This window comes from Chlorocebus sabaeus, chromosome 27 (genome assembly GCF_047675955.1).
Source record: "Chlorocebus sabaeus isolate Y175 chromosome 27, mChlSab1.0.hap1, whole genome shotgun sequence".
NCBI classification, from domain to species: Eukaryota; Metazoa; Chordata; class Mammalia; order Primates; family Cercopithecidae; genus Chlorocebus; species Chlorocebus sabaeus.
Window position 1 is genome coordinate 49,279,354 of NC_132930.1, and position 71,810 is coordinate 49,351,163.

Sequence of the window (71,810 nt, forward strand, 5' to 3'; positions counted from 1 at the left end):
GCTCTGGGTCTCTAAAGAAATCTGAGAGGCAATCTAGGCCATAAGGACTGCAACTCACAGGTGAGTCTTAGTGCTGAACTGGGCCCACAGATAGTGGACTGAGGGGGCATGCAACTTACGGAGAAACCAGCTGTAGTGGAAAAGGAAGTGCTGGCATCACCCCTCCCCTAATCCCAGGCTGCACAGCTCGAAGCTCCCGAAGAGCCTCCTTCCTTCTGCTTGATGAGAGAAGAGGGAAGAGTGGAGAGGACATTGTCTTGCATCTCGGATACCAGCTCAGCCACAGCAGGATAGGGCACCAGTCAGATTTGTGAGGTCCTGTTCCAGGACCTAGCTCCTGGATGACATTTCTAGACACACCCTGGGTGAGAAGGGAACCCATTTCACTTAAGGGAAAGACCCAGTCCTGGAAGCATTCATCACCTGCTAACTGAAGAGCCCTTGGGCCCTGAATAACCAGCAGTGACACCCAGGTACTACATTGAGGGCCTTGGTGAGCCTCTGAGAATTGCTGGCTTCAGGTGAGACTTGGCACCTTCCCACCTGTGCTGCAGGGCAAAACTCCTTCTGCTTGAGAAAAGCAGAGGGAAAAGCAAAGAGGACCTTGTCTTGTACTTTAGGTACTGCATAACCACAGTGGGGTAGAAAACCAAGTGGGCTCTCGGGGTCCCCAATTCCAGAACTTGACTCTTGGACAGCATCTCTGGGCCTGCCCTGGGCCAGAATGGAGCCCCTTGCCTTGAAGGGTGAGTCCCAGGCCAGGCAATGTTCACCACCTGACTGAAGAGCCCTCAGGCCTTAAGGGAACATCAGTGGTGGTCTGGCGGTGCTCCCCATGGCCTGTGGTGGTGGTGGCTAAGGGGTGAGGCCCCTCTGCTTCTGGAAAGGGGAGGAAAGAGTGGGCAGAACTGTGTCTTGTGGTTCAGTGCCAGCTCAGGGGCAGTAGAACACCAGGTAGACTTCCAAGGTTTTTGACCGTAGTTCCTGACAGTACCGCTGGACCCATCCAGGGTCTGGGGGAACTCACCACCCTGAAAAGAAAGACACAGGCCTGGCTGGCTTTGCCAACTGCAGATTGCAGAGCCCCAGGGTGTTGAGTGAATGTAGGCAGCAGCCAGGGAGTGGCTACAGACCCAGTGTTGTGCTGGCTTCAGGTCTGACCCAGTATAGTCAGTGATGTGGCCACTAGGGTGCTTGTGTCACTCCACCCCAGCTTTAGGTGGCTTGGAACAGAGAGACTCCATTTGTCTGGGAGAAAGTAAGGGATGAAAACAAGAGCTTCTGCCTGGTAATCCTGAGAGTTCTCCTGGATCTTATTCAAGACCATCAAGGTGGTACATTTACGGGTCTTCAAGAACCACAGTGTTACTGGGCTTGGGGTGCTCCTTAAGGCTGATAGAGCATAGATCACAACACAAAGTCCTTTCAGATGCCAGGAAAGCCTTCCAAAGGAGGGGTACAAATGAGCTCAGACAGTGAAGACTATAAGAAATGTCTACTTCTTCAATGCCCAGACACTGAAGAACATCTACTAGGTTAGTGCAAAAGTAACTGTGGTCTTTACTAGCATCAATACCATCCAGGAAAACATGACCTCACCAAACGACCTAAATAAGGCACCAGGAAGCAATCATGGAGAAACGAGAGATATGTCACCTTCCAGACAAAGAATTCAAAATAGCTGTGTTGAGGAAACTCAATGAATTTAAGATAACACAGAGAAGGAATTCAGCATTCTATCAGATAAATTTAATAAAGAGACTGAAATAATTAAAAAGAGTCAAGTAGAAACTCTGGAGCTGAAACATGCAACTGGCATACTGAAGAATGCATCAGAGTCCTTTAATAACAGACCTGATCAAGCAGAAGGAAGAATTAATGAGCTTGAAGACAGACTATTTGAAAATACGTGGTCAGAGGAGACAAAAGAAAAAAGAGGCTGGGCGCGGTGGCTCAAGCCTGTAATCCCAGCACTTTGGGAGGCCGAGACGGGCGGATCACGAGGTCAGGAGATCGAGACCATCCTGGCTAACATGGTGAAACCCCGTCTCTACTAAAAAATACAAAAAAGTAGCTGGGCGAGGTGGCGGGCGCCTGTAGTCCCAGCTACTCGGGAGGCTGAGGCAGGAGAATGGCGTAAACCCTGGAGGCGGAGCTTGCAGTGAGCTGAGATCCGGCCACTGCACTCCAGCCTGGGCGACACAGCGAGACTCCGTCTCAAAAAAAAAAAAAGAAAAAAGAAAAAAGAATAAACAAACAATGAAGCATGTCTACAGGGTCTAGAAAATAGCCTCAAATGGGCAAATCTAAGAGTTATTGGCCTTTAAGAGGATGTACAGAGACAGGGGTAGAAAGTTTATTTGAAGGGATAATAACAGAGAACTTCCCAAACGTGGAGAAAGATATCAATATCCAAGTACCAGCAGGTTATAGAACACCAAGCAGATTTAACCCAAAGAAGACTACCTCAAGGCACTTAATAATCAAACTCCCAAAGATCAAGGACAAAGAAAGCATCCTAAAAGCAGCAAGATAAAAGAAACAAATATATAATGGAGCTTCAATATGTCTGGTAGCAGACTTTTCAGTGGAAACCTTACAGGCGAGGAGAGAGTGGCATGACATACTTAAAGTGCTGAAGAAAAAAACTTCTACCTTAGAATAGTATATCTGGTGAAAATATCCTTCAAACATGAAGGAAATATAAACTTTCCCAGACAAAAGCTGGGGGATTTCATCAACACTAGACCTGTACTACAAGAAATGCTGAAGGGAATACTTCAGTCAGAAGGAAAGGGTGTCAATGAGCAATAAGTAATCACTTTGAAGGTACAAAACTCACTGGTGATAGTAATTACATAGAAAAACACAGAATATCATAACACTCTAATTGTGGTGTGTAAACTACTCTTATCCTAAGTAGAAAGACTAAACAAATGAAATATCCTAAGTAGAAAGACTCTTATCCTAAGTAGAAAGACTAAACCAATAAAAAATAATGACAAATCTTCAAGACAGACAATACAATTAAGATATAAATAGAAACAACAAAAAAGTTAAAAGCAAAGTTAAGCGGGGACAAAGTCAGCTCCAGAATTTCTGCTCGGTTCTTTTTAAATAAGTTAGTTAAGGGACTAATAAAAACTAGAGTTACCAGCTTAAAATAATGGGTTTTAAGATAGTATCTGCAAGCCTCATCATAGCCTCAAACCAGAAAACATACAATGGATACACAAAAAATAAAAAGTGAGAAACGAAATCATATCACCAGAGAAAATCACCTTCACTAAAGGAAGACAGGAAGGCAAGAAAGAAGACCATAAAACAACCAGAAAACAAGTAATATGGCAGGAGTAAGTCCTTACTTATCAATAATAACAATAAATATAAATGGATTAAACTCTCCACTCAAAAGACAGAGTGGCTGAGTGGATGAAAAATCAATTTTACCATGTAATGATCCTTCTAGTGTTTTCCCCTCCAAACATCTTATGATTGTATTGTCAAAGTTGATCAAGTTATTGGTGTTACAAAAAATATCCACTTGGTCACAGGGCTCCATTGAGCATAAATGAAGAATTAAAATATAGCATAAACAATACTTTAAAACAGTATCAATCTTGTCATTGAATTGTCCTACCAATATTCCATAGTCATAGGTATGAAGAGGCAGAAACTCTTCCTTTGATGTTGACAATCAGCCTTCCATATTGAAACAAGGTTTTGTGTATCGTCTGCCTGAGAAGCTGCCCTTCCTCTTTGCTAGCTACCAGCTCTCTTAATAGATGTTATAAGAAATTAATTTTCTTAATTTTATAATAATATTTTATGTTTCTTGTAAAAGAAACATCCAAAATGCAGCCTTTCCTTTGGTTCACTTTTTCTGTTAAATTTAAAAATTATATAATTACTTTGGATTAAAAACATATTTATATATAAAATAGTAATATATTTGTATATATATAATTTGTAAATATATATAGTATGATTTTCATGTATGCATCTGTGTATCCTCTCTGCTTCTTCCATTTAGTGAACTGTATTCACTAACTGTTAGTGACCGTTTGTTTTGGATAGTGAGATTTTTTTTTCCTCACAGGTTTTTTAGAGATGGGCCCTTCCTCTGTTGCCCAGGCTGGAGTGCAATGGTGCAATCCTAACTCACTGCAGCCTTGAACTCCTGGGCTCAAGTGGTCCTCCTGCCTCAGCCTCCTGAGTAGTTGGGACTACAGGTGCATACCACCGCACCTGGCTAATTTTCAAAATTTTTTTTAGAGATGGGGTCTCACTACGTTGCCTAGGCTGGTCGCAAACTCCAGGCTTCAAGCGATCCTCCTGCTTCCCCAACCTCCCAAAGGGCTGGGATTACAAGTGTGAGCCACCATTCAATCTTTAAAGACTTTTCTGATGAGATCGGTAGTGATATAAATGATTTTGGTAAGGAATGATGAACATTTGCAAACCTCTATCATTCAGTGAATTGTTAGTTTCCAAACAACAATGCAGATGTTAAGAATCACTCCTGGGTAAAAGTTTCATTCAAGGTGCAAGACAGGTCAATGTGTTGTAATGCATCAGGACATGAAAGCTCATTGATATGATTTCAGATTCCACATGGCAGCTAACCTTTTCTTTTTCAAAATAACTTTTATTTTGAAATAGTTGAAGACTCACAAGAAGTTGCAAAAATAGTATAGAGAGTTCTATGTATCCTTCACCCAGCTCCCCGTAATGACGGTATCTTACACAACCAGATCAAAACCAGGAAAACAATGTGGGCGCAATTCTATTAATTCAAATACAACCCTCAGTAGCATTTCACTAGTTTTCATATGCACTTGTTTCTTTTCTTTTTGTCCAACTAACCTTCAGAAAACTACCATTTGTTGAGTTTTGGTGTTGGCATAAAAAAAGATTTGGTGTTGGTATCAAAAAAGAACATCCACAATGATCAGAAAAAGAACATTAAAATATTCCTCCTCTTTCCAACTACTGATCTGTGTGAGGCAGTATTTTCTTCATATATTATTATTATTATTATTTTGAGACAGAGTCTCACTCTGTCACCCAGGCTGGAGTGCGATGGCACAATCTTCTCTCACTGCAATCTCTGCCTCCCAAGTAGCCGGGATTACAGGCACCTGCCATCATGCCTGGCTAATTTTTGTATTTTTGTAGAGATGGGGTTTCACCATGTTGGCCAGGCTGGTCTTGAACTCCTGATCTCAGGTGATCCGCCCGCCTCAGCCTCCCAAAGTGCTGAGATTACAGGCATGAGCCACTGTGCCCAGCTGATTTTCTTATATTTTAACCGAACACACATATCACAACAGGTCAAACATAGAATCCAACTAGCTTCAATTAGGCCAGGCATGAAAGAGGTTTGTAAAAATGTAAAACAGTATCATTTTTCTCATTAAACATTTATTTTTTATTTTAAAGACAGAGTCTCACTCTGTTGTCCTGGCTGGAATGCAGTGGTGCAATCGTGGCTCACTGCAGCCTTGAACTTCTGGGCTGAAACAATACTCTTTCCTCAGCCACCTGAGTAGCTGGGACCACAGGTGTGTCCCATCACGCCCAGCTAATTTTTGAAGTTTTTGGAGAGATGAGGGTCTCACTGTTGCCCAGGCTGATCTCAAACACCTGGGCTCAAGTGATCCCTCCACTCTGGCCTCCCAAAGTGCTGGGTTTCGCTGAACTTTTTTGTTTTGGAAAATATAGTTATTTTTCCTTCAAGTGTTATATTAATATGCAATAAGATTATTTATAAATGAGTAATTTTTTATCTTAGTTTTCATCTCAAATGCCATCAACACTGATACCTGTAACCCTCATAAACCAAAGCTCGCTGGGGCCCTCAGTGGTTTGCAGGATTCTAAGAGCTCAGTGCTCTGTAAGGTAATCCAGGTGCCTCCTCCTACAGAGCTCCTGGACTCTCTAAAAAAGGCCAGAACCTTTTCATTCATTGATTTAAACACACATATTTGTCATACCACAGCTTATTCAGAGGAAATTAAAAGTTCAGAAGCTTCCAGAGTGATTGTCAATAGGGGAAATATGATACAAACTGTATATTAAAGTGATATTTTATTAGACTATTTACTACTTAGTCTAAATTCAAGTACAGTAGTCAAAGAAATTATTCATCAACTTTGTTGAATTCACATCTTTCATTTTAGAATAACAGCAGACTTTAAGCATGTATTATTTTTCCAGTGTTCAGCTTAGTCTAAGACTGTGTGAGTCTGGTTTGATCCATTGCCGTGAAGAATACACAGACAGCAGCTGTAATGAGCAGATGCATTCCCTCGTAGAGAAGTTTTGGAGAAAATACACTCCATATAAATAAATGATAACGCAGAGATGTCACCAAAACGATATATGTGGAAACTGGAATAGAACAAATCAGCGCGTAGCAGAAGCAAGCATGACTCAGTGCTGAACTGCTGTTAATAAGAAAGAAAATGTGTATTAGCACATGCCACTTACATATCACGCATGTAACAACACTTTTACTTTCAAAGAGACTCCAGTAGCTCTTGCCCTTGGACTAGAGGGCACCGCGTTCCTTCTTCCGCACACACATCCAGTCACTATGGTGCTGGGACAGGTGCCTCTCCAGATGCCCGGGAGACGGGAAAACCCATCCTGCCCCCTTGGAGGCTGTGTTCTAGTGAAGGAGGCAGGAGACACCAGATACGTAACATGTCAAGAAGAGACAAATTCATGAAGAAAAATGAAGCAGAGTAAACAGAAGAAGGATGGGTGAGGGCCACCACGTCCCATACACGCACCTTGAGCTCTCCAGAAATGCTTCTAAAATTTGACTGTATATAAAAATCACCTACAGTGTGTGCTGGAAGTGCCACTCTGGAGTCCCTCCCCACAGAAATCTAGATGTGGTTGGTCTGGGATGGGCAGAGGTCTGTGTCTCCACAAGGCACGGAGGCGCCCGAGGGGACATGAGCTGCAGCCCCAACTGCTCAGCAGTGCCACTGTCTGCCACCGTTGTCTGTAAAACAGCTCTGAAAAACGCACCCCAGACTTTGCACAGTTATTTAAAAATTACATATCCATGTGCTACCATATCACATGCATTATAAAATACAAACAATGAATAGAAAATCACAAAAGGGCGAGATACAAATAAACATAAATACAAGTTCTGAGCTTTTCTCCCTGCTGTTGTGTGGAGGACCACGTCAGTCCGTCTGGTCTGGGGACACTGGCCCAGCAGGGTTTGCTGAGCAAATCCACAGGGAAAGACAGCATTCTCAGAAGAGCCACCCCTCGAAGTACGTTTATGTACTCCCCTAGTTTTCAACCCACCAACACATTACATAAGTCTCTTTCTCAAAGCAACTTCCCGTGAGTCTGTGATTATTGAAAAATGATAAATTCCATTATTTGGGCACTTTCCATGCCTCATCCATGACCTCTGATCAAGTCCTGTTAGAAAGGGCCCAGGGGGCAGCCCTCAGACCCTCAGAGGCCGGGCCTTCCAGGATCCGAATCTAAGTTCTGGCTTTGTGGCCTCACCGCAAAAGCAGCAGCGAGTGCTGAGCTGACCTGTCTGTGCTCTCTGTTCCCCAAGTCCCACTTCGCAGCTGCCTGGTCTCTCTGTTCCGTATGTCCCACTTCGCCACTGCCTGGTCTCCCTAAGCATGACCTCCAGCACTCACGGGGCAGCCTGTGCTGACTGCGCAGACACTCGTGCAAGCATGCCAGTGTGCAGACGTTCAGGGCACTGCTGACACAAAGCCAGACACCTCTAAAGTCCAGTGTGGGCGGCGTGTGGGCGCTTCCACCATGGTGGACGGTTCCTTTGGCTCAGAGGCATTCATGCTGTTGACAGCCTCAACACAGGAGGTGAGCGGCGAGGGGCTCCTTTTAGGGCGGGGAAAAGCTCAAAGGCAGGGCACAGGCGTGTGTCTGGGTGTGTGGGCCCCACCGCATATCTTGTAAAGGGCTCCTCAGTCCTGTCAGCCCAGCAGCTCCGCCAGGTGCTACTTGAGGGTGTCCTGTAAGCGGATCCTGCTTCAGTGCTCACTGCTCAGGAAAGGGCGTCAACAGCCACGAAGGGCCAAGGACAGGGCTGTCTCTGGCCGGAGGTGCCTGGTACCTCGTGCTCCCAGCGACTGTCTCTGGCAGGGAGCTCAGGCCGACCCCTCCACAGCCTCACCTCAGCCCCTCACTGGCTCGCCATCTCAGGCCTTGGAGGGCCCCTTCTTCCTCCTGGCTTCTCCAAACACTCCTTCACCTCAGCCTGCCATGCACTCCGGTCAAACACTCAGACCCTGGGATCTCCCTGTGGGCGGCCCTGGTGCCTCTGTTTCCTTGCCAGGCCCAGGCTCCTTAGGCGGGTCCCCAATCCCGTACCACTGGTCACCACTTGGTATCTAGTCCCACAGGCGGGGAACCCACAGGGAGGTGGACCCCAAGTTATCCTCGACACACCCCCTGGTGACAGCAACACCTGGGAAAAGTTGAAGAGACTCTGCAGGAAGCTTCAGGGCTAAGTGGGCTGTGGCCCCATCCTACCCAGATAGCGCGCAGGAAGCTGTGGCTTAGACATGGTACCACCCTGACTTCAGTTTAACAGTTTTTAGCGTTACCCATCTAGAAGATGGCGGCTTGCAGTTCCCACCACCTCAGCAAAGAGCCATGTGCACTGCAGGGGAGCAGGCAGCCCGGGTTGCGAGCCCGACGCCAGCCCCTGGAACAGAGGGTTGCCAGCCACTCAGGGCCACATTTTTGACCTGCTGGAAATGTATTTTCTGTCTACCATTTAGACCTAGTTACAGTTTTTCTACTCTACTGAAACAAAATAGAAACCACGAGTAAAACTTGATGCTTTAAGCTTTTAAAAGGGAAGGAGAAAACCCTATAAAATGAAGGAGAAATGCTCCTTGACTAGGAAAAGTATCATATGATACTCTCCAATTGATCAAAATGCCTTCACCTCACTTTAAAAAGATGCTTTCATTTGTCTTTTTCCCTCCCAAATACAAACTGCCTGGCTATGTAAGAGGTGAAAAGTGCCTGGTCCATCAAACTGTAATCTGCAAGCCCCAGGGCAGCTGCAAGGCCAATGACCAAACCTACAGAGAGAGGAGCCGGGCAAGTGTTTCCAGCCCTCAGTCCCCAGCTGGCCACTGGCAGGTGTGCCGTCCACACAGCAGGTGCTTGATCACGCCGTGCACAGCTGCAGCACATCCGTTCTCCAGGGTGGAGGCGGGTGCACCTCCACGCGCTCACGCCCGCTTGTCCTGACACCTGACCACACGACGTGCTGACAGCCCATCCCGGACGGCCGAGGACGGGGCCGCCTGTTTTTATAAGCCCAGTGTGAGCGCGCAGCTGGCCTCAAACAATGAGAGAAAGACATCCCAGGTCAGCTGCTGAGAGACCAGCGGGCGCTGAGCAGGGGTCTCACGGCAGACGTTTGTTTCTACACAGAACCTAAGTCGGGACGGACGTCTCCACACAGCCCCGCCACGGGGCTCGTCTCCCAGGCTGGTCTGTTGGTGGCTTCCGCCCCCAGAACCTCAGCTTTCTGCTGTGATGACAAGCTCAGCGGTGACTGTAAATTACGGGGGTCTGTCCACAGACTGCCCCAAAGTGGGCGTGTCAAGCGCCCACAGGCACCTGAAGAAAACACAGGTGAATCTCAGGTATTCCTGTCCTTGGGAAGCTTGCAGTCTGGCCAGGAAGCGATTCTCACCTTGGAAAGGCTCCCATGTCAGCTGTGGGAAGCACATGCCTACCACTGCTAAAGCAAGGCCAATGCTCCCCAACCCCTTACGGAAACCTGTGAGTAACTGAGGGGTCCAGCCTGGGCCCGCCGAGTCTGCGGGGCGTGAGCGCTTCCACCATGGTGGATTGGACGGTTCCTTTGGCTCAGAAGCATGCATGCTGTGAGAGCCTCAACACAGGAGGTGAGCAGCCAGGAGCTCCTTTTAGGGTGGGAAAAGTTCAAAGGCAGGGCACAGGTGTGTGTGCCCGGGTGTGTGGGCCCTGCCCACATGTCCTGTAAAGGGCTCCTCAGTCCTGTTAGCCCGAGGACACCTCTGTGGAATGTCGACAGGGGGCTGGGCATCTGGGTCTGGAGGCAAGGGCAAGGGTCCCTGTGGCCTGGGTCTCAGGAGCTGGTCTGGGGAGGGGAGTAAGGTGGGGAGAGGGCCTGGGTGGAGCTGAGAGAATGACCTGGTGAAGGAGGCTGTGGAGCAGAGCCAGAGGGCGGAGCGGGGCCACAGAAACGTGCAGAGTGCTCTGTGGAGTCACTGGGAGCTCCGCAGGAGAAGCCTCTAAGTGTCCTGGGAGGGCTGGCATGGGGGCTCAGCAGTCAGCACCGCGAGAGACTGTTCAGTCATGGGAGGACGTAGAAGCCCTCTAGCCTCACTGCTCAGGAGAGGCCACAGCACGCTCCCTGGGGCTCCCGGCAGGACTAGGACCTCTGGTCACCACAGGACACGCGCAAAGCTCTGGCTGACGTGCCGAAAGCCACCCCAGCATGTGCCTCAGACGCTCGCCTGCTGTGGAGGAGGCCGTGCCATGGGACGCGATTTCAGCACATGGAGAAACACACAGGTGCTGCGGGGATTCGTGACTGTGGCTGGCAGCAAGGACAAGCATGGAGCACGGGGCACTCTGGCAGACGCTGCAGGGACCACTAGCCCCTCCAAGGCTGTGAATACTTCTAAGTGCCCCCCATTGAGCCCCCAGCAACTCCCATTTTACAGACGAGAAAACCAGGCATGTGTGAGTCAAGTAACTTTGCAGGCCCTGGCGTCTCTGCCAGACCAAGCTGGGAGGTACAGAATCAACCTCCCTGCACTCCACTCAGTGCCTGACTCTGCCGGGCCAGGCACGGAGGCTGCTGTGGTGAACAGAGCTGGTGAAGCCCCTGCCTCGCGAAGCTGCCTTTCTTGGGGGAGCAAGAGAGAAACATGATGAGGAAGCAGAGTGCCTGCGGCGGTGGGAATGCTGCAGAGAAGACGGGCGTGTGGATGGGGGGCTGCACCCTTGATCAGGGGTCCCCCAGCGGAGGGGACGTCTGCACAAAGCTGCCAGGAGACAGGCGTGTGGATTGGGGGGGCTACACCCTTGATCTGGGGTCCCCTGGGGGAACTTCTGCACAAAGCTGCCAGGAGACGTGTGGGTGTCAGTGAGGAGACCTCAGGCTCACTGGAGGGAACGAGGTGGACCAGGCAGGAGAGCATAGAGGGCAGGCCAGACGCAGCTTGAAGGGACTTCTCAGCAACAGGGGACGGGACTCAGGTCTCTGAACTTTCCTGTGCACCCCCCCCGCTTGTTTTTCCAACCCAATTCATCAGCCTATGTGTAGAAGACACATGCCCCCAGCTACTCAAGGACAACTCAGAACAGGCACGGCCCCAACCACGAGCCTTCCCCAGGGTCCTGCGCGCTCCACCAGGGTCTCTGGGGGCCGAGAGCAGTCTTTTATCTTCATGTCCCCAAAGGGGAGGACTACCCACCCTCCATCTGGCCACCAGCAAGCAGATAAACCCGGGGTGGCAGGAAAGGAATTTTCCTTCCGGTGTCTCTAGAAACCATATGCTGGTGTGACCTGGAGAGCCCAGCGAGACCCGTCAGACCCAACCGTGGGGAGCTCAGCGAGACCCCGTCAGACCCGACCCTGGGGAGCCCAGCAAGACCCCGTCAGACCCGACCCTGGGGAGCCCAGCGAGACCCCTCAGACCCGACCCCGGGGAGCCCAGCGAGACCCCTCAGACCCGACCCCGGGGAGCCCAGGGAGACCCCGTCAGACCCGACCCCGCGGAGCCCAGCGAGACCCCGTCAGACCCGACGCCGCGGAGCCCAGCGAGACCCCGTCAGACCCGACCCCGCGGAGTCCAGCGAGACCCCGTCAGACCCGACTCCGCGGAGCCCAGCGAGACCCCGTCAGACCCGACTGTGGGGAGCCCAGTGAGACGCTGTCAGACCGACCTGGCCCTACACGGACCACCCAGGCTGGCCTCTGGCCCTTGAGCTTTGGACTGTTGCTTATTTAAGGAAAAGAAAACTGTTGAAAAGACTGCTGGATCCATGGAGCTCAGACTCCCTTGCATATGGAACAAAGTATGACCCTTAAAACCAGGCAGCTGGCCCCCAGAACTGTGCTGAACGGCAGAGGGGCACCTCACCTGCGTGTTTCTGAGCTCAGGAAGTGCACCAAGTGGCTGGCCCAGAGCACAGGCCCTGCATACGTCCCAAACGCTGTCAGGAGCACGGCTGGGATTTCCACGTAAGTGTCTAAACCCACGAAGCCTGCAGAGATGTCCACGGTGGCAATGTTGTTGGAGTTGCCCTGGAATACAGGAGAAGAGCTAAGGCCTCACAACAGGTGGCATCAACAACCATGATGTTAGCGTGAAACGTGTACGCAGCCCAGATAACCATGCCAGCACAGACACACGTGGTCAGAGGTGGCTGCCCAGGCATTCCTTCAGACCGCCGAGCTGGCCTTGCCGGGTTGGCACCCCCTCCCCCGCTTGCAGTGCCCAGGCTATGGAGGGGCATGTGAGCTGTCCGTGCAGAAGCTGCGGCCCCCTCTGAGGAAGGACACACACAGACTGGCTGGCTGACTGTGGCACATCTCAGACCCTTGTCCAGACCCATTGACTTTTCTTAAGCACATGGACCTCCCCTCAAGGACCCCCATCTGAGGGGGTGCATATGGCCCTGAGAGGCACAGATGCTGGGCCCAGCCAAGGGGGAAGTTGGGCTGAAAACTAGAACGGGCACCCAGCCAGGTCCCATCTACGGTGAGGCGCTGCGAGTGGGTTACATGGAGGAGGGCAGGCCAGTCGCCAGGGGAGCACAGCCCCTGGTACAAATTGGTAACTCACATCTGGCTTATGTATCAGACCACGAGGACTCACTTGGTCTCGTCAAACTTCATCTGTCAAGATTCTGGCCAGTCCTGGCCCAGCCCTGGTAGGTAACTCTCTGCAGGATGCAAGGGCTAATGCCACACAGTTTACCCTGCTCCAAGTGATTCTGGATCCCAAAAAAAGGTCTTCTGAGAGACCCTGCCTCTCTGGTCCCAGGCCCCGCCTCTCCACTCCTAGGCCCTACCTCTCCACTCCAAGAACCCACCTCCACTCCTAGGCTCCACCTCTCCACTCCTAGGCCCTGCCTCTCCACTCCCAGGTCGTGCCTCTCCATTCCTAGGCCCCTCCTCTCTGCTCTCAGGCCCTGCCTCTCCACTCTAAGACCACACCCTTCCACTCCCAGGCCCCACCTCTCCATTCCTAGGCCCCGCCTCTCCATTCCAAGACCACAACCTTCCACTCCCAGGCCCCACCTCTCCATTCCTAGGCCCCACCTCTCCACTCCAAGACCACACTCTTCCACTCCCAGGCCCCACCTCTCCATTCCTAGGCCCCTCCTCTCCACTCCTAGGCCCTGCCTCTCCAGTCCTAGGCCCCGCCTCTCCACCCTAAGACCACACCCTTCCACTCCTAGGCCCCTCCCCTCCACTCCCAGGCCCTGCCTCTCCACTCCAAGACCACACCCTTCCACTCCTAGGCCCCACCTCTCCACTCCTAGGCCCTGCTTCTCCATTCCTAGGCCCCTCCTCTCCACTCCCAGGCCCTGCCTCTCCAGGTTCCATCTTTACTGACTCTGATGTCTGTCACTTGCCTGTCATGCTGACCTTTCCTCAGAAACTCAGGACATCTACAGTCTGACAGCACGTGTCTCTATCAAGCCCAATGAAGACCCCAAGCCCAACAAAGATCCCTCTCCAGAACCAGAACTGTTCATGTCCACAAAACACTGGCTGGGTGTTCACCAGTTTGACTCCTTCCTCCCTTTCCATGCAGACAACTGTGGGCCCGGGGGGTCCCCACCTCATGTTGATGCTGCTTCCTCAGTATCTCACACATGTGCGTTGACTCCTATCCCCGCTGTCATAGGCCCCAGCCCTTCGATTTGGCTTCCCCTGAGACCCACTGGACTCGCAGCTACCGCCTCTCCTGGACGGCACCTCCCCAGTCATGTGACTCCTCTGCTTGGAAGCCCTTCTGCAGGGAGACTGAGGAGACAGCAAACAGGCAGAAGCAGCAGGAGACCCTGGAGGGTGGTGGGGGGACAGAGTCCCAGATGCCACAATGGGAGCAGGGGAGGACACCTGGGAGGCCACTGTGGCTCTGAGCAGGCTCAGCCAGGCACAGAGACTGCCAGCCATGCTGACATGTCCGTAGCTGCACAGCAGCTTTACCAGCATGACTTCATTTAAGCCAACAGTCCTGACGTGCTTCGTAATTATCCTCATCAAACAGGGATGAAACGGAGGCAGAGAGACCCGGGGACTGGGTGAACGTGGAGGGCCAGCAGATGAGCAAGGGCAGTCACATTCCTGATCCCTGGTCTGTTAAGGAACTGCCCAGTTGAGGGCAGGAAGCAGGGATGGGCAGCAAAGCCACAGATTCCTCCCGGAGGAGATCTAACATTAAGGGGCAGCAGACTCAGCCTCAAAACAGGAGCCATGGGGAGGCGGGGAGACTAGGGAGGGCTGGCTCCTGGGGAGGCCGTGAGACCACTATCCCCAGTTTACAGATAAGGAAATGAAGGTGTGACAAGAGCCTGCCAGAGGCCACCTGGCTTGAACGTGCTGGACACCAGCATCCAGGTCTGCAGTTCTGCTGGGGACACCCTTGTGCCTTGTGTGGACACGGCAGGGAAACCTGCAGGGGCCTGAGTGGGTCAGAAGGGTCGGGGAAGCACTAGGACGGGGCTAAGAAGCTGGCCACTGGCCACCTACTCATTGTACCTGAAGACACAGACTTCTGTAACGTCACGCCTACCCCTCCTTTGGGTTTCAGGATCAGAGGGACAGACATACAGAAAATCCTGCAACCGTGGGCTGTTCCATGGGAAAGGAGGAGAGGATGGAGGAGAGGCCCTGTCGGGACACAAAGAACTGCACAGCCTCCTGGGATGAGACAGTGGAGAGGCAGACAGCGGTGCACACCAAGAAAATACAGACCTCACGGTAAAGACAAAAATGGAACCACGATGCTCAGCTGGTGCAAAGTGACTCAGCCTGGGAGTCGGGGCTGGAAGGGAACCAGCAGGCCTGTGCTCGCTCTCCTGAGGTTGCCGGGAGGCTGGATGAGGCTGGATCCCTCTGAGGCCCCGTCTACCTGTCCATCTATGTCTCTTCATAACTGAGGTGGTTTGGGCTTGTCTGAGATGGGTCTTTAACACTGGACAGAAGCCCTTGCGACCCACCAGGCCTCAGGGAGCTAACAATCAGGGGGGAACAAACGGTACCCCCAATGTGGACAGCCCAGACACCAGGGGCAAAGGGCATGAACGAGAACAATTATTACATCCATCAATGAAGCAAGTGAACAACGGGATGTCCGTGCTTCCTGAACTACTTGTAATAAATAAACCCAGGCCTGGCCCAGCAGAGCAGCAATCCGCTGTCTGAAGCACCCACACATCCACACCTGGGACATCTGTCTTAAACGACCAGCTGTACTTTATCTTACAAAATACACCCGAGAGTTCAGCATCATTCACCATGCCATACTGACAGTTCTTTCACTAAACAAACATTGTAACTTTCCAACGTCTGGTAAAATTTTCTCAAAGAAAAATCTAAAATAAATATGTAAAAAGTGAAGTCTTCCACCCGTGATAATAATGAAAACCTACCTGAAAATAGAAGAAGGCTTGCCCAAACCAATAATGCATCACAGTAATCTCAGCTGCATCGTGCCTCAGGGGCTTCCAGATGAACTTAGTCATGAGAGTCTGAATCAAGAGACTAAATGCTAAGACCGGAAGATTATGTGGTCTAAAGAGCAAGGCTGCCAGAAGAACTAATCCACTATGTATCTCCCATAAACCTACAGTCTTGAGTTGGAAGTCTGCAGCAATGACTTGAGATTTAAGTAAGTCTTTGGTGCCCGTGAACAGAATGCCAAGGACAAAGACATAAACAAAACGAGCTTCAATAATACCCCTAAAAAAAAAGCAAAACAAGTTAGATTCATTAGCACCAGTGAGAAAAATTCAAAAACATTTTCCCATGAAAAACACACCTATCTGCCTAGGGAACCAGTAAATGTCTCAGCACTGCTGGCTAAAGGAGCCGCGGCACCCTCCCTACCCCCCAGGTCCCGCCACGGCAGTGGGCATGTCTCCTCCGCACAGCAGCCCTGAGGAGCCGCTGCCAAAGGCCCACAGGGGTGTCCTCGTGCAGACTCCTGCTGGGGTTGGCTTCAGGCAGATCTTGCTCATTTGGCCCAAGGATCACCTGGTGGCACCACCCAAGGTGCCCTCGTGGCCCGCCTGCTTTGCACAATTAAAAAAACCCAATGCACTGGTATAAGATTCACCTCTAAGAAACTGCTGTAAGTTCATAAATGTTAACTGTACAACTGGGCAGATTTAAAGAAGCATTTGCACATTTACAGGTACACACACATGCAGTTATGGGGACACAGGCACCTGCACATTTACAGGTACACACACATGCAGTTATGGGGACACAGGCACCTGCACATTTACAGGTACACACACATGCAGTTATGGGGACACAGGCACCTGCACATTTACAGGTACACACACATGCAGTTATGGGGACACAGGCACCTGCACATTTACAGGCATGCATGCAATGGTGCAGTCGTCCAACCCAGGGCTCTGGACAAAGGCAGAGCTCTGCTCAGCCCAGGCCCTGCTGCTCACTAGCTCTCCGACTCGGGGCGTGTCAATCAAGACTTCTGACCCTCAGCTTTGCTATTTGTAAAATGGAGAGAAAATGGTTCTACACTTCACAAAGTCATCCTCGGAATTAAGCAAGGCAATGCAGAGAGTGTTTGGCACACAGTAAGCTCAGTAAATACTAAGTACTCTTATGATAGTTATCTGTAAAGGATACAATTACCAAAAAATTTCATCTTACAAAAAACACGTATGTTCCTAAAACATAATATTTTAAATAAATTTTGTAAATGAAATACTTCATATATCCTGCAAAAGCTGATCATTTAAAATAATCATAATTTTTTATATCACCGTAATATTGTGAAAACTGAATTTTCCTATATTAGATTTTCTTAGAAAGTTTTGTACATTAAGAAATTAAACTTTGATCAGTTTAGTTCAAACAGCCTGAGCACTGTATACCATGTGCCTGGCAGTGTGGCTGTCACGAGGGGCCCACATCCTGGTTGAGGAGCTGGGGTCAGACACCTGGCAACCCCCACAGGTCAAGGTGTGTGCCAAGCTGAGAGTGAATTATAGGCCCATCTGCATGCAAAGAAGGGAGAAATCAGCAAAGGTCACAATCACTGGAGAAGTTTCATAGAAGGGACTGGTTTCTGTGTCAAGAAAGGACGCCAGGGCAGGAGGGTGGTGAGCAGGAGGGTGGTGAGCAGATGCGGGCATCATCTGGGGCCTTTGGTGGGTCCTCCTCCTCCCCTGGCCGGGCAGCACCTGATCCTGCTCATCCAGGCCCACCCCACTTCCACCTCCACTCCAGCCATCCCTGGGCTTCTGAGTGGAGGAGAGTCAGGAACTGAGTGCAAAGGATTTCAGACTATCAGTGGATGGCAACGCCTGAGGGACTGACAGGAGAGAGGCAGCTGTTACAATGATCTAGAGCCAGGATGCATCTTCGGCCAGGACCTATTTACAATCGGGACAGATGGGGACAAAGGACGGAAGCACTTTACAGGAAGAAGGTGAACCAGGCAGTGCGTGTGGAAAGAAAAGGCACACTGGCTAGTTCTGGACACTAGCAAATTACATGCTGCAGGAAGCAGGCCAGGGAAGGGAAGAGGGCCAAGGTCTTCAGATGAGTGATGCTGAAATTCAGTGCACAGATCTGCGAGGAAGCGAATTTATTCACGCACTGCATCCTAAACACACACCCCCAAATGTAACATCCATTTGGATGAGCCCAAAGTCTCAGATTCCAAAGTCAACAGTCTTTGAGGCCTCTCCACAGAACACTGCTGGTACCTGCCCGTCAGCATCCTCTCCACGCTGAGGGTCTGCTACACTGCCACTGCCTCAGCCAGGCCTCGGCTCACCCTAACCCCCACCCCTTACTCCCCACTCAGCCAGGAGGTATTTCCAGGAGTGCCCCGGAGCCCCACGGCCACTCCTCAGACTGGCCACAGCCCTTAGCAGTCACCTTGACTTTTGCTCCGATTAGAAAAGCAACACTTGTGAACTCTAGACATTGCTAAGATACAAAAATAAGTAAAAAGCAAGACCACAATCTGTGATTTCGGGTCCTAAATATAATCATCAGTATTTTAAGTATGTAGTCTTTCATATTAAGTATGAAAAAAAAAACCAGGTACACACTTAGTAAGCTGGGGTCATACCACCCTTTTACAGCCCACTGTTCCACAACATGCTTCTCTGTTCTGTGCAAACAGGTGCCTAACAACCAGAAGACTCCTTTACAGAGCACTGACCTCACTGAGAGGATCACTGTATTGTTGCTGGATAATTACCCTGGTTGTTCCCTTTTGCAAGTGTGAAGGACACTTCAGTGGGCATGCCTCTGTCCCATCCCAGGCTCCTGCCTCTGCTTATATTCTTGAGGTAAATTGAAATAGAGTCAGCTATATAAATTTTTTTTTTTTTTTTTTTTTTTTTTTTTTTTTTTTTTTTTTTTTTTGAGACGGAGTCTCGCTCTGTCGCCCAGGCTGGAGTGCAGTGGCCGGATCTCAGCTCACTGCAAGCTCCGCCTCCCAGGTTCATGCCATTCTCCTGCCTCAGCCTCCCGAGTAGCTGGGACTACAGGCGCCCGCCACCTCGCCCGGCTAGTTTTTTTGTAGTTTTAGTAGAGACGGGGTTTCACCGTGTTAGCCAGGATGGTCTCGATCTTCTGACCTCGTGATCCGCCCGTCTCGGCCTCCCAAAGTGCTGGGATTACAGGCTATATAAATTTAAATAGAGGGTCACCCACACGTTACAAGCTGCCCTCCAGAACGGCCTCTGCTCATCCCACTCCTGAGGATGAGAAGGAGCCTGCTTCACCACCACAACACCGTTAAAATCAGAAACACGGCTGCCTTGACACGAAGAAAATGGTCCTCCTGACTGAGCCCTCCCACTGATTGGCAGGAGCTCCTGGCCCCTCACGGGGGCTCGTTATAAATTATGAGGACAGTGTGATTTTCCAGCAAGCTTCATCTCCCAACTGCTGGAAAACATCCACTCGTCATCCTCGTCGCCAGTTACACCCTGACCAGGAAAACAGAACCCTGGTCATCACGTGCTGCCACTCACTTAGAAACCGATTCATACTCATCTGTCTGTCCCATCACACACCCTGAAGGTTTTATTTTAAATTTAAAAAAATCTTACTTCCAAGTGATTTCTCTTCTAAAAGTAACACATAAAACATAAAAAGTGCTAACAACGGGGCTGGTTGGGGTTTTCTTAGTTACACTCCAGCAGCTGTTGACACAATCACAACTCACAAACGCCAAACTCCAGTGCTGTGAAGACTGGCAGGGTCTTCTCAGTCCATCAAAGAGTAAAGTGGTTCTACGCGCCCCGTGTCTGCCACGCACTTACTTGGAAATGTCCTTGCTGTCCGGCCGCCACGGGAACCGGACACTCCCGATGGCTGCCCGGTAGCAGTAGACGCCCAGCAGCCCCAGCGCCAGGGCAGCCTTGGACACAGAGGAGCACCCCCTCTGCACCAGCACAAAAACTACGAGGAGGGAGATGGCAGCCAGGACAGAGAGCTCGGCTTTGTGATCAGAGCTGAAATGAGATGGAGAATGCCAGCATTACAGCAAACAAACAGCGATGAGATCAATCTACACCGAGTGGCTTTCAAAGAACTGTATTAAAAAATAGCTGATTTTCCCAAAAACCAAAGATGACATGAAATTGCTGGGTTTTATTTTCAAACGAAAGTTCTTAAAGTGTAACAAATAAAAGACGGTCAACCTCAGTGGGGTGTGGTGGCTCACGCCTGCAATCCAGCACTTTAGGATGCCGAGGCGGAAGGATCTTGAGGCCAGGAGTTTGAGACCAGCCTGGGGCCACACGGTGAGACCTCATTTTATTAAAAAAAAAAAAAAAAAAGACAGTCAACTTGAACTCTCACTTCTCATTCACAAATAGGTCTTCCATCATCAGATCTGGATGCCCAGAGGCCAGGCGGTGACAAATATATAAAGAGTCCTCTTGTCCCCTGGTACCCTCTCGGGGGCAGGCCTGCATCTACCAGCTCACCTCCTCCTCCCGCCTTCTCCCATTAACTCAGTAACGCACGAGACGTCCCTAGACCCACATGGCCTCTCACAGGGTCTGCCTTCACCTGCTCCTGGGTGAGGAGATGGTGCAGAGATTGACAGCTTGTCAGAGAGCAGAGCCCGAAGTCCTGACCGCACTGCAGTGGTGCAGCACCAGCCAGCCCTGGCCTGAGTGTGAGGCGGCGACGGCCGGGCTCCCTTCTGTTTCTTTCACGGCAGCTCTCACTTCAAAGCCTCCCAGGATGGGAGGGGGAGACTGGAGCCACATGGGGGCCTGGGCCTCGCCCCAGGAAGGGGTACCTGGGTTTTTTTGTATTGTTGCTTTTAAAATGGCATGTGTTTTTACACAATCTTCAGGACTGTTATAATAATAAAGTAGAACAATTATAACAATGTAATTGTTACTGTCAGAAATTATATGAATGTGCGCTGTCTCAAAATACTGTAATATTTTCAGACTACAGTTGACCTCGGGTAAGCAAAACTGCGGATAATGCGGTGGGGGATGGCTCTTGCATGGGGGGTGGAAAGCCAGCCAGTTCTCTCCTAATGCTTTAATTTTCCAGGAAAGTCAGGAACAAGGTGTCACAGTGCTATTCCGGGACACGGAGCTCCGTGACACACCCTGCTCTACATGCCTGGGATCCGACCCCGAAGCTGGCGTGCCCAGCACAACCTCCCGTCAGCCCGTTCCCCCTCCGCTTCCTCACCTCTGGAGCGGGGACCAACCAAAGTCCTCTCTCCGGGGTTGCACTGGAAAGGAAACGTGTGGGCGCACGGCAGGCAGATTACCTGAAGGACCCGATCTGTGATGACTTTGGTTACCAAGGTTTTAGTAATTTAGTTAATGCTTAGCCTCCCACAAGAATTACTTAATCAGAAGAATCTGTAATTTCGTAGTTTCTGATGTAAATTTACAAGTACCTTCCAAAAGAACCGTGACACTAATGTGGCCCCAGGAATCCTCACATGCTCACCAAGACTGAGTCTCGTCATTCAGTTCTGTTTCTCTGCCTCAGCAGGTATGAAGTCACACCTGTCATTTAACCGGAAGCACCTTCATTACTAGGACTGGGCATTTCTCTTTTCCTTCTGCTGGCATTTCTTATAGGAGTTCTCTGCAGTGATGAGACCACAGCCCATGCCTGTGACTCTCATCGCAGATACTGTTTCATTTTGCTGTTCTTCTTTTACTTTAGTTTCCTAAGTCTTCACTGCCAGATAATTCAAATTTAAAGTCTAGACAAATCTTCATTATTTTTCTGTCCTAGTTTCTTATACTTATTTTGAGCCTTGCTTGAAATGATTTGCTACACTTTCTAGGCGGTTTTCCAGTTGCCAATCAAAGGTGGCTGAATTCCTCCACATGGCTCTTACCCTTCAGGGTGAGGAGACAGAAAAGGGAGGATGGAGAGGAGAAAGGAGGGGAGCTAAGGACAAAGCTGACCCACAGACGCTGCACCCACCTTGCCTGGCTGACCCCATCCTTCCTGCTGCCCTCGGGATCATCAGCAGTGGGATATGGGTCTGGGGGAATGACATGGCTTAGATGTTTGTCCACTGCAAATCTCACATTGAACTTGGACGTTCAGGCTGGGCACAGTGGCTCACACCTGTAATCCCAGCACTTTGGAAGGCCGAGGTGGGTGGATCACTTGAGTTCAGGAGTTCGAGACCAGCCCAGTCAACATGGTAACACCCCGTCTCCACTAAAAAGACAAAAATTAGCCAGGCATGGTGGCAGCACCTGTAATCCCAGCTACTCAGGGGCCGAGACAGGAGAATCTCTTGAACCGGGGGACAGAGGTTGCAGTGAGCTGAGCTCGTGTCACTGCACTCCAGCATGGGTGAGACTGAAACTCCATTTAAAAAAAAAAAGACACTGGACCTCCAGGGTTGGAAGTGAGCCTGGTGGGAGATGTCTGGGTCAAGGGGGCAGATCCCTCATGAATGGCTTGGTGCCATCTTCACAGTAATGAGCGCATTCTCGCTCTGGCTGTTCACAAGAGAGCTGGTGTTTAAAAGCACCAGACACCTCCCCCATCCCTCTCTTGCTCCTGCTCTCGCCACATGAAGTGCTGTCTCCTGCTTTGCCCTCCGCCATAACTGCCAGTTTCCTGAGGTCTCTCCAGGAGCAGAAGCCAACACCATGCCTCCTGTGCAGCCTGCAGAGCTGAGAGCCAAGATGAACCTCTTTCCTGACACATGACCTGGCCTCAGGTATTTCTTTACAGCAACGCAGGAATGGCTTGACACAGGGAGACGCTGAGTGATGGGCGGGGGGCACACAGCCTGGGCATGGACGGGGCGTCCAGAACAAGCCATTAGCAAGCCTGACCCCCAAATGACATCTTTACTATATCATGATCATTGAAACACAAGTTTTCAATCACGAACAGTTACAGTGGTTCAGCACTAATAAATCAAACCTATTAGGCTAGCCCCCAAATAAATTCACCTCTCAACACTGATTCTAGTATCTAGTAAAACACTGGTTTTAGTATATTTTCCCAGTTCTTCAGATCTCAAAATACTATCCCATTCTTAATATGAAAAATGATCTCAATTTAGAAAAAGAAGAGCTTGGCGGGTGACCAACTGGCTGTAGAAAGTCTGGCCTGTGACCACAGACCCATGCTCTCACCTGGTGAGCCAGTGGCCGAGGTCAGGCCGGTGAGCCCACTGCACACCTGTCTGGTTTAGCGAGCGCAGCAGCCGGCAGCAGGCCAGTATCAGCCATGGACTGGCCAGCACCATCCACTTCTCGTGGCCTCTGAGCACTTGGGAGGCAGAGGGGCTTCTGTGGCCTTTGTCTCGCTCCAGCGCATCACAGGCAGGCCCGTCCTGCCACGCTGCTGTGGCCCCGTCAAGCCCTTGTTCCACACGGAGGCCACATGGAGGCTCACTGTCGTCTCCCAGAAAGTAGTTTCTGTAGGTTTCTTGGCTCAGAGCTAGACACAAGGTGTTCACAAGGAAGTACCAGGTCTGGTGTTCCTCCTCCACGAAGCTGCTGGCACCCAGGCTCAAGACGTGGCCCGCCGTCCCTAGCAGAATAAGAAGGTCTAGCTCTGACCACCTTGAGCTGGGAGGCACAGGGTTCTGTAAAAAGCAAAGCGCATTTTGTAAGAGACGGTCTGACAATTACGCACATCTTGCGGCATGTCAAGTCCTTGTTCACAGCAGAGAATGCCCTGGACACACACCGTTGTTCCTCGCACCCAGCACCTGGGCCCCTACTCTGGAACAGCCCCCTTCTGCTCCAATGGCAGGAACCCTCCTCTTGGGATGCAGCCTGCAGAAGTGGAGATGCCCTCAGCCCAGGCAGGGGAGCCGGGACACAGCACGGCCAGCCAGCTGTTCTCCCACTGGACTGCAAGTCCCAAGCTGAGTGACAAAGACTGAAAATGGTCAGAACCCTCTGGGCAGTGATGGAGCCCAAAGAGCTTGCCCAGAGGCTCCTGGCCCTGGCCCTCCATGCTCCCAGGTCCAGGCTCTTGAAGAGCTCTGGTCTTCAGATGGGCATCGCCAGTTCCTGCTTCTTGAAACCAAAGAACCCCAACAATACATCCCACCAAACCAGACCTCGAATTTCTCATGAATATTCCAGAAATCCAGAAAGTTTCCACTAAAATGGTTAATTCTGTTGAAATGACAAAGTTGACATCACAGTACTGTCCCTTAAATATATGAACTTAAAGCAGTCAAAATCAAAGATGAGGACTCAATTATTGCCACTTATTCTTTTGATAACTATATATTGCGTGCGACTAGGTACTAATTCAATAGAGGGAGAGAGAGAATGAGCCCAGGTGGGCCCGAGGTGCGAGCGTGGATGCAGATCATCCTGGCTCCGAGGAAGCCTGTGGCCTGATCACAACGCTGTGTCTCGGTCAGACACTCAGCACAGGGCCTCTGACAGCTCAAGCCAAGAGGGGATGAGGGCTGCGCAGGGCTTGGGTGGGGGCCAACAGTCCTGCTGCCACTGCACTAAATCACTTCATCCTGGACTCTGGATCTGAGTGCGACCATCCGCCTCTTTCTCACTGCCTCGCCACCACTCCCCAGCTAACAAATGAAGGTGTACGAGGCCAAAGACTAAGAATTCCAACAGAAAACGTCCGCCTTAGAAAGAAATCTGGACCTGATGAGGCAGGATGCATTCTGGAGGAAGCAGGATGAGTGGGGCGACCAAGTCTTCTTTTGACCCTCCTGAGTGTCCAGGACAACAGTCTCTTCTTCCCTCAGCTGCAGCTCCCACACCTCTGCTGGGAGGCTGTCTGATTCACACACCCCCTCAGTGGGGGCTTCATTCCTCTGTGACCACCAGCTCTTTACAATCACCTTTGTGACAGTCGCAGGAACCTAGCTTTCCAAGAACTAAGGGATGTGACCTGACAGCACAGATGTGAACACCTGTGTCAGGACAGCCTGAGGCCTGGGATAAGGCTGCTCCAAGTCCTTCCCTGAGGCCCCCTGTCCAGGGCACTGCCAGCACTTGGCACACACCAGGTGTTCAACGAAAGTCTGGTAAATGAAAGGCAGCCTGAAATAACAAGAACAGCCTGAGCAGAAGGACCACATCACATTCCTAGGAACCAGCCGTACGTACCTTCCTGGAGGTGTTTCCACCCACGAGCATGTTGGTTAGAACAGACACGATCACACACAGCAGCGCCGAGGCCAGCACCATCACCCCACCTGCTGCCAGCCACGAGAGGCCACAGAAGTAGCACGAACTTTCAGCTGAGGTGCACACAATGACGTGAACGGCCGAAAGAACCAAGATCACCAAATAAAAGAGCAGAGAAAACCCAGGAGATGCCAGTGGGACTTCCAGCTCAGCCTTTCTGTGCAGTGCCTGTGGGACGCTGAGCAGGAGCAGGGTGAGAACCTGGAACAGAGACACAGCAGCGTTCACAGACTGCTGGGCTTGGAGAAACCCACTTAAAAACAAGCCCAGCTCCCGCTCTCGTGTCAGCTGTCCACACAGTAAAAACAGAAAAGCAAGCTCAGGAAAAGATGATTCCTAATTAACTGCCCCAAAATGCATGGCGTGATTTTTTTTCACCTGTAGCAATACTGAGTGAGGCCAATTGACACCTGACAATACTCTGGGGCTTGTCACAAATCAGGACACACCACGAAAGAGTTAAACAAGAAAATTAATATTTTCCCATTTTTAATCACATCAAGATATATACTTAAAACTATAAATATTTGGCTGAGTTATCAAATCAATGCAACACCTGAGCCACGACTGTGTGAGCATCTGTACCTCCAAAACCACGACAGTCCCCACCATCATCGAATACATGTCGTACTGGGCCACTTGTGTGCTCAGGGACAAGCTCAGCGTCTTCAGAGCAGCCAGGTACTGCCTGAGAACCTTGGAGCCCAGGTTGAACAGGACTTCTGAATGCTTTTCCTCCAAGTACAGTCTGATCCAGTTCCCATGCAATCTTTCTGACATTTTAAACTGCTCAAACCCAGGATCTATTAAGAAGACAGAAAAGTTACATGCGCGCACACACACCGTGAACATACATATATACACATAATCTCAAAGTATTTAGTTATGCGTGGCACATGGCAAAGCCTTCTTTCTCTTTTTAGAACTGACACTTAATGAAGATGAACCATTCCTTTGGGTGAGGGTCTGCAACGCCTTCTGGAAAGCCTGGAAAGCCGCCGATGTGCATCCGTCCGCCCTCCGGCGATATGGGCCTTGGTCCTTGGACGGCACCCTGTAGACAGCAGTGACTGCCCCCTGTGCTGCCTGACCTCTTTCTCTGCCTCCCTCATCACTCTCACTTCCTCCTCCCTGTTCTGTCTCTTTCTATTCTCTCCTTCTTGTCAACGTGCAATATACAAACAATCCTGAAATGCGTTCAACAGTCAGGTTTTACAGTCTTTCTAACCCTTACAGCACTGTATGCGGACTGGGCAGGCAGCGGCTTGACCCTTCTCCACCACACCCACTTCCCCTGTGCAGACTGGCCCTTCCGAGCTCTAACATCCCCCATTCTGTAGCCTGGGTGACTTCCTCACATCCTTTTTGGAAAGGGAGAGCAGTTTCCAGCCCTCTCTGCTCACGAGGGTGAGCTCTGCTGGGAGCATGGATGCCCTGCCTCTGGATGGAGCCCTGCCTCTCTGCTATGGCACCCTCTTTTAGACCATAGTGCCATGCTGCTCATGGCACAGCTGATGTCCTTTCTTTCCAGAGCTGGCTGATGCATGAGCCTCTGCCTAGACCACACTCACTTGTGATTAGATTTTTTTTTTTTTTTTTTGGAGACGGAGTCTCGCTCTGTCGCCCAGGCTGGAGTGCAGTGGCGCGATCTCAGCTCACTGCAAGCTCTGCCTCCCAGGTTGATGTCATTCTCCTGCCTCAGCCTCCCGAGTAGCTGGAACTACAGGTGCCTGCCACCACGCCCAGCTAAGACTTTGTATTTTTTAGTAGAGACGGGGTTTCACTGTGTTAGCCAGGATGGTCTCGATCTCCTGACCTCGTGATCTGCCCGCCTCGGCCTCCCAAAGTGTTGGGATTACAGGCGTGAGCCACTGCGCCCGGCCTAGACTGGTCTTTAAAGCAAGAACTTCCTTCCCGAGACCCTCTCGGTTTTTGACATGCATTTCCTACTCCAGAAGAGCCACGCCAAGGAGGGTCTCAGCTATGCCTCTTGGCAGGCTCGCCACTCTGTGGCTCTGCATGCCCCAGGCCTGCTGTCATCACAGCAGTGAAAGAGCTGCCACAGGCGCTCGAGCCACTGAGGTCCAGGGTACTGTGGCACGAGTCCCTGAGTGTGAACCCACACGCCTGCTGCCGGCACCAAGTCCCTGAGCGTAAACCCACACACCTGCAGGCCCACCCCACGGCTGCTGGCACCAAATCCCCGAGCGTGAACCCACACACCTGCTGCTGGCACCAAATCCCTGAGCGTGAACCCACACACCTGCAGGCCCAACCCCACTGCTGCCGGCACCAAGTCTCTGAGCGTGAACCCACACACCTGCTGCCGGCACCAAATCCCTGAGCGTAAACCCACACGCCTGCAGGCCCACCCCACAGCTGCTGGCACCAGGTGCTCTGCACTAAGTGTCAGTGGCCAGCAACAGCTTGCTCATTTCACCTCCCTAATAACCCTATGAGGCAGGGATGAGCATCAGAACTTCTCCAGAGGAGGCAACTGAGACACAGGGGGTGAGTCACACACCTAGGCCACAGCGCCAGTGGGTAAAAGCTGCAAACGAAACTCAGGCAGTCTGGTTCCAGGGCTGGCATTCTTCATTGCTACACCTACTACCCTAGAGTGGGGGACGCCTGTGTCCACACCCCACCACCCCAGAGTCAGAGACATGGGTATCTGTGTCTATACCCCACGAGCTATGGGGGTGCATCTGTGCATGCATCGAAACAAATATCCATGGAGCGTGGACAACATGCCAGGCGCTGTGCCAGGCACTGTGCCAGGGGAAAGACACAGCATGGCGAGCAAGCAGGTGCAATCCTTGCCTGCTGGGGCCTGGATCCAGTAGGGCTCACAGGCGCGCGTACCAATGAGGGATTTTTGGTAATGGGGAGGAACTGATTCTGGACTGGGAGTGGGAGCTGGACCAGGAAGGTCTGATGTTTATGCTGAAATGTAAACGGTGCCCAGGAATTCGCCAGGCAAAAAACTGGAGGAAGAGCATCAAGTTGATGGGAACAGCATGTGTGAAAGTCCAGAGGCGAGAAAAAGCTGGTCCCACTACACTGAGAGAGCCGGGCACCTCCAACAGACTGGACACCACCCAAGGACTGTACAGGCCTGGCTGTGGGTTCTAAAACATATTTCAGTGTCAGAACACATACCCTATTTTGTTTTAGGAAATGTGATACCCCATGGTGTAGACAATGCGCCGCCAAGTGAGGGTGTCCCAGACGCTGTGGGCTGTGTTTTCAGTCAAGGGAGGCTCCTGCATTCATTTAACAGGCTGGTTTCCTTCCATATCCACTGTGGTTCCCAAATTCCCCCAGCCACTGCTTCTGGAACAGGCAAATAACCCTTCCATTGTTTTTTTGATTTTGTTGGTATTTTTTTGTTTTGTTTTGGAGACGGAGTCTCACTCTGTCACCCAGGCTGGAGTGCAGTGGCACGATCTCGGCTCACTGCAAGCTCCGCCTCCCAGGTTCACGCCATTCTCCTGCCTCAGGCTCCAGAGTAGCTGGGACTACAGACATCCACCACCACTCCCGGCTAGTTTTTTGTATTTTTAGTAGAGACGGGGTTTCACCGGGTTAGCCAGGATGGTCTCGATCTCCTGACCTCGTGATCCGCCCGCCTCGGCCTCCCAAAGTGCTGGGATTACAGGCGTGAGCCACCGCGCCCGGCCAAAAATTAAACTTCTTTTATTGGTGTTTTCATTGCTCTTAGCACAGAAAAAAGGACACATTAACAAAACAAGCAATATGCAAAAGCTACCAAACTCAGACTATGTTTTTAAAAAACCAAAAGCACAAGTCACGGTTGTGCCTGGTCTTGACTAAAAGTCTCCATGGCCAAAGGCCTCCACCTGGCCACCTCACAGGGTGAGAGCTGGTGCTCAGTGGGGCCTCCGGCCACTCATCACATCCGGTTCCCAGCACTCCTTGGCTGGCCGGGTTTGTCTTCCACAAGTGACTCTAGGAGGCCGGTTTCTAACTCAGCGCAAGCTTGTGGACGTTCACTCTATTTGGTAGTAATAGTAATTCAAGTAGGGGAATCCGCCAACACCACATTAACTGCTGCCCCCAAATAGGAGCCGACTTCCTCCAGGCTCTCGAAGGAGCCCCAGTGTCAAACATGATTCCCTGATGAACGCGGCTACATCAGAGTCGACTGCCTGACGATGTCTCAGGGAGACAAACGTTCCTCTCCTGGATCCCTTCCTGCAGCTGCCTCCTGGCACCTCCCTTGGCCCCACACCCACCTCAGGCAACCTCACCTCCTACTCCCATTAGGGTGGCTGTGTCTGCTGCCGAGGGCTCTCGTCTGCCCAGTACCAGCTCCTACTCCCATTAGAGTGGCTGTGTCTGCTGCCGAGGGCCCTCGCCTGCCCAGTACCAGCTCCTACTCCCATTAGGGTGGCTGTGTCTGCTGCCGAGGGCCCTCGCCTGCCCAGTACCAGCTCCTACTCCCATTAGAGTGGCTGTGTCTGCTGCCGAGGGCCCTCGCCTGCCCAGTACCAGCTCCTACTCCCATTAGGGTGGCTGTGTCTGCTGCCGAGGGCCCTCGCCTGCCCAGTACCAGCTCCTACTCCCATTAGGGTGGCTGTGTCTGCTGCCGAGGGCCCTCGCCTGCCCAGTACCAGCTCCTACTCCCATTAGGGTGGCTGTGTCTGCTGCCAAGGGCTCTCGCCTGCCCAGTACCAGCTCCTACTCCCATTAGGGTGGCTGTGTCTGCTGCCGAGGGCTCTCGCCTGCCCAGTACCAGCTCCTACTCCCATTAGGGTGGCTGTGTCTGCTGCCGAGGGCTCTCGTCTGCCCAGTACCAGCTCCTACTCCCATTAGAGTGGCTGTGTCTGCTGCCGAGGGCCCTCGCCTGCCCAGTACCAGCTCCTACTCCCATTAGGGTGGCTGTGTCTGCTGCCAAGGGCTCTCGCCTGCCCAGTACCAGCTCCTACTCCCATTAGAGTGGCTGTGTCTGCTGCCGAGGGCCCTCGCCTGCCCAGTACCAGCTCCTACTCCCATTAGGGTGGCTGTGTCTGCTGCCGAGGGCCCTCGCCTGCCCAGTACCAGCCAGGCCCTACCCTACTTTCCACCTGACGAAGTCACTCATCAACCCCGGCAGCCAGATCCGAAGCTCAGTTCTCAATTCCTGATTTTATTCGATACCAACCTTTGACACAGCAGCCCACTCCCTGCTTCCTGAAATTACTTCTTTACATGGCTTCCTGGACACCAACACCCCACCCACAAGCACCTGCCTTGCAGAACTGCTCCCCCTAAGTCGTGCCCTCCTGAGGAAATGATTACCCTGCTCCTTCGCTTTCAGCTGAAAGTCCCGGAGTCGTACCTAACGCCTCTGCTCTGCTCATACCCAGTCTCTCAGCACATGAGCAAATCCTGTCTTCACGACCCTCAAAATTTTTCCAGAACGCAACCACTTCTCCACCGCCACTGCCTGGGCACTGGCCACCCTCACCTCTCACAGACGTACAGCCACTGCCTCCTGACTGGTCTCCTCCCACAGCACAAAGCAGAATCCTCCACAAGGGTACCTGAGACAGCCTTTGAAAATGCAAGTGGAGGACTCTAGCTCTCACCAAACCCTGCAGTAGCTCCCCATTTAACTCAGATAAAGGTGAAAGCCCCTGCAGTGCCTAGTGGCCCTCATGCCGTAATGCCATCTCCTCTGCCCTGCCTTGCCACTCTGGCCCCTGCTCTGACCATCCCCTGAATGTGCGCCCCGTGGAGGACCCTGTCTGCTGCCCCCACAGCCTGTAATGTGCCCTCCCAGATGGCCAGCGGCCAGCCTGCCCCAGCGGCTCCCCAACCCGCTTCACTTCCCACCTCATGCCTGTTTATTCTTTTTTTTTTTTTGAGATGGAGTCTCGCTCTGTCGCCCAGGCTGGAGTGCAGAGGCGCGATCTCAGCTCACTGCAACCTCCGCCTCTGGGGTTCAAGCGATTCTCCTGCCTCAGCCTCCCGAGGAGCTGGGATTACAGGTGCCCGCTATCATGCCCGGCTAATTTTTGTATTTTTAGTACAGATGGGGTTTCACTCTGTTGGTCAGGCTGGTCTTGAACTCCTGAATTCATGACCCGCCCACCTCAGCCTCCCAAAGTGCTGGGATCACAAGTGTGAGCCACAGGGTCCAGCCCTGTTTATTCTTTTCCTAAGGTACTTGTCACCATTGGCCATCAATCACTTCCTTTTCTCTCCTCCCTCTGGAAGTTTCCATGAGGGCAGAGCCTCGTACCACTCAATGATCTGTCTCCAGTGCCTGTAACAGCCTCTCATTCATAACAAGATCCTGGTAAATAGCTGTTGAATGAATAAATTTATGAAAGAACTTTAATTAGATAACTGCATCTGAGGGTGTTGCCAATGGTGATGGTTAAAAGTTCTAAGAAAACAGAAGCACAGTCTGTATAATCAAAGAGTAGTGATGAAAAAATATTCCTGACAAACTGCATACCACAGAAAGACGTCGGAGAAGCACGACCTCAGTGGAAACACACAGCTCTGACAGAGTTCGGAAATGATGAGTTGACTGACCTTTTTCATACGACGGTACATTCTCTTGCAACAGTTTACTAAGCTGCACTGTATTCAAATGTAAAAATCTCAACTGCTCTCTCATTGGTCTTCCTTCCACCACCGGGAATAGAAGGCTCCCTACGCTGTCTTTTGGAATCGGCAAACCAAGTGCTATCGCCAGGGTCGCGGCCACATCCGTCTGTTGGACACGCTTTGGATGTCGGATATCACCTAGAGAAAGAAAACATTTTAAGTAACAGACTTCTAGAAAGTGTAAGATGGTAGTCATTCTTGAATTAGACCTTCTACAACTAACATGAGCCAAATGATCCGTCTCTTCACACCATTCAACACAGAATCGTACAGGAATCACCTCACTGCTTGCTGTGTCGATACAGTTACAGAACCCACTCTATGCCAGGGGCGGTGTCTTTCCTTCAGTAACCTGCAAAAGGCTGGGAGAGAGACACATGCGAGGAATTCCATACAGTGAGGCTACAGAGCACAGGCTGAACACAGAGGAAGCAGGTGGTCCAGCAGACATGGAGGGACCGTCACTTTGGCAAGGTCAACAGCCAAGCGAGAATGAAGTAAGGCTGGGATTGCTGACAGCCCGGTCCCTCTGGATTTGGAGTGTCCCATGCACTGCCCTCAACGAGCACACATGCTGTTGCTCACGGAGAAAATGAACCCTTCACGGCTCCGGAGCAGCTGTGGGTGCTTCTACAGGGGAGCGCAGAATGAGGCAGGTTCAGCTGGGCCAGGTGCTCTGATCAACTTGGACAAGCTGGACATCTGCCTGTTGGCTAAAGCTCAATCCCCAACAGGGAGTGGTTATCCTCCCATCTCCTTGCAAGAATGGCTGTGATGTCAGCACAATGGGCCTAGGCCACTGCTCTGCCACCATCCACTATGATTTCGGAGGAGACACTCAACTTGGTCGGAGTGTTTTCATCTGTAACGACAGCCAACAGCTCCATACCCCGAAAGTTCAATGCATACCTGCAGGGCGCTAACAGGCCACAGGGACGGCTATTTAGGACGGGTGGTGTGTGAGCTGTCTTTAGATACTCAGGTGTGAGTCTGTGGAGGTTTTACTTTGAGTGTGGTAATTTTTTGTTGTAGGGAGTTTTTAATTTGGTCAGATTTATTAATCAGGTCTTGGCCAACTCTCTAATGATGGCTTCTAGGTCATGCTTAGAAAGAACCTTCCACTCCAGTGTGGCTGCTTTCTTCCAGTACTTCTTTCTTCTAGTATTTTCTTACACTAAGTGCTTTGAGCTGACACAAAAACTGAAACACAAAAACAAAAACAAACCCACCTGAAATTGCTTTTGACCCTCATACTGGCAATGGCAGTGCTGGCATGGTTATTCTGAGACTGTTGTGTGTCTATTGCGGGATAAAGCCAATGAGTCATTATGTGATATTCTAATTCTATCGTATTTGGAGTTGTTGACAACCAAGATTCTAAACTTAGGGAGAAGAAAGTACAGATGTAAGACCTAAGAAGTCAATTTTACGGTTTTGAAGGTGAATTAATACAAACACAAGATCATTTTATCTTAAAACAATCTCTTCTTTCTGTCTAGAAACAATGACCAACCACTCAGAGCTAGCACTGGTAGCTCTGAGACAGTGGTCTTGAAATACCACTTTCCACTAAAAAGAAGCAGGGCATCCTGGAGAAATCGCTGACTGCAGGTCTCAAGAAGGAAATGCACGAGTAAACCGTAGTAAACCAAAGAGTTTTGGGGCTGGGGACCTAGAGATTTACAGAGACTTAAGAGACACATAAACAAATCACAATGTATGGTCTTTTTTTTTTTTTTTTTTTTTTTTTTTTGAGACGGAGTCTTGCTCTGTCACCCAGGCTGGAGTGCAGTGGCCAGATCTCGGCTCACTGCAAGCTCCGCCTCCTGGGTTCACGCCATTCTCCTGCCTCAGCCTCCCGAGTAGCTGGGACTACAGGCGCCCGCCACCTCGCCCGGCTAGTTTTTTGTAATTTTTAGTAGAGACGGGGTTTCACCGTGTTAGCCAGGATGGTCTCGATCTCCTGACCTCGTGATCCGCCCGTCTCCGCCTCCCAAAGTGCTGGGACTACAGGCTTGAGCCACCGCGCCCGGCCACAATGTATGGTCTTACTTGTAGCCTGATTCAAACAAGTTGAAACACTTAGAGAGAGACAGATCTTGGAGGGATGAACACTGTTCGGTGATATTAAGGAATTAACACTATCTTAAAAATGTGATAAGGGCATGAAGATTACGGGGGTAAAGAGCACATATCTTTTAGAGGTCTGCTTCCAAATAATAAAGGAGAAGGGAAATGAGCGTGAGCACAGATGAAAGAAGATTGGCTATAACTGGCCAATAACTGGTGAAGCTAGACTAGCGGATTTATTATACTACTGTGGCTACTGGTCTACGTCTAAAATTTTCCATACTATAGGCTTTTAAAGACATTAACATGCTTTGATCTGGATTGATATTGTTGTAAAGAATAAGGCAGACAGTCTGCATTACCTTTTTCCAAAAGCTCAGCCAGGGGTACCAGCATCATTTATCGAGCACCATGTCTTTTCTACACTAATCTGAGATGCCCCCTTTATCACCAAATCCCCAGATACACTGAGGTCTATTTCTGGCCTCTTTATTTTGCATATTTGACTGGTTTGTGACCAGTTCTTGCCCGCACAAACTATTTTAATCACTGTAATTCTGAAATACAAACACAGGGTAGGCTTGTGGATTGTACCCCACCAACGATGAGGGGCCACGAAAGAAGTTCCAGCACTTCAGAAAACCATTCCCACAGCCCAGCAGCATTCTTTCACTGCCGGTCTCTACCTCCACTGGCTCGCCTGCAGAGTCTTCAACATTCAATCCACAAGTGATAAAACATCCACTAGGTGCCAGGCACCACTGCAGGCTTGGGGGACAGAACAACAAATAGGGTCAAACATTCTAGTAGCAAGAGGCTGAAAATAAAACAGACCTGCTCTGCCCTCTGTGGACGTCCACGAACAGGCATGCTCTCCTTCCCAAACCTCTTGACTCTGGAGCAGCCAGACCTGTGCTGCCCACATGGCGAGGTCAGCACTCTGGGGATGGGCAGTGGCGGGCTGAGTGTCTCTGAAGTCACTCACTACACAATCCAAAACTGCTTATTTTGAAAATAATAAACACCTTAACATTTATTTTTATTAACATAAAACGAAAATTTGCATGCATTTTTTTTTTTTTTTTTTTTTTTTTTTTTTTGTTGAGACAGAGTCTCGCTCTGTCGCCCAGGCTGGAGTACAGTGGCCGGATCTCGGCTCACTGCAAGCTCCGCCTCCCGGGTTCACGCCATTCTCCTGCCTCAGCCTCCCGAGTAGCTGGGACTACAGACGCTCGCCACCTCGCCCAGCTATTTTTTTGTATTTTTTACTAGAAACGGGGTTTCACCGGGTTAGCCAGGATGGTCTTGATCTCCTGACCTCGTGATCCGCCCGTCTCGGCCTCCCAAAGTGCTGGGATTACAGGCTTGAGCCACCGCGCCTGGCCATTTGCATGCATTTTTAAGATAAAAATCCTTCAGAACTATAGGGAATAGTGTTAAGAGTAGCTCCATGAACTTGCTCATCAATGAAACAAGCATAAATGGTAAAAATTTTAAAAACCACTACTACCACCATTCACAGTCTCTGGAAATTGTCTAGGAGTACACAACAAATGAAGAAATCTTTATTCAAGAAAATCCTCTAGGCCTTGGTAAGAAGCATAAGAGTCTGTAGCCCTTGAACCGTGTCCTGCTCCATCCCTCCCCCTCCTAGCCCAGTGGGACAGAAACTCTCCTGTGGTGGGTGCAGCCCAGAACACAGAGCTCCCTTTCCCCCAGCTCCAGATGCAGGGTTGGTTATACGATCGCCCTCTCATCTCCCCCAGTTCCCGATAGAGGATTATGCGCTCTCCTTCCCATCTCCCCCTGCTCTTCTTTTCCTCGTCAAATAGAGAATATCAATAAGAGATAGAAATTATTATTATTATTTTTAGATGGAGTTTCACTCTATCGCCAGGCTGGAGTGCAGTGGCACAATCTCGGCTCACTGCAACCTCTGCCTCCCGGGTTCAAGCGTTCTCCTGCCTCAGTGTCCTGAGTAGCTGGGATTACAGGCACCCACCACCACATCTGGCTAATTTTTGCACTTTCAGTAGAGATGGGTTTCATCATGTCGGTCAGGCAATCTCGAACTTCTGACCTCGTGATCCACCCGCCTCGGCCTCCCAAAGTGCTGAGATTACAAGAGTGAGCTGCCGTGCCCGGCCAGAAATTATTCTTTAAAAAGCATCAAATGAAACTCTGGAGTTAAAAAAATACGATAACTGCGGTGGCTCAAGCCTGTAATCCCAGCACTTTGGGAGGCCGAGATGGACGGATCACGAGGTCAGGAGATCGAGACCATCCTGGCGAACACGGTGAAACCCCGTCTCTACTTAAAAAATACAAAAAACTAGCTGGGCGAGGTGGCAGGCGCCTGTAGTCCAAGCTACTTGGGAGGCTAAGGCAGGAGAATGGCGTGAACCCAGGAGGCGGAGCTTGCAGTGAGCTGAGATCCGGCCACTGCACTCCAGCCTGGGTGGCATAGCGAGACTCCGTCTCAAAAAAAACAAAAAAATAAATAAAAAATATATGATAACTGTTGGGCGGCTGAGGCAGGCAGATCACAAGGTCAGGAGTTTGAGATCAGCCTGGCCAATACTGTGAAACCCTGTCTCTACTAAAAATACAAAAATTAACCAGGCATGGTGGTGGGCACCTGTAATCCCAGCTACTTGGGAGGCTGAGGCAGGAGAATAGCTCGAACCCAGGAGGCGGAGGTTGCAGTGAGCTGAGATCATGCCACTGCACTCCAGCCTGGGTGACAGAGCAAGACTCCATCTCAAAAAAGGTAACTGAAACAGAATATTCACTAAAGGGGTTTAACAACAGACCTGAAGCCAGGCGTGGTGGCTCACGCCTGTAATCCCAGCACTTTGGGAGGCCGAGGCGGGTGGATCACAAGGTCAGGAGATCAAGACCACGGTGAAATCCCGTCTCTACTAAAAATACAAAAAATTAGCTGGGCACAGTGGCAGGCATCTGTAGTCCCAGTTACTCAGGAGGCTGAGGCAGGAGAATGGCATGATCCTGGGAGGTGGAGCTTGCAGTGAGCTGAGATCGCACCACTGCACTCCAGCCAGGGGACAGAGTGAGACTACGTCTCAAAACAAACAAACAAACAAAACAAAACAAAACAATAGACTTGAACTGGCAGAAGAAAGAACCAGCAATTTAAAAGACAGATCAATAGAGATTATGCAACTTAAAGAATAGAGAGAAAATTTTCCAAATTTGATGAAACACATCAACCTACACATGCAAGAAGCTCAATGAATTCCAAGTTGAGTAAATATAAAATACAGATTATAGCAAAAATGCTAAAAGACAGAGAAATGGGAAACCCAATCAGATTTAAGAGTTGACTTTTCATCAGAAACCATTGAGGACAGAACGCAGTGCGACAGCATATTCAAAATGCTGAAAGAAAAAAATAGCCAACCCAGTCTTACAGTCAGCAAAACGATCTTTCCAAAAAGCAGACAAAATAGACATCCCAAATTTTTTCTAAAACAAAAAATTCTTTGCTAGCAAATCTGCTAGCAAGAAATACTAAAAGAAATTCTTCAGGCTGAAAGCCAGTGACTCCAGATCAAATTTCAGATACATAAAAAAGCAAAGAGCATCAGTAAAGGTCATTACATAATTACGAAAGATACTATAAAAGCATTTTCTTCTTTCCTCTCCTGATTTAAAAGCAATTATATAAAACCATATCTATATAATTATGCCATCAGTTTATAACATACAGAAGAGCGACATATTTGATAACAACAGCACAGAGGTGGCAGGTGGGGACACGCTATACTGGAGTAAGAAAATGACAACATAGGAAAATAAACATCCACACAAAAAGCTATACACACATGATCACAGCATCATTATTCATCATGGGCAGAAAGTGGAAATAACCCAAATGTCCACCAACTCACGAATGGTCAATGAATGTGTTAAATCCATGCAATGGAAGACTATTTAATAACAAAAGAAATGAAGTCTTTTTTTTTTTTTTAAGACGGGAAGTTTCACTCCTGTCAGCCAGGCTAGAGTGCAATGGCACGATCTCGGCTCACTGCAACCTCCGCCTCCTAGGCTCAAGTGATTCTCCTGCTTCAGCCTCCCGAATAGCTGGGATTACAGGCATGCACCACCACACCCAACTAATTTTGTATTTTTAGTAGACACAGGGTTTCTCCATGTTGGTCAGGCTGGTCTCCAACTCCCGACCTCAGGTGATCCGCCCGCCTCGGCCTCTCAACTTGCTGGGATTACCGGCGAGAGCCACCGCGCCCGGCCTAGAAATGAAGTCTTGATACATGCTATAACTATGAACCTGGAAAAACACTATCCGACATGAAAGAGGCCACACACATGAGACTACGTGGTTCCATTACACAAAACACGCAGAAGGGGCAAATCTACCAAGATGATGATTACCTAGGGTTGGGGGAGGGACAGAAGACTGGGCTGGGGAAGAGGAAGGCGGCTGCAGAACAGTATGGGGTTTCTTTCTGAGGTGAGGAAAATGATGTAAAATTGACTGTGATGATGGTGGCCCAACGCTGTGAGTACACCAGAGTACGGTCCTGGCTCATGAAACGGGCACGATGAGAATAAAGAAAACACAACATAACCAACTCTCAGGACTGAAGCTGGTGATGAGATTGGCACGTGCAGGCAGCCTGCACGCATGCAGCCGCCCCCACCATTCCCAGCTCTGCCAGGTCAGACATTCAAGATGAAGAAGCTTCATAAAAAGATAGAAGAGGTCAGGTGGAGATGCTTCCCCAACTAACTCTCACTTCAGTGAAAGGGCTGTTCATTCAGCAGGTATTTGCTGGCAACTGTCACGTGCCAGGCAATGTTTCAGGCTCATGGTGGGCAAAACAGACATGGTCCTGTCCTCATCTGGCTTAAAGTGTAATGTGGAGGCAGATGTTATATGAATCCCATAAATAAACAAAATCCATCAATAAGTCTGCAGTGATAAACCATGCCAAGAATGATGAATGGGGACAGCTAGAGAGATCAATCTGACCAGTGCGGGGCCTATCCATGGCATTTACAACCACAGAGGCAGGTGAGACCATATCTCCAGGGCAAATGGAGAACGAAACAAGAAGGCAGTCCAGTAAAAAAGACCAGGGAAAGGAAACTAGGCTAGCAAAGGAGAGAAAAGGAGGAAAACCAGAAAGATGTGAGGTCCCAGAAGCTACGGGACCAGCAGCGCTAAGGGTGCTAAAGGGTCAGTGAGAGCAGTGCCCGAAAGCGTCTGCTGTGCTTGACAGCACTGCAGAAATAACCGCTGAGCTCACCGCGAGTGAGTCCGTGAAGTGGGGCAGCAGAAGCCAGGCGCCAGCGGAAGGCAGGCCGCCGACAGGACAGCAAGGCCGACGGCCGCAAGGGCAGAGTGCGTAGGCTGGCGGCTGAGTCAGGGCACAGGTCAAAGTGGGGTGTGTGTGTGTTTGGGGCGTGTCTGAATAGTGACAGACGGGGCCTGTGTCTGTCCTGCTCTGGCTGGGTCCCATGACTCTTGCTGACACTGCTGTTCGATAGATGGTTTTCAATAATGCAAACTTTTTAAAAAGCCGAGGTATTCATGTTTCCTTCAGTTCACATGTGCTGTCCAGATGTCTGAGCTACTGGCAGTTTTTCTCAACAGTTCCAGATATCCAGGCAGCAACACTCATACAACAAAATTCTGATGAAGAATATTTGTTTGTTAAGGATTAGGGGAAGGAATGTAACTTCAGATCCCGAAAGCCTTTTGCCCCATTACTTTTCATTCTCACATTGCTCAGGGACTTCAACCTTATGGAGCTTCTAAAAAACAGGTTTTCAAAATTAAAACCAGACTACAGAAAACAAATATAACACAGTTTCCAAATGTTAACATTCCTAAATTCTTACCAGGTTTCCTTTCAAATGCAGAACTGATTAAAATCAGAGGTGTATTCACTTCCTCCATGGAGGAGGCCCCGTGACTTCCTGTTTCAGACATGCCATGGTCACCGCAGAGAACCAGCAAATTGGGTAAAGGCGTCTCTCTCTCCTATGAGGCAAAGGAAAACTATTTCAACTGCGTTCAGACTGAAGAGAGCACATCATCTTAAGAAGACAAGTTTCAGTTTTAGCTTTACTTTACAGAGTTATAGCTCTTTCTCAATGAATTAGATTTTTTTTTCCCCTATGAGCTCATAGCCAGATCACAGGGTCACAGTCAAATAACATCATAAATGAAGTCCACAGCATTGTACGCAGCTCATGGAGCACAGCAGGTTGCATTTCTGCCCTCTGATGGCAGAAGATTTGTATCTGGTTTCTGTCTTTGCCACTGCCAAGCTGTGAGACTCTGGACACATTCTACTCCGTGCCTTCGTCGCCTCATCTGTCAAATGGAATCTCTTCCACAGGACTCCGGTGAGAACACAACACACAGCACAAGGCAAGAGCTCTGAACCACCACGTGGGGGCACCCATCAGGCTTCTCTGCCCCTGGGGCTGCAGCCACACAGCCTTTGCTGCTCCGGGAAAAGCCAGGCAGGCTGTGTCTGACCCTCGCTGCTGCTCCTCCACCTGGAACACTAGTGCACAGACCACACCGTCTGCCCCTCCCTCCCTTCAAGTCTCTGCTCACCCTGCACACATCTTCAGGGAAGGCTTCTCTCAACATCTGTTGAAAGCCCCTCCTCCTGCCCTCTGAGTTTCTGCAGCACTCATCACTTCCTCACATACTTATTTACTCATGTTTCGTGTCTCTCTTGGCTAGAACACGAGCTTCACGAGGGATTATCGAATGTCTCACTGATGCACCAAATGCATGGACAGAAAGAGTGACACAGGACAGAAAGAGTGACACAGGACAGAAAGAGTGACACAGGACAGAGTGACACAGGACAGAAAGAGTGACACAGGACAGAAAGAGTGACACAGAACAGAGTGACACAGGACAGAAAGAGTGACACAGAAAGAGTGACACAGGACAGAAAGAGTGACACAGAAAGAGTGACACAGGACAGAAAGAGTGACACAGGACAGAGTGACACAGGACAGAAAGAGTGACACAGAACAGAAAGAGTGACACAGGACAGAAAGAGTGACACAGAACAGAAAGAGTGACACAGAAAGAGTGACACAGGACAGAAAGAGTGACACAGGACAGAAAGAGTGACACAGAAAGAGTGACACAGGACAGAAAGAGTGACACAGGACAGAGTGACACAGGACAGAAAGAGTGACACAGGACAGAAAGAGTGACACAGGACAGAGTGACACAGGACAGAAAAAGTGACACAGAAAGAGTGACACAGGACAGAAAGAGTGACACAGGACAGAAAGAGTGACACAGGACAGAGTGACACAGGACAGAAAGAGTGACACAGAACAGAAAGAGTGACACAGGACAGAAAGAGTGACACAGAACAGAAAGAGTGACACAGAACAGAAAGAGTGACACAGGACAGAAAGAGTGACACAGAAAGAGTGACACAGGACAGAAAGAGTGACACAGGACAGAAAGAGTGACACAGAAAGAGTGACACAGGACAGAAAGAGTGACACAGGACAGAGTGACACAGGACAGAAAGAGTGACACAGGACAGAAAGAGTGACACAGAACAGAGTGACACAGGACAGAAAGAGTGACACAGGACAGAAAGAGTGACACAGGACAGAGTGACACAGGACAGAAAGAGTGACACAGGACAGAAAGAGTGACACAGAACAGAGTGACACAGAACAGAAAGAGTGACACAGGACAGAAAGAGTGACACAGAACAGAGTGACACAGAACAGAAAGAGTGACACAGGACAGAGTGACACAGAACAGAGTGACACAGGACAGAAAGAGTGACACAGGACAGAAAGAGTGACACAGAACAGAGTGACACAGGAAAGAGTGACACAGGACAGAAAGAGTGACACAGAACAGAGTGACACAGGACAGAAAGAGTGACACAGAAAGAGTGACACAGGACAGAAAGAGTGACACAGAAAGAGTGACACAGGACAGAAAGAGTGACACAGGACAGAGTGACACAGGACAGAAAGAGTGACACAGAACAGAAAGAGTGACACAGGACAGAAAGAGTGACACAGAAAGAGTGACACAGGACAGAAAGAGTGACACAGGACAGAAAGAGTGACACAGAAAGAGTGACACAGGACAGAAAGAGTGACACAGGACAGAGTGACACAGGACAGAAAGAGTGACACAGGACAGAAAGAGTGACACAGGACAGAGTGACACAGGACAGAAAAAGTGACACAGAAAGAGTGACACAGGACAGAAAGAGTGACACAGGACAGAAAGAGTGACACAGGACAGAGTGACACAGGACAGAAAGAGTGACACAGAACAGAAAGAGTGACACAGGACAGAAAGAGTGACACAGAACAGAAAGAGTGACACAGGACAGAAAGAGTGACACAGAAAGAGTGACACAGGACAGAAAGAGTGACACAGGACAGAAAGAGTGACACAGAAAGAGTGACACAGGACAGAAAGAGTGACACAGGACAGAGTGACACAGGACAGAAAGAGTGACACAGGACAGAAAGAGTGACACAGAACAGAGTGACACAGGACAGAAAGAGTGACACAGGACAGAAAGAGTGACACAGAACAGAGTGACACAGGACAGAAAGAGTGACACAGGACAGAAAGAGTGACACAGAACAGAGTGACACAGGACAGAAAGAGTGACACAGGACAGAAAGAGTGACACAGGACAGAGTGACACAGGACAGAAAGAGTGACACAGGACAGAAAGAGTGACACAGAACAGAGTGACACAGAACAGAAAGAGTGACACAGGACAGAAAGAGTGACACAGAACAGAGTGACACAGAACAGAAAGAGTGACACAGGACAGAGTGACACAGAACAGAGTGACACAGGACAGAAAGAGTGACACAGGACAGAAAGAGTGACACAGAACAGAGTGACACAGGAAAGAGTGACACAGGACAGAAAGAGTGACACAGAACAGAGTGACACAGGACAGAAAGAGTGACACAGGACAGAAAGAGTGACACAGAACAGAGTGACACAGGACAGAAAGAGTGACACAGGACAGAAAGAGTGACACAGAACAGAGTGACACAGGACAGAAAGAGTGACACAGGACAGAAAGAGTGACACAGAACAGAGTGACACAGGACAGAAAGAGTGACACAGGACAGAAAGAGTGACACAGAACAGAGTGACACAGAACAGAAAGAGTGACACAGAACAGAAAGAGTGACACAGAACACAGTGACACAGAACAGAAAGAGTGACACAGAACAGAGTGACACAGAACAGAGTGACACAGGACAGAAAGAGTGACACAGAACAGAAAGAGTGACACAGAACAGAAAGAGTGACACAGAAAGAGTGACACAGAACAGAAAGAGTGACACAGAACAGAAAGAGTGATACAGAACAGAGTGACACAGAACAGAAAGAGTGACACAGAACAGAAAGAGTGATACAGAACAGAGTGACACAGAACAGAAAGAGTGACACAGAACAGAAAGAGTGATACAGAACAGAGTGACACAGAACACAGTGACACAGAACAGAAAGAGTGACACAGAACAGAAAGAGTGACACAGAACAGAAAGAGTGACACAGAACAGAGTGACACAGAACAGAGTGACACAGAACAGAAAGAGTGACACAGAACAGAAAGAGTGACACAGAACACAGTGACACAGAACAGAAAGAGTGACACAGAACAGAGTGACACAGAACAGAGTGACACAGGACAGAAAGAGTGACACAGAACAGAAAGAGTGACACAGAACAGAGTGACACAGGACAGAAAGAGTGACACAGAACAGAGTGACACAGAACAGAGTGACACAGGACAGAAAGAGTGACACAGAACAGAAAGAGTGACACAGAACAGAGTGACACAGAACAGAAAGAGTGACACAGAACAGAGTGACACAGAACAGAGTGACACAGGACAGAAAGAGTGACACAGAACAGAGTGACACAGAACAGAGTGACACAGGACAGAAAGAGTGACACAGAACAGAAAGAGTGACACAGAACAGAGTGACACAGGACAGAAAGAGTGACACAGAACAGAAAGAGTGACACAGAACAGAGTGACACAGAACAGAAAGAGTGACACAGAACAGAAAGAGTGACACAGAACACAGTGACACAGAACAGAAAGAGTGACACAGAACAGAGTGACACAGAACAGAGTGACACAGAACAGAAAGAGTGACACAGAACAGAAAGAGTGACACAGAACAGAGTGACACAGAACAGAAAGAGTGACACAGAACAGAAAGAGTGACACAGAACAGAAAGAGTGACACAGAACAGAGTGACACAGAACAGAAAGAGTGACACAGAACAGAAAGAGTGACACAGGACAGAAAGAGTGACACAGAACAGAGTGACACAGAACAGAAAGAGTGACACAGAACAGAAAGAGTGACACAGAACAGAGTGACACAGAACAGAAAGAGTGACACAGAACAGAAAGAGTGACACAGAACACAGTGACACAGAACAGAAAGAGTGACACAGAACAGAGTGACACAGAACAGAGTGACACAGGACAGAAAGAGTGACACAGAACAGAAAGAGTGACACAGAACACAGTGACACAGAACAGAAAGAGTGACACAGAACAGAGTGACACAGGACAGAAAGAGTGACACAGAACAGAAAGAGTGACACAGAACAGAAAGAGTGATACAGAACACAGTGACACAGAACAGAAAGAGTGACACAGAACAGAAAGAGTGACACAGAACACAGTGACACAGAACAGAAAGAGTGACACAGAACAGAGTGACACAGAACAGAGTGACACAGGACAGAAAGAGTGACACAGAACAGAAAGAGTGACACAGAACACAGTGACACAGAACAGAAAGAGTGACACAGAAAGAGTGACACAGAACAGAGTGACACAGGACAGAAAGAGTGACACAGAACAGAAAGAGTGACACAGAACAGAGTGACACAGAACAGAAAGACTGACACAGAACAGAAAGAGTGATACAGAACACAGTGACACAGAACAGAAAGAGTGACACAGAACAGAAAGAGTGACACAGAACACAGTGACACAGAACAGAAAGAGTGACACAGAACAGAGTGACACAGAACAGAGTGACACAGGACAGAAAGAGTGACACAGAACAGAAAGAGTGACACAGAACAGAAAGAGTGACACAGAACAGAGTGACACAGAACAGAAAGAGTGACACAGAACAGAAAGAGTGACACAGAACAGAGTGACACAGAACAGAAAGAGAGATACAGAACAGAGTGACACAGAACAGAGTGACACAGGACAGAAAGAGTGACACAGAACAGAAAGAGTGACACAGAAAGAGTGATACAGAACAGAAAGAGTGATACAGAACAGAGTGACACAGAACACAGTGACACAGAACAGAAAGAGTGACACAGAACAGAAAGAGTGATACAGAACAGAGTGACACAGAACACAGTGACACAGAACAGAAAGAGTGACACAGAACAGAAAGAGTGACACAGAACAGAGTGACACAGGACAGAGTGACACAGGACAGAAAGAGTGACACAGGACAGAAAGAGTGACACAGAACAGAGTGACACAGAACAGAAAGAGTGACACAGAACAGAAAGAGTGATACAGGACAGAGTGACACAGGAAAGAAAGAGAGATACAGAACAGAGTGACACAGAACAGAGTGACACAGGACAGAAAGAGTGACACAGAACAGAAAGAGTGACACAGAACAGAAAGAGTGACACAGAACAGAGTGACACAGAACAGAAAGAGAGATACAGAACAGAGTGACACAGAACAGAGTGACACAGGACAGAAAGAGTGACACAGAACAGAAAGAGTGACACAGAAAGAGTGACACAGAACAGAAAGAGTGACACAGAACAGAGTGACACAGAACAGAAAGAGTGACACAGAACAGAAAGAGTGACACAGAACACAGTGACACAGAACAGAAAGAGTGACACAGAACAGAGTGACACAGAACAGAGTGACACAGGACAGAAAGAGTGACACAGAACAGAAAGAGTGACACAGAACAGAAAGAGTGACACAGAACACAGTGACACAGAACAGAAAGAGTGACACAGAACAGAGTGACACAGAACAGAGTGACACAGAACAGAAAGAGTGACACAGAACAGAAAGAGTGACACAGAACACAGTGACACAGAACAGAAAGAGTGACACAGAACAGAAAGAGTGACACAGAACAGAGTGACACAGGACAGAAAGAGTGACACAGAACAGAAAGAGTGACACAGAACACAGTGACACAGAACAGAAAGAGTGACACAGAACAGAAAGAGTGACACAGAACAGAGTGACACAGAACAGAAAGAGTGACACAGAACAGAAAGAGTGACACAGGACAGAAAGAGTGACACAGGACAGAAAGAGTGACACAGAACAGAAAGAGTGACACAGAACAGAGTGACACAGAACAGAAAGAGTGACACAGAACACAGTGACACAGAACAGAAAGAGTGACACAGAACAGAAAGAGTGACACAGAACAGAGTGACACAGAACAGAAAGAGTGACACAGAACAGAAAGAGTGACACAGAACAGAACAGAGTGACACAGGACAGAAAGAGTGACACAGAACAGAAAGAGTGACACAGAACACAGTGACACAGAACAGAAAGAGTGACACAGAACAGAAAGAGTGACACAGAACAGAGTGACACAGAACAGAAAGAGTGACACAGGACAGAAAGAGTGACACAGGACAGAAAGAGTGACACAGAACAGAAAGAGTGACACAGAACAGAGTGACACAGAACAGAAAGAGTGACACAGAACACAGTGACACAGAACAGAAAGAGTGACACAGAACAGAAAGAGTGACACAGAACACAGTGACACAGAACAGAGTGACACAGGACAGAAAGAGTGACACAGAACAGAAAGAGTGACACAGAACAGAGTGACACAGAACAGAAAGAGTGACACAGAACACAGTGACACAGAACAGAAAGAGTGACACAGAACAGAAAGAGTGACACAGAACACAGTGACACTGAACAGAGTGACACAGGACAGAAAGAGTGACACAGAACAGAAAGAGTGACACAGAAAGAGTGACACAGAACAGAAAGAGTGATACAGAACAGAACAGAGTGACACAGGACAGAAAGAGTGACACAGAACAGAAAGAGTGACACAGAACAGAAAGAGTGACACAGAAAGAGTGACACAGAACAGAAAGAGTGACACAGAACAGAAAGAGTGACACAGAAAGAGTGACACAGGACAGAAAGAGTGACACAGAAAGAGTGACACAGAACAGAGTGACACAGAACAGAAAGAGTGATACAGAACAGAACAGAGTGACACAGGACAGAAAGAGTGACACAGAACAGAAAGAGTGACACAGGACAGAAAGAGTGACACAGAACAGAGTGACACAGAACAGAAAGAGTGACACAGAACAGAAAGAGTGACACAGAACACAGTGACACAGAACAGAAAGAGTGACACAGAACAGAGTGACACAGAACAGAAAGAGTGACACAGAACAGAGTGACACAGAACAGAGTGACACAGGACAGAAAGAGTGACACAGAACAGAAAGAGTGACACAGAACAGAAAGAGTGACACAGAACAGAGTGACACAGAACAGAAAGAGTGACACAGAACAGAAAGAGTGACACAGAACAGAAAGAGTGACACAGGACAGAAAGAGTGACACAGAACAGAGTGACACAGAACAGAGTGACACAGGACAGAAAGAGTGACACAGAACAGAGTGACACAGAACAGAAAGAGTGACACAGAACAGAGTGACACAGAACAGAAAGAGTGACACAGAACAGAAAGAGTGATACAGGACAGAAGGAGTGACACAGAACAGAGTGACACAGAACAGAGTGACACAGAACAGAAAGAGTGACACAGAACAGAAAGAGTGACACAGGACAGAAAGAGTGACACAGAACAGAAAGAGTGATACAGAACAGAGTGACACAGAACAGAAAGAGTGACACAGAACAGAGTGACACAGGACAGAAAGAGTGACACAGAACAGAGTGACACAGGACAGAAAGAGTGACACAGGACAGAAAGAGTGACACAGAACAGAAAGAGTGACACAGAACAGAGTGACACAGAACAGAAAGAGAGATACAGAACAGAGTGACACAGAACAGAAAGAGTGACACAGAACAGAAAGAGTGACACAGAACAGAGTGACACAGAACAGAGTGACACAGAACAGAAAGAGTGACACAGAACAGAAAGAGTGACACAGAACACAGTGACACAGAACAGAAAGAGTGACACAGAACAGAGTGACACAGAACAGAGTGACACAGGACAGAAAGAGTGACACAGAACAGAAAGAGTGACACAGAACAGAAAGAGTGACACAGAACAGAAAGAGTGACACAGAACAGAGTGACACAGGACAGAAAGAGTGACACAGAACAGAGTGACACAGAACAGAAAGAGTGACACAGAACAGAAAGAGTGACACAGAACAGAAAGAGTGACACAGAACAGAGTGACACAGAACACAGTGACACAGAACAGAAAGAGTGACACAGGACAGAAAGAGTGACACAGAAAGAGTGACACAGGACAGAAAGAGTGACACAGAACAGAAAGAGTGACACAGAAAGAGTGACACAGCACAGAAAGAGTGACACAGAACAGAAAGAGTGACACAGAACAGAAAGAGTGATACAGGACAGAAGGAGTGACACAGAAAGAGTGACACAGGACAGAAAGAGTGACACAGGACAGAAAGAGTGACACAGAAAGAGTGACACAGAACAGAAAGAGTGACACAGGACAGAAAGAGTGACACAGAACAGAAAGAGTGACACAGAAAGAGTGACACAGCACAGAAAGAGTGACACAGGACAGAAAGAGTGACACAGAACAGAAAGAGTGATACAGGACAGAAGGAGTGACACAGAAAGAGTGACACAGGACAGAAAGAGTGACACAGGACAGAAAGAGTGACACAGAAAGAGTGACACAGAACAGAAAGAGTGACACAGGACAGAAAGAGTGACACAGAACAGAAAGAGTGATACAGGACAGAAGGAGTGACACAGAACAGAGTGACACAGAACAGAGTGACACAGGACAGAAAGAGTGACACAGAACAGAAAGAGTGACACAGGTCTTCAGGAGGTATTAGTTGAATGAACGCACACATGGTAGGAGTGACAGCTGCTGTTCTGCAGGGCTGCTGGAAGACAGAGTCAGTGCAGTGGACACTGAGACAGTGCTGCCCGTGGCATGCGGCCCCTGCCTGGCAGACTGATGGTGGACATTCACACAGGCGCCCTGAATTCACTCAGGCAGTTGTATTTATTCTAGGGAATATCCACGTGAAACCACATCACCACACAGTGCGCGACAGCAAGCCTCACCTTCGACTGCAGCGAGGTATGGATCTTCATCAGCACGCTGTCCATCTCGCTCAGCTTGTGCCCAATCAGGGGGCTGTTGGGCCCTGAAATGTGGCCAATGTGGTCCAGCCCCAGGTAGTGGAGGATTAACATGTCCCAATCTCCTCTTTTTAATACTTTATCCAAATGCCTCGTGACATTATTATCCACCTTTGAAGGGGAAACACACGTATAAACAGCTCACCTAATTTCCCTGGATCTTCACTCCCCGGGGAAAAGGCAACAGTCATCTTAAAACCTAGGGGTTTATTCAGGTTAACAGGATTTCGGTGAGTTGAAAGACAACAAAATCTATGTCATTAAAAATAAATAAATAGGCAGGACACAGCAGCTCACACCTGTCATCTCAACACTTGAGGAGGCTGAAGGGGGAAGACTGCTTGAGGCCAAGAGTTCAGGATCAGCCTGGGCAACATAGCAAGACCCCACGTCTATAATAAATAAATGAACATTAGCATTAGATTAAACTTTTGCTAATACTGTTTTTACGTTTCTAGGCTATGGATTGAAGATATTATACAGATAATTTAAATGAGCAAGGGTTGTTCTAATAAAAATATTTTTCTGTGGGATCACTGCTGAGTTTGATGGGCATAACTAAAGGTTAGCAAATGGGCAAGTTAAATAGATCCCAAGTTGTCACGAGGTAACTAAGGGCAACTGGCAGTTAATTAAAGACAGGACAGTACCCAGAGTTGAAGTAACCAGCAGGACAGTGAAGCTAAGGGCACCTACATGTGTCCTACAAGAAGGCTGTTCTTGGAGGGAAAAAGACAGAGCACTCAGTGATCACATTTATTTCTGAAATAAACACATCATGGAGGAGAGATCAGCAGTTGATCAGCCCCAGACAGAGCTGTCAGCCTGGTGAGCCCTGACCCCTCAGCTCGCTCATCTCCCTCCCACTAAAAAAATCTCCCATGAAGAGAAGTGTTTCTCAATGATGCCATGTACAGTCAGGAAAACTCAGTCATTACTGAAAAGTAACTGTTGAAAAGCACCCCACTTTGGAACAGGATAGGACTGCAGATGTTCCACAAGGCCCAGCCATCTAGGAGGTGAAGGTGGCTAGACCCCAGGCCAGGAAGGTGTGCTGGTGTGCCCCTGCCTCAGCCCCAGGGTCTGCTTTCTAACATGCGGGTCTAATCTTTGTTGGAAAAGCTCCAGGAAAATCCCCTCGGGGCCAGGCCCCACCCAGTCCACCACCTGCCCTCAGGGCACGAAGAGGCTCTGCTTGCAGCAGAACCAACAGGGTGTGGAGTGCTATAGCTCTGCCACACGCAGAGGCTACCAGCCTGTTCTGCCCACCTGGGGAGTCCCCACTCACCCATCACAACTCGGCTCAGACGGCCCCTTGGCTGTGTCACCCTTCCTGATCCTCTCTGCCCCTCAATGGCACTCAGCTGTTCTGAGCTCTGGGTTCCATAAAACTCTGCTCACACTTGCTTCAGGTTTGTATTTCTGGGTTGTCAATACGTGAGTGAATAATTTTTAAAACTGTCCATAGTACTCCCCATAAATTAATAAAACCAAATACAAAATAGTATCATCTCTCACTAAGCAATGGTGATGCCAGGCTCTATCTAGTATGATATTCTAGTACGATTTATTTTCTTATTTTAAAAACTGACCTCTGTGTAATCTGACACGAAAAATGAGGTTGTTCCATCATATTCCACAAAATGCTTTGGGAATAATTTAACCCAGGTTTCATCTCCATAAAAGATTATTCTTTTTCCAGCTGTTTTTGCTTGTCTTATCACACTGTCTTCCAGCAGTGCAGGAGAATTGAGATTCCTGACGACATCGACAAAGCCAGGAAGGCTCCCCGTCATCAACGCCTTCAGTAAGAAAACGCAAGAATTAGACCACTGAATCCAAAACTGGAGCATGAAAAGGGCACTGAAGAATTATTTTTTTTCAGACAGGGTCTCTCTCTGCTGCTCAGGATGGAGTTGCAGTCACACAATCATGGATCACTGCAGCTTTGAACTCCTGGGCTCAAGCGGTCCTCCCACCTTAGCCTCCCAAGTAGCAGGGACTACAGGTGTGCGGCACCACACCCGGCTTTTTTTTTTTTGGGGGGGGGTAGCTACAGGGTCTCGCTATGTTGCCCAGGCTGGTCTGAAGATCATTTTATGGATAAAATAGGTGAGCATAAAGCTAGGGTATCCCTAGTACTGGTGGCTGGGTCAAAGTTAGGATAGTAATTAGGGTAAAGAAGGGAAAGTGGCACATAGATTCTGGTAAAAAACTGTAAACTCAATAATAATAAAGATAACCATATTAAAGGACATTCATGGCTCATAATAATCTTTCCAGCCGATAAGAGGTTAAAGGAGGTGGCTAGGGATAGTGAGACAACAGCAGCAGCCAGAGAAGCAGCTATGGGTTCGTGACATAGCTGAAGCAAATGGCAAAGTGAGGTATACATTAAAAACATTAACCTGTGTATTCAAAGCCTCTGCCAGGTTCCCAATTAAGATTCAAATCTCCATGTGACAAGCAAAGTCCATCCAATTCCTAAGAATCCAGCAATTCCAACATCTACCTTTGAGTGGAAAATCAGGATGAAAGCAGTCCTAAAGCGTGAACTTTCAGCAATTTGCAAAGTGAACGGGGCCAGGGAGGCCAGTGGGATGGTCTCTTCTGCTCCCGCCCTCAATGTTGCACCATATTTTCTGGGAGGGGTGGGGGGTGACATGTTCTTATATCCTTCTGATAATAGAATTGAGTCAAGAATTTCCCTGATTTTAGCATAGAACCTAAGAGGCCATCGTAATGGGTAACAGATCTCTGTGATTTAGACTTATACAGCCACCAGAGCCAGCACTGGCATCCTGCAACCTGTGCAATGAAAATAAACAGGAACCTGGATAACACCAGCAGGTGAAATAATTTTACCAAGACATCTTTAACGGTAAATAAATGCAAGTATGAATTATCCAGACTTCTGGAATGCTACGGGGAGGAGCTCAGCAAAATCTCCCCCCCAGGAGCAATAATAAAACTGGATGAAACTATCAAAAGCAACCATTTTAGTACTTTGGAAATTCACCAAAATTATAGAACAGATTGAGAAGAGCTTATTTAAGAAAAAAACGGAATCTCAGTAAGAACAGCAAGTGCCATGGTGTTTCCACACAGGGCGGCTCCCACCTCCCTCCTTTCCAGCTGCAAGCTGCAGCAGCCACCGAGAAGCCTCACACCCAGGGAGGTTAGGAAAACACATCAGGGGTGCTGAAGCACAACCTCTGACCAATCACTGGCTGACCACTAAGCTATGCGGAGCCCGGGGTTAGCTCCTGAGGCTTCAGGAGCCTCAGGAAGACAGGCTTAAAAATAAAAACAAGAACTTAAATACCAAGAGAACCAAAAGACCTAAGTGAAGACATCAGTTGCTGCATGCTGCCAGGGAGACAGACTGCAGAAGTCGTTTAGGAAGTAACTATACAAACAACTAAAATAACCCTAACAGCAACCAACATTCCTAGGGTGGGGTTAGAGCTGAGGTGGGTTGTGCCTGGATATATACATTTGTTAAATTCTGTACGTGCAAAAATGTAATTATATAAAAATTACATTTCAATAAAGTTATTTTTTAAAATGTGAGCCTCTCTCACCCCAAAATCCCATTCTTTAAAAGGCAGCCAATTACTCTTGGTATCCTTTTAGACTCTTTTCTGTGTGTGTGTGTGTGTGTGTGTGTGTGTGTGTGTGTGTGTGTGTATAAAATCATAAATATATGAAGGTACATATTTTTTACCAAAATGGTAGCAAACTATACAAATTAGTCTCAAACTTCTTCAATTAATAACATATCATGAACCTCTTTACCTAGGGAAAATTTAAAGTGGTCCCTACCCTCTTTAAAAATATCAGTGGGAACCCAAGCTAGTGTGAGGACAAGGGGGGTGCCTTATAAAAGCCACAAAAGAAGGGATGAAAACAGAAAACTTTTATATTGTCAAGATGTTGTAAACAAAGTCAACTAACATGATAAACTGAAACAATTATTGACTGTGGACATGACATACAAGATGTTACATCCATGATGTATAAAGAGGTTCGGATCAAGGAGTGACAGTCCTGTGGAAACTGGGCAGACTACATAACAGCATCCACCAAGCAAGAAAGCGGAATGGCCAATAAACATATGCAGAGATTCTGGACTAGTAATCAGAGCAGGGTAAACAGAACAACCCATAAGCCAGTTTTTGTTTATCATAATGTGAAAATTTAAAGATGGATGATCTCTACCCTGCACAAGAAATGAGGTGAACAGGTGCTCTTGAAATACTGTGGATGTGAATACAGGTTGACTGAGCCAGTATCTCCATGGCCACCACCGTCATCCAGGCTGCTGTGGGCTCCAACCTGAACTATTATAAATGCCCTAGCACCTTTTCTTGCCCAAATCCCATCTGGACACAAATCACACCCTGCTACACTACTCTTTAAAACCCTTCTGTAGTTTTCCCTCTGCTGGGTTTGAACACCGAACGCCATCACCCAGAGCCTCGAGGCTCTGTGCAGCCTCGCTCCTATTTACCTCTTCATCCTCATACAGGCCCCCTTTTGTGTTCCCTTGCCCTTCATCCACACAGGTCACACGCAGCTCACACGGAAAAGAATCTAAAAGGATACTCACCAAGAGTAATTGGCTGTCTTTTAAAGAGTGGAATTTTGGGGTGAGAGAGGCTCACGTTTTAAAAAATAACTTCATTGAAATGTAATTTTTATACAATTACATTTTTGCACATACAGAATTTAACAAATGTGTATATCCAGGCACACCCCACCTCAGAGGGGATTTGGCATCCCCTCATCCCAGAAAGCGTGCAGGCAGCGAGTGGGCTGCACTCACAGTCCTAGGAAATCTAAGGGAAAGCTCAGGTCTGTCAATCAATGCCAGCTATTATTATGACTAGAAAGTGCTTGAAGAATGAGAAGGCATTCAAAAATGAGTTACAGGACTTTAAAACAAAGCTGCTGCAGGGTCTTAGCAAGTGAAAGCTCACTGGACATGTCAGGGTTGGCGTCTGGTTGCAAATGTATCAATACCAGGAGATGCTCTGAGCCCTTTCTCGGACTCGGACTGGAGGCAGGGCAGGGGACGCTTTCCTCAACCAACACTGCCGAACCTACCAAACTCCAGAGCTGTACAACCCTAACTCCAGTATGGGCTTTCTGTTCTAGCTCCTCCCTGATGGAGAAATAAGGAGCAAGAATCCTCAAAGGACTGAAAACGAAACAAAACACTAGCTCTGGGGTGAGGCTCCCCAGCAAAGGTGAAATAAAACCAATAAGCTGGAGACAGAGGTGCCAAGAACCACAGTGCCAACGTGCTGGTCTGAATAGAACCTGGAGCCTGCACAATCACTTACACATTTTCTCAAATCTGCCTGTTAAATCTTAAAAAAAAAAAAAAAAAAAGGGAGAAAAGGGTTCCTTCCACACTTCTGAGAGAGCAGATAAAGAAATCGGTGTTTCTGAAGATCAGGGGCCTGGATGTCTCTTTCAGATTCCCACGGCTAGTTTCAGCAGAATGGCAGAAACGGAGTGCTGTGATCAAAGGTGCCTGCCCCTCTCCTTCATTCTCCCTCACCTCCCGCTCCATTCCTTCCAGAGCAGTTGTCACTGTCTGAAACGATCTTCATTGATTCATATTTTACCAATTTTCTCCAATTAGATTCCGATTCCTCCAATTAGAAAGTAGGCTCCATGAGGACAATGCTGTCTTGTTCTTCACTGCATCCCTCCTGTCTAGAACAGCATGTCACATAGTACATGCTCAATAAATATTGCTGAATGAAGGTCACATCATATTGAAATGTGGCAGAGAGAGTAAAACATTCAAGAAAAAAGTCAGTGAGCGATATGGCACTGTGCTTCCTCCAGTCTCAGACTGCTCATCCAGCGAACATTCGCTGAGCATCGACAACCGGGGCTGCCCCCAAGCCTTCAATCAGTAAGCAGCTCCTTCTCACCAAGTAACAAGCTGTCACACCATCAACCACACAGCAAAGGCTCCATCAGAGAGTTTATGCCACACTCACACGCAATACACTCACAAACACAATTCAACCATTCTGCTCCTTTCTGTCCCCACCTTTATTCATCCTTCCACTCTCAGTTTAAATGCAATTTCCTCAGCCGGGATTTCTCACCCACTAATCATCACATCCTGTTCTTTCCCATCATGCACTAACCACACTTTACAACTGCATGTTTTCTTTCTTTTTTTTTTTGAGATGGAGTCTTGCTCATTGCCAAGGCTGGAGTGTAGTGGCGCAATCTCGGCTCACTGCAAGCTCCACCTCCCGGGTTCACGCCATTCTCCTGCCTCAGCCTCCCGAGTAGCTGGGACTACAGGCGCCCACCACCACGCCCAGCTAATTCTTTTGTATTTTTAGTAGAGATGGGGTTTCACCATGTTAGCCAGGATGGTCTCGATCTTCTGACCTCGTGATCCACCCGCCTCGGCCTCCCAAAGTGCTGGGATTACAGGTGTGAGCCACCGCGCCCGGCCCAACTGCATGTTTTCATATGCTCCTTTGTTGAGTGACTGTATATCTAAAGACTAAAAGCTACATGAAGGCAGAGATACTATTTTTTCCCCAATTGTATACCCATTAAAATATCACCACATAGTAGTTGCTCAAAAGTTTTCGAGCCAATCAATAAAGGCTTACTTTTTTTCTTTACCCATGGTTCTTGGGAAACACACTATGTACTTCAAAGCTGCTGTCAGTAGGCTGGACACCTGAAGGATATGGTGGAAACAGTGGTAATTGTTGAGGCAGATCATACTAATTGGATCATTATGTATACTGGTGGATACTTTTGGAGAAGTCACATTTAACTTATCTGGGTTTGCTTTCCTATCTATAAGATCTAGAGACTGAACTAGATCAGCTCTAAAGGCTCCTTCTAAGATTGCAAATGACCCAGTGGTGATTAAAGAAGCAAGCAGGTTACCAAGAATGGTATATCTTGGGGTAGGTTAGCCTGGGTGATCTTGCTGTAAATCTTTTATACTTCCCATGAAGCATGAGCTTTGGCTACTTGACAAGAGGCACAAATCATGGGTCTCAGTTCCGTCCTGTGTGAGGCTCCTTCAGCATTCTATTGCCCCAGCCAACTGATAGCACAAAATTTCCACTTTCTTAAAATTGCAACTCCAAGCGAAAGACTACAGAGGCCCCCTTTAAATCTTCAAAAGAGCCAAACCATGATTCATTAAAACATTAAGGCTAACTTACCTTGATTCGAGGCATAGTAACTGTAGGTGGCTTTGCTTCAGCCACAAAACTGTGAGATGCTCCTTTTTCCACAAGATAAGTTGTGTAGGGCATAAATTTCACACCCTTTGATCCAAACACAAAATCATCTCTCAAGGCATCTATCAGAACAATAACAACTTTACTGAAGAGAGGTGATGGCAGCGTGGTCCAGTTAGAACTGGCTCCTAAGTGTTTGAAAGAAAAAAAGGAAATTGAACTTTAAACTTTCCTAAGCATTCAAGCACCTCCACAATCTAGCTCCTACCTACTTCTCCAGCACATATCCTGCCATATCTATATAGCCCAACCCAAACGGAGACGACTTGTACTTGGTAGGTAGTGCTGCGGGGAACGGACGGGGGTTAACAGGAGTAATCTCAGGGACCCACAGTAGTAAGCAGTTAATTATCCTTAGTATGGTGAGGAGTACCAGGGCAGGGGAATCCCTACATAAGCGTCCTGGGATGGGACATTTAGGGAGCTTGACCTAAAACGCAGAGCTGCAAGAATGGGATGGCTGGGTGTTTATATACTGCGTTTCACGGTCAGCGGCTGGTGCGTGCACGTGGCCCAGAACCAGGGCGCCTTTACTTGCTATATATGGCTGGGTAGATGAAGACTAGGAAGGGGCCTAACGCAGAAAGGCCTTAGCCACTAGGAAGGGAAAACATCTTGGAGGAATGTAAGAGACCCAAACGCGAAGGGATCGGCAGGGATCTTATCTGTAGTGTGCTAGGGGGCAAAAAGGGCGCCTGGAACAGGGAGAGTGACCCAAAGGCTGCTCAGGAGAGGGGCGGGGGCTCTGGACGAGTAGAGCTGGAGAGGCCGGATCCCAGGTATGGACACAGCTTACTTTGTGGTGATCAAGAAGGAAGGTCGAAGTGGGGCCAGTAGAGGTGGTTGCCACAAAGTTGTAAGAATACAGAAAAGAGACGCTGGAGCGATTAAAAAAAAAAAAAAAAATTCTGGGGTGGGGACCATAACGGAAGAGACACCACCGGGGAGCGCCGAGAAGAAATCCCAGCAGTGACGCTCAGAAAAAGGGTCTCCTAGGGGATGTGGGGTCAGGGGAGCGGAGATGCTGGGGAGGGGTCCGTACCAGCCGAGGGTTCGGGCGCTGGGGGCTCTGCTCCGTGTTCCGCCCTCGCAGAGGAACGAACGGGAGCCGGAAAGAATCCCCGAAGGAAGACTGCGATCCCTAGCACCTCGATCGCTACGCAACAGGTCGCGAAAGTCCCGGAGCCCAGCCGCATCGTGGACACGCCAGGCGGGATGCGGAACCGACCCCACCTGGAGCTTCGCCCTGCTGCACCCGCGCTTCCGGCTCCAGGTAGCCGCCTCTAAGCAAGAACGCCCGGGCTTACAGTCGCAGCCACAGTGGCGTCACGACCGCCGGCGGGCCACAGTGGCGCGTCACTTCCGCTGGCGCGCCAAAGCGGCGTTACGCTGGAAATACGCCCAGCGGGCGGTGATCCAGGCTCTCTGGGGCGGCCTTCCTGGCGAGTCCGCGGTGGGCGCAGCCCACTGCAAGGTACAAGGTTTAAGAATTTTTTCAATTTGGAAGGCCGGGCGCAGTGGCTGACGACTGTAATCCCAGCACCTTGGGAGGCCGATGCGGGCGGATTCACGAGGTCAAGAGATGGAGACCTTCCTGGCTAACATGGTGAAACCCCGTCTCTACTTAAACTACAAAATATTAGCGGGGCGCGTGGCGGGCGCCTGTAGTCGCAGCTACTCAGGAGGCTGAGGCGGGAGAATGGCCTCAACCCGGGAGGTGGAGCTTGCAGTGAGCCCAGATCGGGCCACTGCTCTCCAGCCTGGGCGACAGAGCGAGACTGTCTCACCAAAAAAAAAAAAAAGTTTATTTGAAAATTTTATTATTTAATCGACACAGTGTAAGGGCACATATTTATGGACACGATTTGATGTTCAGATAAATATATGTTGTTGTCTTAATTTAGGAGAGCTAAATAATTAAACATGAGGCCAAAGTACATAAGAAAGCAGCAGCCTTTTATTGCAAATACGCACACACTGTTGGGGGAGGTTCTCCAGTCCTCAGGTGCGGGGCCAGGGAAGTCGGGCCAGCCTCTGCGGGGGCGGACTTTTATGCATTGGTACTGGAAGGGGAAGGGCAGTGGGCGGGATAAGGGCGTGATAGGGGCATCTCAGTAGGTGTGGCTGGGTAAGTCTCTTTCTTCGGATTGACATCACCTGGCGCATGCTTCCTTGTCCTGCACTTTCCTGGGCACGGGAAAGTTGGTGATAAAGAACCCGGAAGCAATTGGGACTGTGCCATGTTGTTCACCTTCCTCCATTTTGGTCCCTTCTCCCTCACCCAAACGGTCCAACCTCTTATTAATTATAAGAATCTGGGCCGGGCGCGGTGGCTCAAGCCTGTAATCCCAGCACTTTGGGAGGCTGAGACGGGCGGATCACGAGATCAGGAGATCGAGACCATCCTGACTAACGCGGTGAAACCCCGTCTCTACCAAAAAAAAAAAAAAAACACACACAAAAAACTACCCGGGCGTGGTGACGGGCGCCTGTAGTCCCAGCTACTCGGGAGGCCGAGGCAGGAGAATGGCGTGAACCCGGGAGGCGGAGCTTGCAGTGAGCTGAGATCCGGCCACTGCACTCCAGCCTGGGCGACAGAGCGAGACTCCGTCTCAAAAAGGAAAAAAAAAAACAACAAGAATTTGGGGCCGGCGTGGTGGCTCACGCCTGTAATCCCAGTACTTTGGGAGACCGAGGCAGGCAGATCACGAGGTCAGGAGATCGAGACCATCCTGGCTAACACTGTGAAACCCCGTCTCTACTAAAAATACAAAAAATTAGCCAGATGCGGTGGTCAGCGCCTGTATTCCCAGCTACTCGGGAGGCTGAGGCAGGAGAATGGCGAGAACCCGGGAGGTGGAGCTTGCAGTGAGCCCAGATTGCGCCGCTGCACTCCAGCCTGGGCGACAGAGTAAGATTCTGTCTCAAAAAAAAAAAAAAAAAAAAAAGAATTTGGGGCGCCGTTTTCTGTCTGGCTGCTTCCTGCTGTTAAGGGGTGTAGTTAGGGTCTGAGGTTGGCAGCTGGACATAGGGATGCAGGAGCATTTGGTTGAAGGTGACTTGGGTGATTTCTTGGACCCTAGCTCAGAGAAATTTTATTAGAATGGGAGCAAAGCATAATATAAGACAGAGGATTAGTATGGAAATTAGGAATAGAAGCATCTGCTGTACTATAGGCAGCAGCCATACCAACAATTTAAGGGGGCATTAAATTGTTGAAGCTCCTTTTTGATTTTGTTTAATGTTTGGACCTTGGTGTCAACCAGGCCTAATCCATTTATGTAGTAGCAACACTCCTCTCCTAGGAAGAGTCATGTTCCTCCTTTTTCAGCTGTAAGAAGATCTAATGCCCGCCTATTTTGTGCTGCTACCTGGGCTACTGAGGTGATTTGATGTTGTAAAGAGGCTACGCTTTCAGCTGAAGCCTCTATGGCTGCCTGGACCTGAGTGGAGAGGGTCTGTGTGGATTGAATGGAGTGGGTGAGGGCCCCTATTCCAAGTCCTGAGGCTACTAGGGACGATGCTAGGGAAACCCGGATAATTAAGGGAAGAAAAATGGCCCATTTTTGGATTTTATTCCTGGAAGTGGTAAGCTGGGAAGTTAGCTTGGACAATTCTCCTTCGCCATATAGGGTTAAACTAGGCACTAAAGACACCGGAACGCAAAGGGATTGGGTGATGAAGGTGTGGTTAAGAATTTTGGATAAAGTTTGGTCACACCAGAAGTAGCCGCCAACGGGAGCCATCTGGGTCCCGCTGGGAGCTTGGGTGTGATTACACCATGAAGGGTTGGGAGTAGAGTAGCAGAAAGAAAGGGTTTGACTTTCTGGATCATGGTATAATGAGACTTGAGGCAAGGATGTTGCTTGAGAGGAGCTGGTAGGGTTGGTGGTGATATTGAAAGCGGCTGGTAGAGGGACTGCCACTAAGGGAGGTTTCCCGAGTGCAGCGCAGAGGAAGCAGTGGGAGAGGTTTTTCAGTCCAACTGCCTGTGTCAAGTTAAGTCCTTGGCGAATAAGTGTCAACCATGAGAATGGGTCCTCATTGTTAGGGGGTAATGGGTCCTCATTGTTAGGGGGGCTTAACTGTTTTTGTAGTTTTTGTTCATGAGATTTTATGGCTGAGGTTAAATTTTGTAAATTTTGTAGGGCCTGTATACTTTTAGGGAGATGTATTTGCTGTATGTATACTCTCTTTACCTGAATGGTTGCGGTGGGATATGAGGAAAAAGATGATGCATATAGTCCACCTTTAACTCCCTGGGCCCACCAGGGGTCCCAGGGATCCTTAATATGAAGAATATATTTTCCTGATGTTAAATTTCTTATAAAAGGTCAATCTTTGGGGGTACAATAACCATTCTCACACAGTAGGGCCAACTCATGCATGTTGCAATAGTTGTATGGACACCCCAGGTTGGTTTCTTGCCTGTAATTTTTACAATTATATTCAGTTTGGTCGTACAAGAAACGTATGACTGGGCCGTCGTAGTTGCCGACGGAACCTAGGTCAAATTGAAGGGAGAGGGCAGCTTGACAGACCTGGGGGGAGCAATCTGCAGTGCCTTGCATGGCTGAGTGTACCTGGTTGTTTGTAGACCAGGTTTCAGTTATAGAGAATCTCCATATAAACTTAGGATTAGTAGGAGTAACTAGGGGAATTAGAGTAAACCATAATAATGGTAACGAAGGTGTAGAGGGTAAGTTCGACATTGCTGAAATCACAAAGGGCACCCTGCCAAACTAGGTCTTCTATGAGAGTAAAAAGTCCGGAGACCCACTGGCTGGGGGATGGGTCAGGAAGGAGGGTATCTGTGGGGTTTATGAGGGAAAAGTCAGTTAAGTTAAGATGAAGAATAGTGAGGAAACGGGAAAATTTGAGGAGGATGTGGCTCATCTAACTTGTTTCTGTCTTGGTTATTTTTAGACGGTTGGGCGACAGTTGGGTGGACTGCCACTTAGCCTGAGGGGGCTGGGCTCTCTTCAACTGGGTAAAATGGACCCAGGAACTGTGACCTAAAAGCTTGACTGCTGTAGATGTGGTAAGAATTACTGTATATTGGCCCTTCCACCTAGGAGTAAGGCCCTTTGCATGTAGATCCTTGAGTAGAACCTGGTCACCTGGAGAAAGGGCCAAGGGGGTGTCTGGGTTTCCTTGTGTAGGTGGGGGAAGTGACCTTTCGGCGTGTTCTCTAAGTAATTGTCTTAAGAGAGAGAGATAGGGCAAGTAGGGTGCCAGCGGTGTGGGAAGAATAGGAAGTTCTTGTAATGCAAGAGGGCCCTCGTAAACTAGTTCAAATGGGCTGAGGCCTGTAGGGCTTCTACGTGTCGCCTATAGTCTGGTAAGGGCAAGGGGAAGTAGGGTTACCCACGATTGATGTGTCTCTATGGAGAGTTTGGTTAGTTGTTGCTTGATGAGTCCATTGGCCCACTCAACCTTTCCAGATGACTGGGGATGGTATGGAATATGTAGCTTCCAGGTAATGCTGAGAGAATCCGCCACCAGTTGGATTACTCTGGAAATGAAGGCCAGACCGTTATCAGATTGGATTGAGTGGGGAAGCCCAAAGCGTGGTATGATTTGTTCTATAATTATGGTAGCCACAGTGGATGCACTTTCCCCTGTAGTGGGGAAGGCCTCTATCCACCCTGAGAAGGTATCTACTAAGGTGAGTAGGTAGCGGAGTCTTTTGTGTCTAGGCATATGGGTGAAGTCAATTTGCCAATCCTCTCCGGGTTGATGCCCTCTAAGCTGATGGCTTGGGTGTATGTTGCGTATTGCCCCTTGAGCGTTTGCCTTTAGGCAGATTAGACACTGTTGGCCGATTTTTTTTAGGTGAGAGAGAAGGGATGGACACTCAATGATGGGATATAAAAAATTATATAGAGCTTGGTGCCCAATGTGTAGGGAGTTGTGGATGTCTCTTAGGATTTTTTGCGTTTGAGCTTCAGGGAGGACAACACGGTTCTGGATAAAGATCCATTGGTCAGGCATTATGGTTGCTTGTGGGTTTTGTAAAAGTCTACTTTTTTCTTCTGAGGAATAGGAAGGGGAGTATTGGGGGTTTAGGAAACAGATAGATTGGGAATTTTTTGTGGAGAGTGCTCTCGATCTTGCTGTGGCATCGGCAAAGTGGTTACCTTGGGCAATTGGATTGGTAGGCCTTTGATGTCCTTTGCAATGAATGATAGCCACCTCCTTAGGGGAGGTTAGAGCTTGTAGTAACAGTTGGATTTGCCTGCCATTTATAATCCCCATTTATAAAAGCGGGGATTCTTTGGTGGTTAAGAATCCCCGCTCTTGCCAGAGTGCAGAGTGTGTATGTGCTATCATGTATGCATACTTAGAGTCCGTATATATATTAACAGTTTTTCCCTCAGATAGATGGAGTGCTCTGGTTAAGGCAGTGGGTTCTGCCTTTTGTGAGGTTGTGCCTAATGGTAGAGGTTTAGCCTCTATTACTTACGTGTTAGTGACTACCGCATATCCTGCGTGTTTGTTTCCGTGGGGATCAGTAAAGGAGCTTCCATCCACAAAGAATGTTAGTTGTGGATTTGGGAGGGGTTAGTCCCATAAGTGGAAATGAGTTGGGGGGACTGACTGAATGACCTCAGGACAGGAATGTTCTGGGGCATGTGGGGTATTTGGGGTAGGCAGGAGAGTGGCTGGGTTAAGGGGGGAACAGGTGGCTAATTTAATGTCAGGACTTTCTAAAAATAGGACATGAAATAATTGTATATGGGAAGGAGTGAGATGACTGATGCACTTGTGGGAAATTAGATCTTGGAGGCGATGTGTGGAATGGACGGTGAGGGGACCTTTTAAGGTAAGTTTTAAGGCTTCTTTGGTTAGTTCTGCTGCCGCGGCTAGAGCTCGTAGACAGGGTTGCCACCCTTGCACCGTGGTGTCTAGCTGCTTGGAGAGATAAGCAACTGGTCTAAAGGTTGTTCCTATTGGTTGAGCCAAGAGGCCCGTGGCTACTTTTTGGCATTCATTGGTGAAGAGATAAAACGGGTATTGGGGGTTAGGCAATGAGAGAGTGGGGGCTGACAGCAGATATGACTTAAGGCGTATAAAAAGAGTAGTGATTAGTTTTGGATTGGACAGGGGTCCTGTTGAGGTCTCTTTTGCAGCCTGGTAAAGGGGCTTGGCCAGGACCCCAAAATTTGGGATCCAATGTCAAAAGAATCCTACCAATCCTAAAAAAGATAAGATTTCTTCTCCGTTGGTTGGGGGGGGGGCGGTGAGGTCCTGAATAAGACTTAATCTGTCTATGGTAAGGGACTTGGACACAGGAATAATCTCTATACTTAAGAATATAACCGCAGGGAGACAAAGTTGGGCCTTTTGTTTGGTGACTCTGTAACCTAGCCCTCCTAAATAATTAAGGAGGAGGGCGGTGTCCTGTAGGGAGATATCATGTGAAGGGCTACACAGAAGTAAATCATCAACATACTGGATAATTGTGCTGGAACTGATTGGGCACTGGGCCAGATCTTTGGCCAATGCCTGTCCAAAAAAATGGGGGCTGTCCCGGAAGCCCTGGGGGAGGACTGTCCAGGTTAACTGTGTAGCCATATGGGTTTCGGGTCTTCCCAAGTAAAGGCAAACAGAAAATAGCAGTCAGGGTGTAATGGAATGGAAAAGAATGCATCCTTTAAATCAAGGACTGTGAAGTGAGAGGTTTTGGGAGGTATACGGGATAAAAGGGTATATGGGTTTGGGACCACCGGGTGAAGGGGTGGCCTGCCCCTCCACACCTGTGGGTGTTTCTCGTTAGGTGGAATGAGAGACTTGAGAAAAGAAATGAGACACAGAGACAAAGTATAGAGAAAGAAAAAGTGGGCCCAGGGGACCTGCGCTCAGCTTACTGAGGACCCACACCGGCCCCTGTCTCTGAGTTCCCTTAGTATTTATTGATAATTATCTTTACCATCTTAAAGATAAGGGAGTGGAAGGACAATAGGATCATCGAAGGGAGAAAATTAGCAGTAAGACATATGGACAAAGATCTCTGTGACATAAATAAGTTCAAAGGAAAATGCTGTGCCTTGATATGCATATGTAAACATCTCCACAAACCTCTGAGCAGCATTGCGCCAGCAAGTCCCGCCAGCAAGTCCCACCTTACACGGTAAGGCGGTTTTCTCCTATCTCAGTAAACAGAGCATACAATTGGGTCTCACACAGAGATGTTCCATTGCCCAGGACGGGCAGGATTTTTAACTAGCAAGCTGCCTTCAGGCACTTGTTTAACAAAGACACATCCTGCACAGCCCAAATTACATTAAACCTTGAGTCACCAGAGCACATGTCTCTTGCAAGGACAAGGTTGGGGGTAGGGTCACAGATTAACAGCATCTCAAATACAGAACAAAATGGAGTCTCTTATGTCTACTTCTTTCTATATAGACACAGTAAGAGGCTGATCTCTCTTTCTTTTCCCCACAACCGGGTATGTTGGGATTACTGCCTCATTAATGATACGTAAGTCCTGAACTAATCTGTATGCCCCTGAAGGTTTTTTGACAGGGAGGATGGGGGTGTTACAAGGAGAATGGGTGGGAATTAAAATTTGTTGTTGGAGTAGACGATCTATGATGGGTTTGATTCCTTGTCGGTGATGCAATCAGAGGGAGAACTGGAGGCCAGACGGAAAGTGGGTAGGGTCTTTTAAGCGAATGAGGACTGGCTTATGGTGTTGGGCGACTACCGGCGTAGAGGTGTCCCATACTGTGGGTCGACCAACACTGGAAACGTTGGGGAGGGGAGTTTAGGACCTTGGTTATGGGGGCACAAAGGCGCTATGAGGGTGATGTTAGAGCCAGGGTGAGGATGAAACGGAAGGGAAATAGATGCCTTGAGTTTGGTTAAGATATCTCGTCCTAAGAGGGGGGTGGGACAGGAGAGCATGATGAGGAAAGAGTGGGCAAAGCATGCATAGTCCAGGCAGCAATTTAACATTGGGGTCTGGCGAAGGTTAGACGGTTTACTGTCTACCCCAACTACTGAGATAGTGGATGGCTGGCTAGGACCTCCATAGGTTGGCAAAACAGAATAGGTAGCCCCCCTATCGATGAGAAAGAAATTGGCTTACCTGCTACCTGTAGAGTTACCCTAGGCTCGGCGAGGGTGACCGGGGTCTCCGAGTGTGGGCACCGTCAGTCGTTGTCCAGGTGTAGGAGCTGGAAGGAGCCTTCCGGCCCTTGAGGAGAGGCACCACGTTGAGGCGCAATGCCTGCCCTGCTGGCGGGGCAATCAGACTTCCAGTGTCCCTCCTGCTGGCAGGTTGGGCACGGCATGGTAGGCGGGGGAGGATTTGGACACTGTTTTGCCCAATGCCCAGTTGTGCCACACTTAAAGCATGGACCAGACAGAGTGGCGGGCTTGGCCTGGGGACACTGGTTTGCCCAGTGTCCTGGATCTCCGCATTTATAGCAGGAGCCCTTAAGAGACTTATCTTTGGTTTTCCCTGCTGGCAAAGTGGGCAACGCGGGTTGGAGGGCAGCCACTAAAGCTTGTGCTTGGAGGGCGGCCTTCTGTTTTACCCTGATTTGTCGAAGAGCTTCCGCTGCTTCTTCCCTAGAGTTAAGAACTTTGAAAGCCAGCTTGACTAAGTCCTGAATGGGGGTTTGAGGCCCATCCTCTACCTTTTTAAATTTTTTTCGGATGTCAGGGGCCGACTGGGAAATAAAATAAGTGGCAAGGACAGTAGCTCCTGCTGGAGAGGTGGGATCCAGTTGGGTGAATTGGACAAGTGCCTCTGTAAGGCGATTTAAAAAGGAAGCAGGATTCTCATCTGAATGTTGAGTAAGCTCTTGCAATTTATCAAAATTTACTGTTTTGTTAGAGGCTGCCTGCATGCCAGCTAAGAGGCATTGTATCATAATGTCTCTTCTGCGACGCCCAGGTTCTTGAGGTTCCACTCAGGATCTGCAGATGGGACAGCTTGCTCACCCACTGGGACGCAGGGTCAGTTAAGTGTAACTGATCTGCATGCTGCCTGGCAGCTGCAAGAATGCGCTCCCTTTCCTCTGAGTTTAGAGTGGAAGTAAGAATGACACGTAAGTCATGCCAGGTAAGGTCATATGCCTGACATAGGTATCAAAACTCTTTGAAATGTAGGGTGGGGTTTGCTGAAAAATTGCCGAGCCGTTTTTCAATTTTGGAAAGATCTGCCAAGGAAAAAGGGACATGGACTCTTAACTAGTCCTTCGGCTCTGGCAACCTCTTGGAGGGGGGCCAGTAGATTAGTAGGAGAGGTAGGGTCAGGTTGATTAGTGGAAAGTTGATTTGTAAAGTCTGGTATAGTGGTCTTTGAGCGGGTATGGGCCGCAATGGGAGAGGTGAGAGGAGTGGCTTAGGGGGGAGCATCAGGAGGGGTGGTGGGAGGTGCATAGGGAGAGGTGAGGGGAGTGGCTGAGGGAGGAGCATCGGGAGGGGCGGTGGGAGGTGCATAGGGAAAGGTGAAGGGAGTGGCTGAGGGAGGAGCGTTGGGAGGGGCAGTGGGAGGTCGGGAGGGAGGTGCCCCGCCTTCAGCCCCATCTGAAATGGAGGTGGAGTCCTCCTCTGTTGTTGAGGTGGGGGCAAGGGCCGGGTTTTGGCTAACAAGACCTGGGCCATTGAACACTGGGCGCACAGGTCTGGGCGAGAGCACAAATCTCAAAAGCCTTGGACATAAATGATTTCTGACCACTTTCCTAACCTTTGACAGAAATTAGAAAGGTCTAGTAGAATATTATAGTTGAGCGTACCTTCGGGTGGCCATTGAGATTGGTGGTCCAATTTATATTGTGGCCATGTCACCATGGAGAGGAAAATTAGTCTTTTTCGTTTTAGATCCTGAGCCAAATGTAAGGTTTGTAAATTTTGGAGGAGACAACCCAAGGGGGTGTTCCTAGGGATTTTTGACTGTGAGGTTCCCATTGCCCTAGCCAACGGAAATGGAAGCCGGTCTTGGGCAGTGGCAAAGTGTCCTTTGCTGCTGTTAAAGACCGGGGACTCGTGGAGCCACTTAGGAAAAGAGAGCGAAACTTCAAGATGGACGTCTCCGGGTTGAAGTTCTCCCGGCAACCACCAGGTGGCCTAAGCCTCGGGCGTGTACACGACTTCAGGCCGAGGGGACTACGGACCCCACGAACTGGGGAAGGGAAACACTCACTGAAGATGGCGACTTCAGAACGGTGGCGAAAAGGAGCCGGAATGCTTGATGTACCCAGGAAGGTTTCTGGAGCTGGAGTAGTAGGTTCGTGAGGGAGGAGGTTCCCTGGATCCCCCTGAGGGATACCAAGGAAGGGTCTCCTCCCGGGTTTTGGCACCAACTGTCTTAATTTAATTTAGGAGAGCTAAATAATTAAACATGAGGCCAAAGAGCATAAGAAAGCGGCAGTCTTTTTTTGCAAATATGCACACACTCTCAGGCGAGGTTCTCCGGTCCTCAGGTATGGGGCCAGGGAAGTCGCACCGGCCTCTGCCAGCGGCGAACTTTTATGCATTGGTACTGGAAGGGGGAGGGCAGTGGGCGGGATAAAGGCATGATGGGGCATCTCCGTGGGCATGGCCAGGTAAGTTTAGATTTCTTCGGATTGACGTCACCTGGCACATGCTTGGTTGTCCTGCACTTTCCCAGGCGTGGGAAAGTTGGTGATGAAGAACCCAGGAGCAATCGGGACTGTGCCATGTTATTCACCTTCTTCCATTTTGGTCCCTTCTCCCTCACCCAAACAGTTGTCTAATTATCGAATCAGGGTAGCTTGCCCTAATACCTCACTGTTGCAGTCACCTACTATGCATGAGAACACCAGAGTTCGTCCTCCTGACCATTATTTCCTGCCTACCGACCTCCCTTCCCTCCCTCCCTCCCCGATCTCTAGTGACCACTGCTCTATTCTTTGTTTCTATATCAACTTAAAAACAAAATTCAGGCCGGGCGCAGTGGCTCATGCCTGTAATCCCAGTACTTTGGGAGGCCGAGGCGGGCAGATCACAAGGTCAGGAGATTGAGACCATCCTGGCTAACACAGTGAAACCCCATCTCTACTAAAAATACAAAAAATTAGCTGGTCGTGGTGGCGGGGGCCTGTCATCTGAGCTAATCAGGAGGCCGAGGCGGGAGAATTGCTTGAACCTGGGAGGTGGAGGTTGCAGTGAGCCGAGATCATGCCTCTGCACTCCAGCCTGGCAACAGAGCTAGACGCCCTCTCAAAAAACAAAAATTCAACCCAGTACCTCAGACAACTGGTAAATCTCTTAATGATTAGCTTTGTTTTAAAGATTCCACATGAGTGAGATCATGAGGTATTTGTCTTTCTGTGTCTGTCTGATTTTGCTTACATGATATCCTCAGGTTTATCCTGTGGATAAATGATAGTGTTGTGGCAAATGATAGGGCTTCGTTATTTTATTAGAGCTGAATAGTACCCCATTGTGTATATATAACGCATTTTCTTTGTTGTGAAAGGAAAATCTTGGAGCCCCAAAATTACTAAGCTAGGGGAAAAGTCAAGCCTGAACTGCTCAGGACAAACCTGCCTCCCATTCTATTCAAAGTCAACCCTCTGCTCACTGAGATAAATGCATATTCTGATAGCCTCCTTTCCAGAGGCTTATCAGAAACTCAGAGAATGCAACCATTTGTCTCTCACCTACCTGTGACCTGGAAGCCCCCTCCCTGCTCCAAGTTGCCCCTGCCTTTCTGGACAGAACCAATGTCCTTCTTTTTTCTTCTTCTTTTTTTTTTTTTTTTTTTTTGAGACGGAGTCTCGCTCTGTCGCCCAGGCTGGAGTGCAGTGGCCGATCTCAGCTCACTGCAAGCTCCGCCTCCCGGGTTCACACCATTCTCCTGCCTCAGCCTCCCGAGTAGCTGGGACTACAGGTGCCCGCCACCGCGCCCGGCTAGTTTTTTGTATTTTTTAGTAGAGACGGGGTTTCACCATGTTAGCCAGGATGGTCTCGATCTCCTGACCTCGTGATCCGCCCGTCTCGGCCTCCCAAAGTGCTAGGATTACAGGCTTGAGCCACCGCGCCCGGCCCTTTTTTCTTCTTTTGGGATGGAGTCTCACTCTGTCGCCCAGGCTGGAGTGCAGTGGTGCGATCTCAGATCACTGCAACCTCTACCTCCCGGGTTCAAGCAATTCTTCTGTCTCAGCCTCCTGAGTAGCTGGGATTACAGGTGTGTGCCACCGCGCATGGCTAATTTTTGTATTTTTAGTAGAGACGGGGTTTCACCATATTGGTCAGGCTGGTCTTGAACTGCTGACCTCGTGATCTGCCCGCCTCGGCCTCCCAAAGTGCTGGGATTACAGGCATGAGTCATCGTGCTCCACCGCGCCCGGTCTTTTCTTCTTCTTTTTTTTTGAGACGGGAGTCTCACTCTCACTTAGGCTGGAGTGCGGTGGTGCCATCTCAGCTCACTGCAAGCTCTGCCTCCCAGGTTCACACCATTCTCCTGCCTCAGCCTCCTGAGTAGCTGAGACTACAGGCGCCCACCACCATGCCCGTCTAATTTTTTTTTTTTTTAGTAGAGACGGGTTTCACCGTGTTAGCCAGGATGGTCTCGATCTCCTGACCTCGTGATCCATCCACCTGGGTCTCCCACAGTGTTGGAATTACAGGCGTGAGCTACCGCGCCCAGCCTGGCCTGTTCTTATACATATGATTGATAGCTCCTGACTCCCTAAACTGTATAAAACCAAGCTGTGCCCTGACCACCTTGGGCGCACGTCGTCAGGATCTCCAGAGGCTGTGTCACGGGTGTGCATCCTTAACTTTGGCAAATAAGCCTCCCAAAATGATTAAGACTTGTCATTTTTCTCGACTGACATCTGATAAGCACTGAGATCCTGAATGAAGGTAACCCGGCCTGCAGCAGCTCGCCTGTTGATCCTTGATACTGACTTGGCACCTTATTGCCCAAACTGGTAGGATGATTGCTGAAATCTGGGACCTTGTTCCTCCAGGGATCCCTGATCTTCCAATGTGGAAGGATTCCCTGATCTTCCAATGTTTTTCAGTTGGGGGTCTGAGGTTTATTTGCTGTTAAAAAACTCCTTTTTTGGGAGTCTCCACTCACTTCCATCAAAGAAGGCAAGCCTGCCTGCTTCTGCATTGATGGAGAGCTCTCTTCAGCTTGGGCCCCATCACTAGGTGAGAAAACTGATCTGGGACTTTGTCTTGCAAATTCATTGTAAATGACTAAAGATAACATTAACAACCAGCTGGTGTTTATTTCTGCTTACACTTAGAGTGTTCAGAAGTCATGTATTTTGTGTGATCATTGTCAGTTTTGCTTACCTGTTGTTTGTTTCTGTCTTGTTGGGGTGTTTTTGTGTGTTTTGGTCCTTTCCCTTATCGGATTTGACCAACTCCAAACCCTCTAGCTCATAAGTGTAGAATCTTCCCCTCTGAAGAAATAAGAGCACCTGCCTCCCCTCAGCCTTTTGGGGCGTCCTCAGATAACTGAGAATCACATGAGGGTGTCTGGCAGGAATGCTCCCTAAGACCTGCAGTGGCTCTAAACAGGTTTTCCCCTCAGAAGGACATACTTAGGGGCTAATCTCAGCTGGCAGGTGCATATAAGGAGCTGACCCCTCCTGCACCTTGAGGCTCTGACACTGTACCAGGTGGCCGCCACACAGGGGGACCAAACCAGTTTGGGGGGTAACAACAGTGAAAAGCTAGGTCTGCAAGCAGCATATTTTAGGTCCGACACACACCTTGACTTGGTGAAATCCGAAGGGGAACTCTAAATTATGGGAACAAGGCCTCTGAAGCGGCTAAATACCCAACCCCCTAGCCCCCAACACAAAAAAGGTGGTATCGTTGGGGGAGGAAAATGGCCAGCAAAAGGAAAAAAAACAGAAAAGATTTTTTATTTTCACTACTAAAGGGATTTTATTTACGTAACGCCACCTTTTGCCAGCTAGAGCAAACTGAAAGAGCAATGGCTGTATTTCTGAAATAGCAGCATTTTGTCCAGCCAAAATATGGTAATGAGATTTAAAAAGATTTTTTTAAAGGAGCTCAATGTTTAAAATCAGCTTAATTTGGCCATGCACAGTGGCTCACACCTGTAATCCCAGCATTTTGGGAGGCCGAGGTGGGCAGATCATGAGGCCAAGAGATCGAGACCATCCTGGCCAACATGGTGAAACCCCATCTCTACTACAAATACAAAAAATTAGCAGGGCGTGGTGGTGCGCACCTGTAATCCCAGCTACTTGGGAGGCTGAGGCAGGAGAATCACTTGAACCTGGGAGGCGGAGGTTGCAGTGAGCCGAGATCATACATCATGCCACTGCACTCCAGCCTGGCAACAGAGTGAGACTCTGTCTCAAAAGAAAAAAAAAAAAAAAAGAAATGGTAAACTTCCTCTAAAACTTTCCACACAAAGCTTAT

At 48.8% G+C, this 71,810-nt stretch overlaps 1 protein-coding gene across 15 annotated transcripts; it reads right to left on the bottom strand.

Moving 5' to 3' along the window:
* Positions 1 to 6,071: 6,071 nt before the first annotated feature.
* Positions 6,072 to 57,760, bottom strand: PIGG (phosphatidylinositol glycan anchor biosynthesis class G (EMM blood group)). 15 transcript variants are annotated; one of them, XR_005235134.2, is made up of 13 exons: positions 57,457 to 57,737; positions 56,337 to 56,542; positions 50,703 to 50,912; positions 49,033 to 49,221; positions 39,550 to 39,691; positions 31,516 to 31,728; positions 25,598 to 25,769; positions 24,886 to 25,167; positions 22,921 to 23,375; positions 19,588 to 19,779; positions 15,697 to 16,006; positions 12,171 to 12,334; positions 6,072 to 6,449 (listed from the first exon to the last, which is right to left on the bottom strand). XR_005235134.2 is itself a non-coding variant. In XM_008018214.3 (13 exons), exons 2-13 carry the CDS (start codon positions 56,427 to 56,429, stop codon positions 6,233 to 6,235), a joined length of 2,685 nt encoding a protein of 894 aa, XP_008016405.1. In that variant the 5' UTR covers positions 56,430 to 56,542; positions 57,648 to 57,754; the 3' UTR covers positions 6,072 to 6,232. The 15 variants fall into 15 exon arrangements, 11 of the variants coding, with proteins under 11 accessions (XP_008016405.1, XP_037839172.1, XP_008016399.1 ...); XM_008018214.3 differs by having other exon boundaries at positions 25,552 to 25,769; positions 57,648 to 57,754; XM_037983244.2 differs by having other exon boundaries at positions 25,576 to 25,769.
* Between the last annotated feature and the right edge of the window lie 14,050 nt (positions 57,761 to 71,810).

Excerpts from the sequence above, each read along its gene's own strand:
- PIGG (XM_008018208.3), bottom strand. The coding sequence starts at position 57,610 with ATGCGGCTGGGCTCCGGGACTTTCGCGACCTGTTGCGTAGCGATCGAG. Across the intron at positions 56,543-57,456 it reads AGCGCCCGAACCCTCGGCTG|GAGCCAGTTCTAACTGGACC; the intron begins GTACGGACCCCT and ends TCAAACACTTAG. Across the intron at positions 50,913-56,336 it reads TTACTATGCCTCGAATCAAG|GCGTTGATGACGGGGAGCCT; the intron begins GTAAGTTAGCCT and ends TTCTTACTGAAG.